Source organism: Dermacentor albipictus, chromosome 1 (genome assembly GCF_038994185.2).
Source record: "Dermacentor albipictus isolate Rhodes 1998 colony chromosome 1, USDA_Dalb.pri_finalv2, whole genome shotgun sequence".
Classification (NCBI taxonomy): Eukaryota; Metazoa; Arthropoda; class Arachnida; order Ixodida; family Ixodidae; genus Dermacentor; species Dermacentor albipictus.
The window spans coordinates 307,592,089-307,664,031 of NC_091821.1; the positions used below are offsets into that span (position 1 = coordinate 307,592,089).

The 71,943-nt window shown below is 47.4% G+C and overlaps 2 protein-coding genes and 2 long non-coding RNA genes across 10 annotated transcripts in view; 2 read left to right on the plus strand and 2 right to left on the minus strand.

The window, feature by feature from the left end:
- Nucleotides 1–6,219: 6,219 nt before the first annotated feature.
- Nucleotides 6,220–34,481, plus strand: LOC139054488 (receptor expression-enhancing protein 5-like). Of its 2 annotated transcripts, none has more exons than XM_070531523.1 (5): nucleotides 6,220–6,588; nucleotides 19,769–19,862; nucleotides 24,895–25,033; nucleotides 31,430–31,580; nucleotides 34,291–34,481. In XM_070531523.1, exons 1-5 carry the CDS (start codon nucleotides 6,462–6,464, stop codon nucleotides 34,323–34,325), a joined length of 546 nt encoding a protein of 181 aa, XP_070387624.1. In that variant the 5' UTR covers nucleotides 6,220–6,461; the 3' UTR covers nucleotides 34,326–34,481. The 2 variants fall into 2 exon arrangements, with proteins under 2 accessions (XP_070387624.1, XP_070387623.1); XM_070531522.1 differs by lacking the exon at nucleotides 6,220–6,588 and adding an exon at nucleotides 18,601–19,122.
- Nucleotides 34,482–53,254: 18,773 nt separating this feature from the next.
- LOC139057300 (arylsulfatase B-like) overlaps nucleotides 53,255–71,943 on the minus strand; it is a 162,764-nt gene continuing 144,075 nt past the window's right edge. For all 5 annotated transcript variants that reach the window (XM_070535237.1, XM_070535254.1, XM_070535260.1 and 2 more), the window contains one exon: nucleotides 53,255–53,920. In XM_070535237.1, coding sequence (XP_070391338.1) covers nucleotides 53,792–53,920 — 129 coding nt within the window. In that variant the 3' untranslated portion in view covers nucleotides 53,255–53,791. The remainder of the gene's footprint in view (nucleotides 53,921–71,943) is intronic.
- Nucleotides 63,024–71,286, plus strand: LOC139054489 (uncharacterized). 2 transcript variants are annotated; one of them, XR_011511283.1, is made up of 3 exons: nucleotides 63,024–63,813; nucleotides 63,952–64,240; nucleotides 71,177–71,286. It is a non-coding gene; the product is annotated as an uncharacterized lncRNA (long non-coding RNA). The 2 variants fall into 2 exon arrangements; XR_011511284.1 differs by lacking the exon at nucleotides 71,177–71,286 and adding an exon at nucleotides 69,819–70,508.
- LOC139054490 (uncharacterized) overlaps nucleotides 64,285–71,943 on the minus strand; it is a 19,325-nt gene continuing 11,666 nt past the window's right edge. Inside the window, exon 3 of the long non-coding RNA XR_011511285.1 lies at nucleotides 64,285–64,503. This is a non-coding gene — a long non-coding RNA (uncharacterized lncRNA). The remainder of the gene's footprint in view (nucleotides 64,504–71,943) is intronic.

Consider the following 71,943-nt stretch of genomic DNA (forward strand, 5'->3'; position numbering starts at 1 on the left):
CGTGGCAACGCCCATACACGGGGAGTCACATAACGCCAAGCAGTCCCATCCGAGCACAAAGTTTCAAGGGCGCTTTGATGGTGAGTGGGCTCGCCGCAGCATCTCACTGAGGCCACGGAATCTATGGAGCGCATGGATATCAATTGCGAAACTTTATGGGTATAAATCTCATAAGCTCTTGATGTGAAAGGTGCATTGACATTTCCAAAGTTGTGCTTTAGATTTTCAATTGCGGAACTTTGTGGGTTTAATGTTGTTCTAAACATTTGACGCCAAAGGCCTATTGACCTTTCTAAATTCTTGCATCGGAACATACAACGAGACAAGCCAAATCAACACACTAGCAGACGCGTTGACAAAGCAGGCAGCGAGGTCCAATGAGACGAAGCGTTGGGGTGGTTCATTTGTGCCGTCATGTCACATATAAAAATGTCAACATTTTTTTTAACCTACGCCAGAACATCCATGTCAAGACACTAAAGCCAGCCAAAGTAACTACGCTCTTATTTATTTTTTCTACTTTGACTTTTATTCGCGAGGACACATTGAGGCTCTTCAATTTTTTTGTTGTTGTTGTTGTTGTTCTCGCTACCCCACCCGCGGGCTGCCAGAGCCAGCCAGAGCGCATACGTTTTTCTCGTATGGCCCCGACCACCGTGCGCGGTGCACTTCGGTGCGCGTTCGGTTTGCTCTGGCCGAGTGGATTTTCACCGGACAGAGTTTTGGGCGCTTTCTGGCTAGCAGACGAGAAAAAAAAAAACAATGGTCGCTCGCCGCCATCACTGTGGGGACTCGAAGGATTGCACCGCATTCCTTGAGTGGAACCTTTCCGGAAAGTCTTGTTTCGCCGCTGTAGGATACTGAGCAGTATGCGTATGGTTCTCAGTGGACCAAGCGTCTCATGTTTTCTTCGGTATTCCTTCCGTAGCCCCATTAGGCGCCCGAAGTAGGCATTCGATTCTGGCCAACATACTTTCCTATGCGTTTTTTTTTTTTCATTTCGGTGCCTCCGCCTCACAGAAAAAGAAATACATTGTTGCGGCGCAGCGAATTGTCGCATGGTGAAAGTTCGATTTTGATACTTCTTTTGCGGAAAGTAATGGGCGACGGGACGCTTCAGTTGGCGGATACGTTTATTATATTATTGCGAAAGCAATTATATATGGACACTCCAGGCGCATTCCTGCCGTCGCCGTCGCCCTCATGTTTCGTATAAAGTCCAAGGGTGATAACATCGTGACCACGCGCTGCATGCTGTATGTGCGAGTGAAAGCGTAGGAGGGGAGGTGGAATGGGTGAGCCGACGATGGTGGCTCAGTCTTGTGTGCGCAAAGGAGAAAAGCGGGGAGCAAGCGCGCCGCCTTCCGTCGCGCGCAATACATCGGGGGGAGTGGATGGAATGGGGGCGGAATCTAGGATTCTGTGAATCTATGATTGTGCAACATGTTTATTTGCCTTGTTTGACGCATTATATACTATTACTTCTTCTTACATACATAGACTCATTGGAGACTTATACGTATACATAAATATCTTGTTGCGAGGTTTAGTGTATACATGCAGTGAACTTTGTTTCCAGTGACACTTTTTTGTCCTTTATCAAGCATTTGTATATCCCATTGTATCTTCGCATTTCGAATGTACGAGGGCGAGTCAAATGAAAGTGAGCCTACCCTAACCGCGCAATAATGGTTCGGTTCATTATCTGCGAGGCATGCGCGTAGGAGAACGGCATGTCTCATTTACAAAAGTGACACGCAGGTGTGAAGATAAATGTTCTTTAACGCTCTCATACACTGGGTTGAATATGGTTGCGTCACATAATGGACACTTCAAAAGTTGAACAGCTCGGTGTCGCGAAGTTTTTGACAGCTGAAGGTGTTTCCAAAACAGAAATTAATCACCATATGACTGCCGTGTACGTTGAACACTTCATCGTTGGCGCAAACGGTTCAAAGGACGTTGCAAAGACATTCCAAGACCGGGCCAAAACCATCGTGCAAAGTGTTGCTGACTTTTTTTTTTTCGATCGACAGGGTCCATTACTGATAGAATTTGCTAAATCTGGAGAGGCTATCAATTGTTTCCGATATTGTGAAACGCCAGAACGGCAGCGTGTCGCAATCAAGAACGAACAACCTGGAAAATTTATGAATGAAGTCATCTTGTTCCACGACAATGCCTGTCCCCACGTCGCTTATGTGGTTAATACAAAACTGGCAAAGTTCAAGTGGGAAACGCTGCAACATCCGCCATAGAGCTCAGACCTGTCACCTTGCGACTTCTACATTTTGGGGCAACCGAAAAAACAGCTCAAGGGAACCAGATAGACTTTTTGAAGCAGCAACCCAAGGAGTTTTATAACACGGGAATCACGCGACTCGTTAGTCAATAGGACAAATGTCTAAATTCTCATGAAGACTACTTTTAAATAAAGTACCCCGTTGTTGGCTCATTCATTTCACTTGCCCTCATATATCTTGCAGAACTCCTGCTTTTTATACGTGCTCTCTGTCGCGACTATAACTTCGGTGCAATTACTCACGATACACGACAAGGGACAGCTACACCTGCGTAATACATTGGAACAAAAGACAGCGTCATTGAGATTTTTCACTGGCCATTGCGTATATACAAGAATGTAAGCACGGTTCTTGAATGACAAAGTTTCATTAACATATTTGTCCTCAACTTGTTCAGTTCATTACCATTTAATTTTTCATATCAGCGGCATGCACTGCTTTCCTGGTTTCGAACTGATATAGTTCTAAAGCTCGTGTGATATTTTCTTTACTTAATAAATAGACAAAAAACATGGAAGCATTGACGTCAGTTATGTTGGGCACAATTTTTGGCACATACGAGTATAATATTTTATGAAAAAATAGATATTTTACTTGTATTTACAGTGCGTAGCTTTCAAGAATTCGTTTGCAGCATCTTTGGCAATGACAATGCAGTTATTTTTCATGTATTTGATCCCTCGATAAATTGTTTAACAGGAAGCGTTAGCTCGGGCCCAATCCGACGTGGCCTATTCAAATATTTGTAAAACGCAGAAACGCTTTTCTGAGATAATCCTGCTAATCGCTTTCATTGAAATTGGTTGCATTTGAGAGAAAAAGTGAAATCCTAGTGTCTGTTGGAAACAGAACTTCGATTTAGGGCCTGAATTTTGTTTAAAATATTTTGAAAAATTCGAAAGTTTGAAAAAATAGAAGCATGACGTTTACAAACTAATAGCTATGCATGAAGAAGAGATATTGTGGTTCTGTAAACGGCATTTATTATCACAGTCAAAGCGGACAAGTTTGCTTCAATTTGTATCTTACGTGAATTGGTTACGTTGAGTACAAGGGTTCTGCAAAAGCCGTATTTCCACAATACTAAATTTTTTTTGAGATTCATGTGTAGCATATCTATTTTGTCCGCTGAAGATGTACTATTAGATGCAATTCACAGAAATGTGATATCATTTTTCATTGTTGAGTCACGGAGTTTTAAACTTAATAGTTTCGTTTCCTGAAAATTCAATTTTGGCCAATTTTTAATAAATAATTGACCACCTAAATGAAAAATTCGAAGCCAGTAGTAACTAGAATTAAACTTTTTCTTTTAAATGCAACAAACCTCCTCAAATTTGGGGAAGTAGTTGCAGCGAAAAACGAATTCCCCTTCTACATATGTACTTAAATAGGAGCACCCGACCTAAAGCTTCCTCCTGAGGAGGCTGAGCTGCAACGTGCAGCTATATATATATATATATATATATATATATATATATATATATATATATATATATATATATATATATATATATATATATGTATGTATGTATGTATAACCGGACACCTAACCGGACACATCATTGACTGGGACTCGGCAGCCATCATCGCAAAAGGAACACACATATCTGCCCGTTTGCTTTTAGAATCATTTCACATCCAATCAACTAGACACACGATAAACAGGACGCGGGGTAATCTTCCCGAGATATACACACGAACACTGCGCCACCTCACCCTTAAATAGCCGCGCGCCCATGCTTACATCTTCATTGTGATCAAGGGACCCGTACGCGGCCCGAAACGTCGGTTCTTTCTTTTTATTTTTATTTCATTCTTGGCGAGTGCGCGTTTTTTTGGCACCAACCAACATATATATATATATATATATATATATATATATATATATATATATATATATATATATATATATATATATATATGTTGGGCCAGTGGCGTAGCCCCCCCGAACAAAATTTCTGCCTACGCCACTGGCAGTGAGCATGGCGCGAAGTTTCGCTTACTCAGCGCGACGAACTGCAGCTATGCAGCGCGCCAGACGCTCCACTTCGTGAGGCCTTGAAGGAAAACGGCAGAATCTGATGTTCGGATTCAGGCCTTCTTGTTCATGGCAGCCCACGACGCAGAAGTAATGACGGTGACGCCTTTTCGAGGCCGGCTAGGTCTCTCCGGATCGGCGTCACGGATTCCTTCTGCTCCTAGCATTACGTCCCAGGGCACACGGAGAGTCCGTTTTCGTTAAACTATAGGCTGCGGCGAGCTCGCAGCGTGGTCGGCGTGATCTGTGAGAAGTGACGAGCCTTTTCGCACTCGCAACAGGGCAGAAAAAAGTGCGAATCGACGCAAAACTCGGCCTAGAAACGTGCTTCGCCACAGCCAGCTAGGGCTCAATACGACCCAAGCTGGTACGACCCAGATGTCGTTTCCCGCGCCGCCACCAGGCGCCGCTACTATACCTCAAACTCCAGCGCAAGACGTGGTAAAAACCTTTTCATTTCAAAGATTAAATATTGGCCTTCTGGTCTAAAAACTCCCTCAACGTCAGGGCTTATATGAATTTCGCATGCCGGCTCCTGCAAGGCCGCGACATGGAACACAAAAGCTGACTTGGCGTCGTGTTTTATAACAATTTTCTTCTCTTCGCCCTTTGTCATTGGCTAGGGCACCGTCGCAACGCCGTAGCGACGTTAGCACTCGGCGCAACCGAAAAATGTCAAAGTGTGGGAGCAGCGCTTGTGTAACCACTAGAACATTTGGCCGAACTAAAAGAGCATTCAAAGCGGACAAATCTAGCTGATACGTCAATTTTTGTCTTACATGAATTTGTTACATTGCCTACAAGGGTTTCGCAAAAGTCCTACTCTCATAGTAGTGATAAGTTTGAGAGCTATGCACGTGTGATACACCATCGACCCGTGTAGACCGGTTGGTAGAATTGCAGTGGTTTTGACAATAATGGGGGTCCCGTAGCCGATATAAATACGGCTAGAGCTAGTTTACAGTCTTAACTGAAAAACGGAGATCACTTGGAAAAACCGCACAACGCCTGTAATTCAATATTCTGCACTGCTGGCACCATTTCCCCCTTGAAGACAGTGATGTTCCACAACTTGCAGAAGAACTCCCATTCCTATGCACGAAAATTCCCCACTTGTGATTATTCTGAAAAATCTCCGTAATTTTCCCTGCCCATACACACACAGGGTTCTGCCTGGTATTGCAGAAGTCGCGGGCCGCAATCAAGGAGGTTTATTAGCGTCGCAATTTGGCGGCTAGGCGTAATTGTATATATATATATATATTACTATAACGTGTCATTATTTTGTGGCGCCTGCCCGTGGGTTGGGCTTCGGCGAGCTCCACCATTCCTATCGTCGTGACGCAAAAAGTACCACACGGTTTGTGTGTATGTGCTGGAAAACATTACGCAGTTTCTCGGTAGCAACATGAGAACTCAATTTCTAACGTGGCCCTTTCTAATGTCGGGACCCGACACACCTTCCGCGTAGACAGAACTCCAGCGCCCGCTACCACTGGTGCTTCGCAGCTCTTTCGCGATCCTGAGTAGGTCACCTTATCAAATATTGACGGAACAAACGGCAGTTGACGTTTTGTACCAGTTTTGTACCAAACAGCACACTTCTAACAAAACGACGCGCACTGGAAAGAGTCTGCTGTGGGTTGAAAGTGATGGCTTGCTCAAAGGCATAATTTTATTTACTTCATAGTTCTTAAAATTCTCTGCAATGAAGTTTCCCTCATTCCCTCTCGTTAAAAATTGTGGCTGAAAATTCCTCGAAAAAGGGAACATTTCCTGCACGGAACATCACTGAAGGTGAAAATGAATCGCACACCATCTTGACACCATATCATAATCATCAGAATGGGGCAGAATGAGTAGGTTCATCTAGGCGGTTATGGTAGGTTGTTCGTGCTCTATTCAGTAAACCTTTTTATGTGCGCGCGGGCGACGCCAACGAGAAGAGAAACGCACGCGCGTACTGGTGGCAGGTGTGCCGTTCGGCTTGCGAACTGTGGTAGTTGTGGTCGCGTTGCGGTAGTTGTGGCCGCAGGCAGGATCGGCCGAAGAAGAGACGAGAGAACATTTTCTGCGCCATTTTGGTCCGCATCTGAGGAGCAAAATCAGAACCAGCTATGGTGAACGTGAAGGAAGTTGCTGACCGGGCCGAGGCCATCATTGCAAACCTGCCGGAAAAGGCGCAGTTAGGTTTCAACTTCATCCAAAGCAGGACTGGCGTCAAGCGGGCCTACATCCTTCTCGGTGTGTTTGGTTTGGTGACTACTTACTTCACTGCACCGCATTGCTACCGTTCGCTCGCGGCATGTGCACTAATGGCATTAATGCTTTCTCTATTCCTTCTTTGCTCCTGCTTCTGATCGAATATTTTTCTAAGAGTGCCGGGAGATGGCTCTACAACGTGCGAAATAACGCTACGACGATAGACAAATTGCACCTGTAGCGTGTAAGAAATATGCAGGTTAGCAATGAGGAAGAAAACGGAGGCCTCTCCGGACGGGTTGGCACAATGAGCAGCCGGCGGGTATGACCTTGTGGGTGCCTGTTGTGACTCGCGGCTTTGGAGAGCGCGGTTTGCGTCCGGAATGCACGTGCGGGTCGCATTCCGTGCGCATATCTTACTTAGTGCTAGAAAGCAAGTCAGGGGAAAGGAGAGGTATTGTAACTTGTACAGTAGGCCGCAAGCACGCCTCTTGACCCAGATCATAGCTATGCCCAGGTGCTGCTTTTCTCCATGCCAGCTGTTGATTATGCGCAACCACGTGAAGCTCGCTTGAAGGTAGCACAGGGCATGACTTTGCATCGCTGGCAGCTAGCTCACGCAGAATTTGAGTTACAAGCATTACAAGTCTTTAACGGTTCCATGGCGAGAAGCGCATCGTTTTTTTCTTGCACAGTATTATTTTTCTTATGCTTTGATATGTCGCACACGGGCTTTCCGGTGGGGCTGGATCTGCACCGAACCCATTTTTCTGTTTTATGTACTTTTCTCACGTCTAGTGTATGTAAGATGAGCCATGAAGTCGGCTCGGATAAATTCTCCACGTAGTTTACTACTCAACTGGCAAAAAAGAAAAAGTGTGCAGTGAGTCATGCGAAATGGCAATGCGTTTTTTGTCTCGTGCAATATTTTCCGCTTTCGGCCGCCATGAACTTGCGTACACAGCCGTTTTCCTAAAGGCATACTATTGCCTGGTAAGTACTGTGCAGACCGCGGGAATGTTATTGCAGACCGCGGGAAAGTTATTTTTTTTCTTTGTCTGAAGAAACAACTGAAAATCTTTTTTTTCTAAATTTTATGTTGCGTCTGCTGAAACCTGCACTACACATTTACAGCAAACCACATTTATAGCTTTCACATTGTGGCACTGTCTGAAATTAACGATAAAGTCCTTGCCTGAGAAGAGAGGGGGTTAGCTGAGGGGCCCGATTTTTATTAATCATGTCATGAGAAGCCAACAAACAGATGCCAAGGACAACATAGGGGAAATTACTCGGACTTACTAACTGAATTAAAGAAATGATTAATAGCAATGAAAGTGGATGAAGAAACAACTTGCTGCAGGTGGGGAAACAATCCCACGTCTTCCACATTAGGCGTGCGATGCTCTGAAATCAGCATCACACGCATAATGTGAAGACGTGGGATTGTTCCCCACCTGCGGCAAGTTGTTTTTTAATCTGCTTTCATTGCTATTAATTTATCATTTCTTTAATTCAGTTAGTAAGTACAAGTAATTTCCCCTATGTTGTCTTTGGCGTCTTTGTTTGTTGGCTTCAAATGATAAAGTTTTTGCCTGTCACTTCTGATGCTTCTTTGTAGTTATCTATCTGGTATTGCTTCGTACGCACACATAAGCTTTCATAGGCCACAGCAGTTCTATGTTATAGAGTTCATTTTTGCAGTGGGTCGCCCTTGGAATGGCAGCAACGCTAGCCTTGCTGCCTAACTGCACATTTACCCATACTTTCGTATTCTGATGCTGTGCCAAGTATCTAACATTTTGATGTTATTTACAAGCCGACATTGTATCTTTTCCTTTTTCACATTTGTATTCAAACATCATCATTATCATTTATGATCACAGCACACCTGAAGTAACATAGAAATTAAAAGCGGTGCCAATTTTTGTGATTGTGTTTAAATTAATGCGCAGGCTATCATTGCGCAAACACGGAGGGGGGGGGGATGTTGCAGATGTATCCTCATTTATTAGTCCTCCATGCAGAACGGCACTCGGGAGCCATCATTGGCAGGAACTTCATTGTTCACTGATCTATTACAGATTAATTATTATTTCGTAATTATAATTATGTATTACAGAGTATTACAGATTTTAATTATGTTCTTTCATAGCTATAAATATGGAATACTTACTGCTGTTCATATACAAAAGTACCTTTGAGAGCATATCACACAATGTTGAAGAGTGCATTTGATTTTGACATTGCCTCAAGTGTGAAACATTGGCTGACTACATTTTTTTAAAACTTGTATTGAGGCATTACGTTGAAACAGAGGTCCAGTGTGTTTTAGAGCAATCCATTGAGCATTAAAGCAGCACTGTGGTCAGTGTCTAAGATGAACATGTGAATGCAATAATAGTTTTGTCATTCCCATTTCATTTTTTTGTGTATCAAATCAATCAGCATAGTCTTTATGGTTAAAAGTCTGATTTAGCAAAAGGAACAGCTAAAAATTTGTCTTATCCCATGCTTTTGACTACCCATAACTCCAACTGGCTTGTTTTGAACCTGGAGTGAATTTTCAGTGTCGTGTACTGTTTAAATCTGTTTTGGCTGATCAGGAAGCTATACACTTTCCTTTCACTTTTTTTTTACTTAAAAGATTTAAATTTCTTTCACTGGAATCAAAACAAAAGAAAGAGATGCAGTCACCCTATTATGGTGAAGGCAGGCATGTAACCAGGGGGACCCCCCCCCCCGAATGTAAGCGCCATACCCGCCCCCCTCTCCCCCCACCCGCCCAAGCAAACACTCCTCACACACATTCCTAAAGTGTCGACAGATCAATCTACTCGGTGGTTACCATTTTGCTACCTTTTACAGTGAAAGCGGGGTATGACTAACTTCCGTAGATTTTTCCGCATCTGTTAACAGAAAAAATCATGTGGGCCGATCCTGGTGATATTGCAAAAAGGGTCCAAGATCAATGGCACGTACCCCTGTGGACTCGGGATCCTATTACGCCCCCATCGGAATTGTCGGTATCGGTCCATGTATGGGGCGTGCTTAACGCCTGCTTCACCTTCGCCGCAAGTTGGCCCGGCATTGCACTACTTTCGGGATGGACCCACGTATGGCAAGCGCTTAACGCCTGCTTCACCTCCGCCGCGGGTGGGCCCGGTATTGCTATATCTTCGGGATCAGCCTACGTATGGGGAGTTCTTAATGTCTGCTTCACCTTCACCGCGGGTCGGCCCGGCATTGCACTACCTTCGGGATGGACCCACGTATGGCGAGTGCTTAACGCCTGCTTCACCTCCGCTGCGGGTGGGTTTGGTATTGCTATATCTTCGGGATGAGCCTACGTATGGGGAGTTCTTAATGTCTGCTTCACCTTCACCGCGGGTCGGCCCGGAATTTCACTACCTTTGGGATGGGCCCACATATGGGGAGCGCTTAACACCTGCATTACCTCCTCCGCGGGTGGGCCCAGTATTGCTTTATCTTCGGGATCAGCCTACGTATGGGGAGTTCTTAATGTCTGCTTCACCTTCACCGCGGGTCAGCCCGGAATTGCACTACCTTCGGCATGGACTCACGTATGGGGAGCGCTTAATGACTGCATCACCTCCGCCGCGGGTGGGCCCGGTATTGCTATGCCTTCAGGATCAGCCTTCGTATGGGGAGTTCTTAATGTCTGCTTCACTTTCACTGCCGGTCGGCCCGGAATTGCACTACCTTCGGGGTGGACCCACGTATGGGGAGCGCTTAACGCCTGCATCACCTCCGCCGCGGGTGGGCCCGGTATTGCTATATCTTCGGGTTCAGCCTACGTATGGGGAGTTCTTAATGTCTGCTTCACCTTCACTGGGGGTCAGCCCGGCATTGCACTACCTTCGGGATGGACCCACGTATGGGGAGCGCTTAATGCCTGCATCACCTCCGCCGCGGGTGGGCCCGGTATTGCTATATCTTCGGGTTCAGCCTACGTATGGGGAGTTCTTAATGTCTGCTTCACCTTCACCGGGGGTCAGCCCGGCATTGCACTACCTTCGGTATGGACCCATGTATGGCGAGTGGTTAACGCCTGCTTCACCTCTGCCGCGGGTCGGCCCGATATTGCAGCATCTTCAGACCAACCAGCAACGGAGGTGAAACACTTTGCTTTTCGTTTGAGAGCTTTGACTGTGATGGAATGGCAGCTTTTGCTGCCATTCCATCTTCACAGAGTGGAATGGTTGTCAATTTTTTCACTCCTTTTGGATGGTGGCAGTTATCGGCACCTCTTGGCATGTGGAGGCCAGTCTTGTCATCGATTCGGTGCCTGCACAATTAACTCAGAATGAATTCAGTTGTCATGATCTGTTGCAGCAGGCATGGCATAGTTTGTTTTAATTATAATATCTTATTTTATTTATAATCCCCAACACAATTTTTATGTCACCATCGATCACGCGCATCGCTGTCGCTTCATTAGTTCAACCTTCTTTGTTTAGACTGATGTCAGGGGCCAGGAAGGGGATTTGGTTCGTAGTCAGCTGGTCTGTATGCTCGTGGAACGAGCTGTGGCCGGAGAAAACACTAGTTGTGTTTAACTTCTCCTTTTGCATCATTATTTTCTCGAGTGATGGCTCGTCGCGAACCCTGGCGGATCCTCGGAACTATATATCCGCGATATGGGTTAGATAAGGTGGAAAATAAAATATTATGAAACCGCGTCCATCATCAGACCCTGCAATAACTGTTCAACCCATAAGCAATATGACTGTCACCCGTTACCTGGTCTGGTTTTTCCCTTATTGTACAGCACTTTTCGTGCAATATTGGCAACTGGAAACAAGAATTGCAAGGAAATGAGGCATTAAGCGAATCTACTAAGGGAGAAAGCCAAGGCAACAGCCAAAGGGGGAGGAAAAGCGAAAATTGTTTGTGAAAATATTTATTGATCAACATCTTTTTATTTAAAAAGGAACCCCGCAGGGGCGTCTGCGTCAGCAGGCATTTGGTGTGTTGTGACACCACGTACCCGAGCACACGAGAGTTGGACCCTCCCGCGTGTAGCCGTGCGTGGCTTAGCCGTGCCTGGGGAAAGGGGGATCCTGGAGGTTGAGCCGATGCTGGGTGTCTGGACCTTTAAGGCCCCCCGGCGGAGGCAACACACCTCTTTGGCCTCTGCTTCACATAGACGGCAACCCCGGACTGACCCACCCGGGGGAAATCGGCAGTTGCCTCTTCCTGTCCCCCTCTCCACTCTTCGTCTTTCTCTCTCACTTTGAATCTTTCCTGTCTTCTGCTCACTTCAGTTTACTTCTCATTTTCCAGGCAGCAAGGGTTAATCGTGTGTATCTACCCAACCTTGGGTACATATATTAGGTTATAGCGGCGTTGTATAGTTGACGTATACAGGTATGTTCCTAACCTCGTAGTGTCCCCTTGTTGGGCTCGGTGGTGAGTGGCTACCATCGCCGCTGAATATTCTAAGAATTCATGGCAAATGCATTCCCCCCCCCCCCTCCTTGCAGATCGTCCTATCAAAAGAGGGCGCACCGAAGCAATTTTCGATTTCACTTTGAAAACCAACGCAGAAACATTCCCACACTATCATGTGATCCACAGTGAAAGATCTCTGCCAATGAGAAAACTATCGCCATTCCTAATAGCAAAATGCCTAGTAGAAAAAATCGGAAAGCAATACAAAGCTTTAAAGATGTCAAGTGGGGACCTCCTCCTTGAACTCAAAACCAAAGACCAAGTCGCAAAGCTCGCTGATCTCACCAGTGTCGGTAACATCAAAGTCACAATCTCAGCACACCATTCTCTCAACACAAGCAGGGGTGTAATATCAGAAGAAGATTTCCTAAACCTAAGCCATGAAGAACTGGAAGGTTTCCAAGAACAAAATGTAATCATAGTTCAAAGAATAACTCTCCGAAGAAATGACGAACAAATCCCGACCAAACACGTTATATTTACCTTTGGTACCAGTATTGTACTTACTACACTTGATGCGGGCTATGTTAAGATCAGCGTAAGATCGTATATCCCAAACCCGAGGCGGTGTTTCAAGTGCCAGAGATTCGGACATGCATCGCAATCATGCAGAGGTAAATCGACATGTGCAAAGTGTAGTGCCGATGACCATCAGTCGGAAAACTGCAATGCTGCTCCACACTACAAACTGCAATGGAGATCATCCAGCATATTCACGGTCTTGCCCTTGCTGGAAGAAAGAGAAAGAGGTAATTGCACTTACAGTGAAAGAGAAGATTTCCTTTGATGAAGCAAGAAAGAAACTAGCACACTTACCTCAAACAACCTACGCCAGTGCGGTGCGGCAGGGGACAGCACCGCAGTGGTCTCGGGAGTCTACAGGGACCGCAGTCAGTGGCCCAGTAGTAACTCCATCCGTCCCCTTGGTGGCAGCAGCCAGTGCTGCTCCATCATCATCATCACAGATGGGCCTGCAGACCCCAGTTCCACAGGACCCCAGGCTAAATCGAACTCCCAGGCCTGAGACACGCATCTCAGTGCCTGGTTCTCGATCATCCAGCGCCTTGGAGAAGGTTATGGATGTCGACACCAAAACTCCGGCGTCATCGACCCCAAAACATCAGCGCTCTCTGGAGCGCACTAAGAAAGACAAGCTCACAATAACTACGCGAACAAAGGGACCGGTAACCTGAACGGTTACCGTTCTTCCAATAGTACATTCCCACTAACAAATGTCACCTACCATTCTCAATTCTGCCACTATGGCTTTTATCGTGCATTGGAATTGTAGAGGAGTGATTCGCAATTTAGGTGACATTAAAGACATAACAAAGAACTTTTCGCCAATCGCATTTTGCCTACAGGAAACAAACTTAGGCCCTAAACACAGTCAATTCCTTAGAGGCTTCACCGTTGTCCGAAAGGACCGCGAATGTTCCAGCCGTTTGTCAGGTGGAGTGGCTATAGTCGTGCAGGGCAGCACTCCTACACGAAATGTCCAATTAAATACATCTTTAGAGGCCGTAGCTGTCACCATTCTATCTTACAAAACCATCACCATTTGCTCACTGTATATTCCACCCCACACACATTTTACTACTAAACACTTAGAAAATCTAACGGATCAGTTACCAGAACCATTTGTTTTAGTAGGAGATTTTAATGCTCATTGTACTCTTTGGGGGAGTGTCAAAACTGACCAAAGAGGACAGTTGGTTGAAGATTTTATTTTATCCAATGACATCTGCCTCTTAAATTCAGGTGCTGTGACCTACTCTTCACCAACTTCCCGCACTTTTAGTTGTTTAGACTTAGCTTTTTGCTCGCCTTCACTTTTTACTGATCTTGAATGGGAAGCTCTCAACACGTCATGTGGTAGCGACCACTTACCCGCACTCATCAAACTCCTATCATCACCAAAAACCCTGGTAACTGGACCACGTCGATAGAAATTAAAGCTTGCGGACTGGCCGGTCTTTATGGAGAATGCGATATTAGAAGATGTCTTTTCGCCAGAGCTAAGTATTGACAAACTTAATAAAAAAATCACTGAGGTTATAATCTGTGCGGCAGAAAAGGCCATACCCCAGTCATCGGGTATTGTGCACAAAAAGCTAAACCCCTGGTGGACGAAGGAGTGCGCCGACGCTAAAAAAGCACAAAATAAGGCCTGGGGAATCCTACGAAGGTATCCCACCTATAGCAACCTGTTAACCTTCAAACAAGCGAAAGCCAAAGCACGGTTCATTCGTAGACATGCTGAAAAATCATCATGGCAAAAATACATCTCTTCAATTAATAGTACGGTAACATCAAAACAAATGTAGGACCAGGTGAGGAAATTTAGAGGAGAGTACTCATCTTACACAATACCACTACTTACATGCCCAGGCACACATACAACACTACAGGACCAGGCCAACTCATTAGGTGAACACTTTTACAACATCTCCAGCTCGGCAAACTATTCAAATTCATTCTTAAAATATAAAGAGTCGGCGGAGAAACAGAGACTGCCCACCACTGGGGCTTCAGCTGAAATGTGTAATAACCCCCTCGCAATACATGAATGGAACAGAGTTCTCTCTGGCGGTAAAATAACTGCAACAGGTGTTGACCGTGTCCACTACACAATGCTGGCACACTTACCTCAAGCATCGGTAGGGACACTTCTTAAATTTTTCAATATGATATGGAAGTCTGGGGTAATGCCCACAGATTGGAAAAATGCGATAGTAGTGCCCTTTCTAAAATCTGGTAAACCCGCAACATCCCCTAGTAGCTATAGACCCATTGCATTAACAAGCTGTCCAGCTAAATCCTATGAGAGCATCATAAACACAAGACTCACATTTATCCTTGAAACAAGACGCCTAATAGATATGCACCAGTGCGGATGCAAAAAGGGTTGCTCCACCATTGACCATCTCGTACGACTAGAACAGGAAATACGTGACACCTTCCTACACAAGCAATATTGTCTGACGGTTTTCTTCGATTTAGAAAAGGCCTATGATACGACGTGGCGATATGGAATCCTAAGAGACCTGGCTGACCTGGGAATTCGCGGCAGAATGCTAAATTGTCTATGTGATTTCATGTCAAATAGAACATTTCAAGTACGTCTCGGCACAACACTTTCACGCACATTTACACAAGAAAATGCCGTTCCACTAGGTTGCATTCTGAGCACGACACTTTTCATTGTCAAAATGAACTCTGTTAATAAAATTATCCCATCATCTGTTATGCACTCATTATATGTCGACGATTTGCAAGTGGCTTGCTGCGCTTCAAATCTACCCGCCTGCGAAAGACAACTACAAATAACGATAAATAATCTGACACAATGGGCCGACAAAAATGGTTTCCGTTTTTCAACACACAAAACTGTTACAGTTCTCTTTTCCCAGAAGCGAAGTTTACACTGCACTCCAGTTCTCACATTGTATGGTACAACGCTGCCGGTCAAAGAAGACTACAAATTTTTAGGTGTAACTTTTGACACAAAACTGAATTTCCTTGCCCACAATAACTCAACTAAGATAAAAGCAAATAAAGCACTAAATATCATTAAGGTTTTATCACACAAGCACTGGGGATCTGACCGAACATGTCTATTATGTATATACCAGTCTCTTGTACGTAGCATTCTCGACTACGGTAGTGTAGTTTATGGTGCAGCTAGGCAGTCCTACATTAAGTGACTTGATCCAGTTCACAATCTTGGCCTACGACTGGTGAGCCGTGCCTACAGAACATCGCCTGACCAAGGTTTATATGTTGACTGCAGTGAGCCGTCCTTACAGCAACGCAGAGCACTACTTACACTTTCCTATGTACTACGAATTCGATCATCGCCACAACATATATGCTACAGCATCGTAACGCAGTGCAAATCACGGATACACTACACAAACAAACCAAACACTATTCGGCCACTAATCTTACGACACGAAGAATACTGTCAGAATTACGATGTTCCTCATGAGGCCCTGCAGGTTGCTGAAAGGCCACCAAGGTTGCCTCCATGGTACAACTTTTCACAGCTATGTGACTGGACACTAACACATCTAAAGAAGAAAGACATTCCACAAGAACAAATAATACAAGTGTTCCGAGCCATTCATGAAAAATATAAAAATTACACGGAGTTTTACACTGACGGCTCCAAAACGCAAGAATACGTAGTTGTCGGGATCGTAACAAAAAATTGGCAAAATATTATTCGGATAAATAATTTTTCTTCAGTGTTTACCGCCGAAGTTTTTGCAATGTGGACAGCAGTAAAAAAAATTACCAGCGACAAGCAGATGAATGCTATCATATATACCGATTCGTTAAGCGCACTCAGATCTCTAAACCTTAACTCCACGTCTGAACCCCTAATTGGTGATATCCTAAACATGTTGGCCTATAATGAATACGGAAGAACCTTACGATTCTGCTGGGTCCCAAGCCATGTCGGGATACCAAGAATGAAGCAGCAGATAGATGCGCGTTCATGGCAGCGCACAAAGGTACAACACAAACAACACTTCCATACAAAGACAGTATCCGAGTGATTCATAAGGCCCTGACATCAAAGTGGCAACTAGAATGGGACTCATGCACAAATAGCAAGTTACACACAATAAAACCCCTGCTTAGAGAATGGAAGTCGTGCAGTCACCAACAACGCTTCTATGAGGTGATCCTATGTAGACTTCGAATCGGGCATACACACCTGACACACAATTTTCTACTTCAAAACGAAAACCCGCCAACTTGCGAGAAGTCCCATGAACCACTCACCATAATGCACATTATTATGACATATCGAAACATTGAAACACAGAGACAAAGGCTTTTACAGCTAGAATCTCTACAACTTACACATACCTTTACACCCCGCATCAATACTCGGAGATGAACCACTAGTGCCCTTCACTGACTTGTTCACCTTTTTAGGAGAAACTGGTTTTTTACACAAACTCTAAAGTATCGCTGCTTGCGCTGCTTTAAGATTTGAATTCTTAATATCTTGTGGCTGGTGCAGCATGGCCTTGGTCGCTTTTGCGCCATTAAACCCGAATTAACCAACTAACTTTAAAAAGGAAGTAAAGAAAATGCTGCCCGAAGTGGAGAATAATTCTGCATGTTTTGAATGACGCTTCTACAGTTATCAATCAAGCCGCCTGACGTAGCCACTTTCCTGCAGTGGTAATGTTTTTTTTTTCTAACCTTCTGCGGTGGGCGCAGTACGTCTAGAACTGCAGCATCCTGCGCTCTACGCGGTTGTACGGGTCTGGTGACCACACATCGTAACGCAACTTCCCAAATAACAACACGAGTCGGTTTTGCTACTTGTTAGAGCAGTAAACGAGGGATCCAAAATAACTGTGATTGTTCCATAAGTATACATTTCTCTATGGCTCTTCCAGAGCTAATTAAAAAAAACGCCACTAGAAATCTTTATTTTGCACTTTCGCTTCTTAACTTGTTCTTGGCAAGGTGCTTCCTTCGCACCTTTCATGCGCGAGTCCATTTGATGTGGTTCTTTGTTTGCCAAGTAAAGAAGAGGTGTATCTCACAGGTGTACGTGTGAGATGCACATTATTTCAATTCTCTTTTGTGGCTTTACGTGTCTTTATGGCAAATGGTGGGCATTATTCGCATTTGTACTAGTAAAAGTACCCTCCCCCACATTTGCATAGAAAAGTTACCATGGGTTGGGCCCCCCCCCCAAAAAAATCCTGTGTACATGCCTGGGGGAAGGCATAGCAGGAACAGTATAAAAAATGGGTGTGTAGTAAGAAAAGGAACAGAAACAACATCCTATAGGGCCAAAAATCTACAGCACACAGTGCTGTGCAAAGACAAACTTATTTATTTTATTTGTACATACTGCAACTCTAAGAGGGTCATTGCGAGGGGGGTGGGTACAAACTCAAAGGTACAAGGCACATAGCAAAGCACTAGTATACGAAATATGTCGAAAAATAAAAAGAATAGATAAATACATACATACATGCATATAAACATAGTATATGATACATGGATATATTGTGCATTCCAAATACAGCGCAGTATTTAGAATTTACAATGTTAGACCAACTAGCGCAACAGACGGTCCTTCTGACATGGATATAGTATATAGATATAAAAGACAAACGCAAGTCATCAACAGAGTCACATATACACACACGTGGCTGGTCATGTGGTCTAGGTTTCATCTACACTAAGCAGTGATGATCCTCAACTAAGGCATGTACCCGCTATTGAGAACAGGTAAAGATTTGAGTGGAAAAAAGAAACATATAAGCAACTACTGTAGTTGAAAAGTTGAAGGTGTAATAAAAGTAGAATAGTGTGTAATTGAGAAATAAGGCTAGGTACACATTAAAGGGACATCGGAGAATGAGCAGTAAAAAGCCACTGCATTAGAGAATTTGGAGTATAACGGAATTGGAAGTGAACTGGACATTGAGCAGAGAAGAAGAAAAAAATATGGGAACCATCACTGATTTTTGGCCCATTCCTTATTGTGGGTATGTGCCACTTGATTTATGTCCATCATCATTCTCCATAGTGGGTACACATCATTGGCTCCAAAGAAAAACGACATGTCTGACGATCCTTGGGCCCGACTGCAGGCACAAAGCAATCAGCAAAATAATCAGCAAGTTGCAGCCGGAGCAGGTGCACCTGGGTCTCAGCCTCCACCGCCTTCAACAGGCACTCAAGGGGAGCCACCATTTCCTCAGCAGCCCGTTCAAGAAACAGTGACACAGCAGGCAGCACCTACACAGCAGGGTGCACCTTTGCAGAATTTTCTAAATGTTCTAGGAGCTCAGGCAGAATCAGGGCACTATGCAGAAACTACCAATGTGCCAAGAAGTCCTGAACTAACGCAAAGCACATGGCAACAGGCGTTGCCTTCCCAGTACGGTGTCCCAGTGGGTGGATATGGCCAGAGCATCCCTATAAATCGATACGAGGCTGAAGGAGCAGCTGCAGCTCTTGTGCTGCGGCAGATTGACGAGAGCCCACCACAAGTAAGGCTTGTGTTTGCGCTCCTGGAGCAGTATCTGGGTGTGAACAGAGCTTACATCGGCATGGGTACGCACTATTTTCTCTGCATGTGACTCATTCGCATCAATGTGGTTTGTGCTGCATTGACACATTGTGAAAATCTGGCTGAAATATGCGTGAAAAGTTAGAACTTGCATTGTACAAAGGAGCACAAAGATGGTGCTGAGATTGAAGTCAACTAGTTTTGCATTGGTTTTGTTAATAGGCACGAAAAGCAAAATGGGGAGCGACAAACTAAAAAGATGTATGATTATGATGCGTAATCCTCTTGCATCCCTCAGGTTTTGATGGTTGTATGTGCCTTCTATACTGCAAGCACTGTTTTTACGTTTATCACTTTTGTGGTTATCACGTTCGCTGTGTGCCAGCTTTGTTTCACTTCATTCAGCTTTTTTGTGTTGTTTCACAGGGCATATGTTTCTGCTTGACCTAGATGGAAGAACATGCACAAAGACTGAATTGAGCTGCTCATCATCCCGATTTTATTTGAGAACTGCAACTAACTCTTTTTCTTTGTTCTTCTCTGACCATTTGGTGTAAAATTATTTTGAAGAGCAAAAGAAACCTAGCTGTCCCTTACTAAAGCGCGCATTCTCGTGTTTGGTAATCCGATAAGCATTGTTTAATCCCCCTGTGTGTCACGTGCATGCTAAGGTATGTTTTCTTTGTGCAGGTGTGGCTGGCCTGTTTGCACTGTACATGATCTTTGGCTACTTTGCCCAGCTGCTGTGTAACCTTGTTGGTTTTGCCATACCTGCTTATGCATCGTAAGTTGTTCATGCTATCTGCATGCATAGTGATATGCAGTAATACCAGCAGCGGTGCCTCCACTTCTGTTCTTATGCACGCGTGAGGACAAGTGCAGAAATAAAGAATCTAAACATATAAATATTTCTGGCCAAACTTACTTTAGCATTAACCCTTTGAGGGTCGATTTTATTCGCCATATGCGACCTCCCAGGGTCGATTTCTTTTATTGCAGATGCCAATTCTTCTGAGGGACCTGTTTCAAAAAAAAATTACTGTAATTGTTCTAGGGGGACCATAAAGGGAGAAAAAATATTTTCCATTGGTATATATGTACTGTTTGTTCATGAATAAGAACAATAAAAAGAAATAAAGTTTTAAGAAATAATAAAAGTTTGGTGCATTGTTATACACATAAGGCTTAGAAAATGTGCACATGAGAATATTTTGCAAGTGTCAAATGTTCCTGCTCTTACCCTAATATTTACACCCATAGCGTAATCAAACTACGTAGGTGAGCGTACTCAAGAAAACTGTGGTTGTGTGCCCGTCAAAAAAGCAAAACGTGTGACGAACTTCTGCTAATCTTCATCTTATCGCCAACAAGAGGCAATTAGTTTTCGCGAGTCTCCAAAAAAAGAAAAAAGGAAACGCCTGCACAGCGACATCCTTCCTATGCGCACCCCTGTGAGCACTAAACGGGCGAAAAACAGGTGGTCGCCCTTTCGGCGATTAGTAACGAGATGGCCATCAGTTTTGCGAGCGTAAGAAGCCGAAACCGCCTGCAGAAAAAAACCCAAACCGCCGCCAGCTTGCGTACGCGCCAATTCGCGAGCGGTAGTATATAGGTGCGCTGGAGCAAACTAGCTCTAAAACAAACCGTGCAACAAAAACCTAGAGGGGGAGGCACGGGAAAAAATTCCCTGTATTCCCACATAGTGGCAGCGCATGCTAAAAAAGAAAAATAGTTACGAAATTGGCATGCGCTTTAAAAGTACAAATGGCACCGTAAATATATGGCATCAACCCTTTTGGGCTTTCTCGCAGTGCCGTATATTTATGTCATTGACCCTCAAAGGGTTAAAACTTAAGCACTTGTGTTGTGGTTTGTGTTTCTTTTTCTCTGTTCCAGTCACGCTGCGCCTTTTGAATTACTTTAGCATGTTCACGTTGTTGTGACTTCGGGGTGGAGGACGAAAAATCAGACTCTTTCCGCAGACGAAGGAGAAACGAAAAACTTTATACAATATTTACAGGTACTGGATGATAGCGTACATGTAGCTGCAAGAGCGCATCAGACCGACTGGGCGGCTGGAAGCGATTCTCTCTCCTCACAATGGGCCAGTTCTCACTTTAGTCCTTTTGGCGACCCCTCGTCGGCAGGAACCAGTTTGGCAGGGGCCAACGTCACTCGTGTTGAATTGTTGATTCGTCGCGGAGATGGCTGGGTGCTTCTTGAAGTCCCCCTCGTCGAATTCTTGATTCGTTGCTGAGAAGTGAGAGCTCCCGTCGCCTTGCTGACATGCACGTGGTGCACGTAGTGTGGCAGCTCCTGTTGCCTCGATGACAGCAACGGGTTGCACGTATATGGCAGCTCCCTCCAGGCACATGGTATGGCACAACATCGATAACCCCGCTGATGGAATGAGTCTCTATCGTAGTGACTGAAACGAGCCATGCTTTTCTCATTAAACGGGGATTTATATTTTTAATTCATCACTAAAGGTTGTGAAAAATGACCTTTGGCACCCCACGTGGCAAAAACATGAAGCTGCATAAGAGGTCCGCCACGTGATATTCTACTAGCATACGTGCTTCCTGGGCTTTTGGTTAGCATTGAAATGCAGTAAGCTTTTTATTATAAGTTTTTCCTGACTTACAATGTGCAGATAAGCCTTCGTTTGTAGTGAGCACAAAAGTGGTGCTGCCTTTGCCTTCATTTTCAATGAGTTGGCTTGGCTCATTTATCGGCAAACAACGATGACGGGAGCCGGCCAGCCATGGTGTAGGCGTGTACTTGGGGAGAAAATGCGATACAAATATACAAAATGTCTGTACAACAAAGCAAACTTATTACACCAGCTCTTTATTTTCATAAGTGGTTGAAAAGGTCTAAATGTAGGTGGTTAACAGCAGTTACACTCGCTCCTGTGAAAGCAGAACGATGGGCGGCTTTCACAATTTGCGAGGCGAGCTATCGACATTGTTCTCACTTCTCAGTGTTGCTGGAGGAGGGACTCTTACTTTTTTAGAGGCTTTTCAAATCGAAAAATTCTGCTTACTAAATATCCCCGCGCTTTTAGAAGTAAGCGCTGCAGATGTAAACACTACCAAGGGTGAGCTTTGCGTTGCGCCACAAAAAAATAGGTCCCGAAACATTGCTTGCCAGTCCCTTTAAGGTGCATAGCAGGGGTGCGATCGGAGATGGTTGTTCGGCGCGCGCGACTGGCCTACTCCGCGCCGACGTCACCAGCCGCGGGACGCGGCCGCGTTTTTGGTGACGTCAAAATGACGACACGCTCCTGTCAATCATCCTCCCACCGAGCATTTCGTCTGCTAGGTGCCAAACCCGACGGGAGCTGGGAAGTTCGGAGCGATCATACGGCTTTGCATGGTGCATCTGGTGGATTGGGTTGGATCCAACAGGCTGCCTTTTCGGCTGCGGAATGGCACGTTTGAATCCAATCCATAGTTTAATTCGAGAAAATGGTGCTTCCGTTGGGAACTTAGGTTGTTGCGCTGGCATTTCTAGAGAAAGGAGGAGAGCGAGTGGCGGTGCGAAACGCGTTTGAAGAAATGGCAGAAAGTGAATTCCGGCGTCGTTCTTGTTTCTCGAAAAAAATAACTCGTTGGTTGTACAGAGAAATCGACAACATCATCGATGCCAGCGAGCCATTGGAATGTTTTCGCTGCCTCTTGAAAAGTGCGCCACTCTTCCCGTTGTTTTTCCTTTCTTTTTTCTTCTCGCTGTGCGCGACACCACCTAGGGATGACACAAAGAAACTAATAGTTATAAATTGCAGAAGTCACACGTACTACTATTTGAAAACGTGTTTGGGCTTGAGAAGAAAAAATACATTTTTTTAGATAAAAATTTTATTCATTTGGAAGACGAGAAACATTTCCTTTTGTAGTATACTGTCTGCAAGCAGACGACAAACGACGGAAGTAAACTTCCGGGGAGGTCATCGCTTCCTGATTCGCTGCTCTCTCCGCCCCGGTGTCACAAATTTTGCATACTGCCACATTGTGACGTTGCAGCAACCGAACAGAACGCATATCGAACAAAATATCTCCGATCGGCCCCTGCTGTCCTGCTGGCGTCATGATTGCGGTAGTCTACCTCTTTTCATGTGCCTTTTGTCCTTAAGCAGCCTTGAGCCGAATGACACTGCTAGCTGGGAAAAGGGGGATGAGAGTACTTTGGTACAGGCATATCTGCGCAATTCAGCCTCTGCTGTGCAGTCTTCTTGCACTCTTCAATCCTCTTATCCTCACTCCATGCCCTCTAATCTCAAGCGTTGAATTATTTATTTTTTTATTTACAACTGCTTCTAGCTTCTGTAGCAGAATTGGGAACTCACTAATTTACAGTGACCAGCATACGCACATCTACATGTGAATATTGAGCACACAGTCTGCACTCATCAACAAGAAAACATAAGCACAATGCAATGCACAGCCGTGGGGTAAGCAAGAAATGAAAATAATAATAATTGAGACAGTCTGCTCGAGATAGTTCTTTTCTACTTAGTAAACAATATCAGACAGCGTTTTTGAGATGTCAGTAGACATACAGTTGACAAGCTGCTGAGGCAATATACAGTGAACTCTCACTTGAGTGAACTTCAAGGGACCAAAGGAAATAGTTCACTTAACTGAAAGTTTACCAAACTGAATATTCACTAGACCATTATAAGACATGGCATACAGAGTCAAAAGTTTGAAGTGCAATTCACGGAGCAAAAGACATGGCATCCATAGGATTAGAAATGTGTGAAATGGAATTTGTACATATCAATGAAAAACACACCACATGGGTCGTTTGTGTGCACACGCTGAACCGACGAGGCTGGAAAGAGACAACGACCATGCCACGACTAGCCGGTCGGAAAAAAACACACACCACGTGGTTTGTGGTGTGACAGATTGCCGCTTTGCTCTGGCGGCGTTGTAAGCGCCAGCGATGTTACTTTGTTCATGACCTCCGAGATTACATGCTTGCTCGTTTTGTGCAGGCGATCTCGGAGGCCATGCCTCGCTGCCGTTCGTTTTCCGCGCCGCCGCTTTGCTCCAGGGGCGCTGTAGCGCCAGCGACATTACATTGTCGCTGGAGCGGCGGTTTGATGAGGGCGAACATCGGTTGCGCCTGCAGTGCAGTGCCGTGGCAAGCCTTGGTCCTCTGGGCGAGTTCGTTAAACTTAAATATTGACTGTTTCGAAATTCGTTGAAGTGAAACATTTTTGCATAGAATCTATAAGAAAACTGCCGGGGATTTTTAAAAAGTTCGTTATTCTGAAATATTCGATAAACCGACGTTCGTACAACTGAGTTTACTGTAATAGGCTTTCAGACTGTGTATGAAAAAAGAATAACAAAATTGCTGGTGCAAATCTGTAATTAGTCAAATGTGTGTTATGCGTATTTCTCTTTAGTCAAGCTTATGGCAACAACCAATATGAAGCTTGTTGTTTGAGAGCTGAAAGGGAATCTTGAGGTGTAAAAGTTCTGGTCGCAAACTGAATTGGTTGAGAATCGAAACAGAGTTTCCCATAGGAAGCAGTGTGAATGTTGGTAGTCCACTCAGACTCTAGGGATTGACTCATATCAACAGAGAGAACACCCATACACTTGTGGTGGAAGGGAAAGAGGGTGAGTAGGTGGCAGGCAGTTATTAGTTGAACGGAGAGTTGCTCTCAATAAAAGCATTGCCGTCCTCGTCCTCAGTAGAAAGTTCTTTGATACGGGCCGTCATGTCTAGAGATGTTTTAGTAACATCTTTAATATTGTGTTACCACTTTTCTTCTTTTCATGGCTTCCTTCATCCAATAGCATGCGTGCCATAGAGTCCACATCAAAGGAGGACGACACCAAGTGGCTCACTTATTGGGTTGTTTTCGCCTGCTTCTCAGTGGTGGACTTTTTTGCTGACAACATCCTGCGCTACTTCCCCTTCTACTGGCTGGCCAAGGCAAGTGTGTTCTATTGTTGCATTTTCTTCACCATGATAGATATACTATGATGGCTGTATTGACAGTGGGATCACACATGCTTTGACGATATTCTATTTGAGATTAAGAGGCAGAGGAGTACTTACCAGGTCATGTGATGCATGGAACAGATAACTAGAGGTCTGTTGGTCAAATGGAATAGATGCCAAGGGAAGGGAGATGCAGTAAATGGCAGCAGGAGATTAGATGGAGCAATGAGATAATGAAATTTAAGAAGTTTGGCTTTTGACCCAGGCATGGGTTATTTGCAGTTTTTTGGAGAGCACCTTATTCTTCAGTGGACTTGCAGATTGAGGTCTGGAAAAGGTATCTACCAGTCTAAACTAATCAAATCAATTTCGTTCTCCAGTTTACCTGCTGGATGGTTATGTAAACTGGAGAATAAATGGAGAGGAATGTTTATTTTAAGCGTACCTTTAAAACAACCTTTCAATGCTTTTAGACATGCTGCTGCTATGCCTTCAACCAAGTTATCAATGTCACAACAAGATAAGGGATAATGGGAGAAATTGGCTTCTGCAGTGAAAGTTACTAAACCCAGGAACTTCGTTTTTGTGTAAAGCCGGATAATTCTTTATTTTTGCAACTCGAACAAAATTGATAAAAATCAGGTTAGACTCCTATTTCTGCAGAAGTTTGCAGATGTTGAAAACTAATGAACGCTGCCTATGTTTTGTGATGAATTGCTCAAAATATAATAAAGGTATCATTAATGTATGAATATAGTACCGTATTTACTCGCATAATGGACACACTGTTTTTCCCCCGTAAATATGCGCATAGTTGGGGAGTGCGTTCATTATGCAAGGTAAAATTCTGAGTGACTTTCTTTTTCCGCGTCCACCTCTAAAAAAATTTTTTTCGCCCAAAATGCAAACCATTCATTGCGCTAGCAAATGTGTAGACAGCTACACGAAGTATGGATAGTAGTTTTATAGGCCGTATAAACTTGCAAACATCCATTTCAATGCAAACTGAGCAGCGAAAATTCAGCACCAGGTATGAGCCGCCATCGACTCAGTTCCCGACGCAAGACGCAGATTGCTTTGAAGGTAGGGTGCGCCATAGCCACACAATGCGCAGATGCTGTTAAAGTAAAATGCCCCCCCCCCCCCACCCCCCCTAGCGTCATGCGCGCGACGAAAGACAGCGCGTTTCCTTCCCTCTTTCCTCCCTTGTACTCGTGAAATTGAGCTGCCATCGTCGGCTCCCCTCGGGCGTGGTTGTGCAGTACGTAGTTCCTGCTAGAGTACAACTAGAGTGTACTACGTACGTTGTCGTCTGGCCTTCCCTCCCCTCTGCCCGGGGCCTTTTGTGCGACGAAAGATAGTGCGCGAGATTGAGCCGCGATCGCTGGCTTCCCTCGCACACTTTCACTCGCACTTACACCATGCGTCACGCGGTGGTGACAACAATGACGGCAAAAGTGCGCCTGGAGCATCCATGTAATTGCTATCACAATAAATGTAGGAGACACGGTACGATTCGGCGTCGGACACAAACGCACCCGCCAAACGCCACACCAAAAACCGAATCGGACCGTGCGTCTCCTACTTCTTGGCAGCAAGTTCAGGGTGGGATCATCATGGGAGAAAAAGAAAAAAAAAACACACTCCTTGATCGGAAAAGCGGGGGCTGCTTTTATTATGCTAGTAAATATGGTATTTGCCTCGTGACCTAAATAAAAACCGGCCTAAATAACAATATAATATATTCAGTAACTGCTGGCCTTGAGTTAACAAAAGCTTCTGGCTTTTCTTAGTAGCCACGTTTACATGAATACGACATTGGTGCATTACCTTGCATTTCCTGCACATTGCGTACATGTAAACGGTGATAATGCACTATAAAGCAAATTAATGCTGCATTGCCCTACAGTGCTAGCGCTGTTGCTGTGAAGTATAAGATATGTTTACCCAACTACGTTAGTTTAATAAAGTGGGGCTGATTTGTCTAGTTGGTCTTTCATTAATTTCAGTGCAAGAGCGTGTATTGGGAACGAGTAAAAAGGTATGACAACAGGTGGGGACGAAAGGACCAACAGGTCTAGGATGGACACAGAAATGTTCCTAATGCAAATGGTAATGTACGTCAACTAGGTTTCATAATAAAAAGAAAAGCATCACACCTCCTTTGAAGCATCCCCGTGTGCACTACTTCTTGCAGTTTTCTCCTTTCTTAAAGATGGGCAGAGAACAAAGCAGAGAAGTGATTGCCAAATCTCTCTCTATACAGTCGAACCCGGCTATATCAAACTCGCAAAGAAATGCCTATCAATTCAATATAGAGCATAATTCGATATAAGCCTGCTAAGGAATTGGATGTCATAAAAGCACATACCATTTATAAAATCACTTTATTGATGAAACTACCTTAGTTTCCATGAAATAGTCCGATATTTTCTTCAGCTTGGGCAATTTTGCTGCCTGCGACGGACGCACTTCCACATTGTCTAAGGAGTCAGAGCAGCGGAGGCCGCTACTTTCCGCATTTGCTCAGAAGCACTGGACTAGTGCGAGTGCACTAATCACCTCGGAGGATGTGGGCAAAGGACTGTCGTTGCTTTCCTCATTGTGCCTACTTTCACTTGTGCTCGGTGCGATGTCGGCAATGTCTTCATTTTCAGGCTCTCCCGTGGTCGCAACACCATTATCTGCACTCAAAAACTCGTCGACTGTTGATTCATCAACAGCTTCTGGAAATTCTGACAGCTCGTTCCAAACTTCAGCAACACCGGCAACGGCTTCGTCGCATTCATGAGAATTTGCAGTCATGACAGAGCACGCGGAAGCTGCCATGTCTGAAGCAATTTCGGTTGAACCACTTGTACAGGGCTGTGTGTACGTGTCGGGCACCACAGGCACCGGGTCGTGAGTTTGGCAGCTTTAGCCCTAATCTCACGCGAAGTGCGAAGGTTGTGAGTTCGATTCCCACCTGCGGCAAGTTGTTTTTTCATCCACTTTAATTTCCATTAATTTATCGTTTCTTTATTTCATTTATTAAGCACAAGTAATTTCCTCTATGTTGTCCTTGGTGTCAGTGTTTGTTGGCTTCTTATGATATGACTAATAAAAATCGGGCCCCTCGGTTGACCCCCCTTCTTCACGTTATTACTTAACGAGGGTCTCGAATCCGGCAACATTTATGCCTTCAGGTAGCATATGTGGGTTTATTGACCACTTGCCTTCACCCTAAAAAAAGATCACGTTCTCGTGACGCCTGCGGCAAAAAAGACGTTCCACGTCCGCCGCCAAGGTCTGTGAGTGGTGGCACAGGCAAACACTCCCAGGGTTCTATTAGGACACATAAATACCCAAAGAAAGTGGATGGGAAAACGGCACCGCGGTAGCTCAATAGGTAGAGCATCGCATGCGAAATGAGAAGGTTGTGGGTTCGGTTCCCACCTGCGGCAAGTTGTTTTTTCATCCACTTTAATTTCCATTAATTTATCGTTCCTTTATTTCATTTATTAAGCACAAGTAATTTCCTCTATGTTGTCCTTGGTGTCAGTGTTTGTTGGCTTCTTATGATATGATGAATAAGCTTGAATATCTTAGCTTGTAACACAGCTAAGATATTCGCCCACCCATAGCGGAGGCGTGCCGTATTAAGATAGTAGTGAAGACAAATGCCGCAGTTTCCGCAGCGTGCCTGCCATGGGTTACTGTCACTGGCAGCTAAGCGCACCCATCTCTGTTTCTGTCCCCTCAAAGTGGTCATGGCTACGTTATTGCCACAAACTTGCCGATAGTAACAATATTATTCATTACTGATACGGAAGAAACTGTTTCATTGTGCGTAACGTACTCGCAAGAAGAAAAAAAAAATGTGTTCGGCACGTTCGGTTTGCTCCGCCGGCTGCCATTTTTGTTTCGGTGTCCCGCACTGTTACAGCGGCAGCCGCCTATTTGTTGACCCGTTGTCATCCTGCAGCAAACGAGGGATGAAAAAAAGTTTTGTTTTCGCGGGAAATTTTACCCACGTAATGATTGCACCCCTGAATTTGCGTCAATTTTTTTGGACAAAAAAGTGTGATCATTGTGCGAGTACATACGGTAGTGCTGGAGGTTGCACAATCTTGACTTTTAGAGATGCATTGAAGCAAGAGGCAAATGAAACATTCGCATCCCCATCCAGGAGTTTTCTTGATTGCATTGTCTCACTGCGGTTTACACCATCAGCTTTTGGGGTGGACATGAAATTATGGCTGATGTCATTTTGTACAGCCGATGCGAAAAAAATCATTGAGACGGCACAAAAATGTCGCCGACAAATCAAATTCAACAAAATGAATATTTTTGTTCTCATTCATATTTGCTTTTTTCAATTGCCTGATAATTAGAAAAATTTTGTGACTCCTTCCACGTAAAAGAAATCAATCAGTGACTACTGATTTTCATAAAAAGTCGAATCTCAATACAAAATTTTGATGTAATGAAGTAGATTCCCAGTTCATTATGTCGAAGTTTAACTGTATATATATTCAGACAAGGTTGTGCAAGTATACATGACAGGTTTGATTTGGCTGACCACCGGATAAACTTGATAGGATTTCTTTTTTATTGAAAAGTGGCACATACTGAAGGACTCAAGTTGCTGACAAAGGGGTTCATTGAAGAGTGACACATACCCAGTGACCCACGTTTGCTTGAAAAAGGCTCATTGGAGAGCACCGCATACCAAGTGTTGCATACGTAGTGACCCAAGTTGGTCTAACGAGTGGTTTCGAACACGGTTCCCTCAGCACAACAGCTTGCTCTACCCATTGGACCATGGACTACCCAGAGACCCAAGTTAGCGGGACAATGGTTTCCTGAGGACATACTAACATACTGCAAACTCGGCGAAGTTCCTAAAGACCTAATCCCAATGTTCCCAAATCTCCTAATCGCATTAAAAGTGCAACATAATTTGTACCATATCTAAATTAATTAGAAAGAGAATGACTTTGTGTTCAAAGTGACATTGTTTTAATTATATTCTCTGCTGGTAGTTTCCACTGATTGTAATACTATCAGTGCAGAAAAGTCAGTGTTACGATATATCCTGTGAGCATCCCTTTCCTCTACCCATTAAAACCAACAACCTGTATATAGGTTCTCAAGATTTGTTGGAAGGCCCCTTAATGGGCAACAAACTTCTGTGGTTGAAAAAGCACTACATCAGTTTTGGTAGAATGTGGAAGTGCAACAGAACGAGGATGTAGAAAGAAACAGACACACGGAGACAGCGCTACTTTATACATCTTTATTTTTGCTTGAATCAATCAATTTTGGCCCGTATTAGCTTGTGCACTCAATTCGCTAAACAAAAATATTTCTATGCTAGAGCTAGAGTGAAAGGATGGAAGAAGAGGAGGAGTTTGAGTTTATTGACCTCGTGGTACACGAGTAAATGCACATATGTCGTTGGGTGTGGAGGGGAAAAAATTGGGTTATGGCAGCTTGACTGGCCCTGTCACCCAAAAACAGAATAAAAGCATTAAGTGCATTTGTCTATGAAGTGGCTTGGTGTTGGCACAGCAACTCTTTTCATCTCTGCATATTTAAATAAATGCATCTCATCGTAACATTATTTTAATTGTGTACATGGGTTGTGATCCTGATCGTATTAAATGCTGAAGACTGAGCTATTGATCAATGCTAAACCATTGATCTAGGGTGTGCACACTGCCATTCATTGAAGGGATGCAGAGGAGCAGCTGTAAATTTAGCTCCAGTGCAGCTCTGGCGTTGTATGTCGTGATACAGGGGAAGAAGCAGCTGCAGAAACACTAATAGAAAGGGAGAAGTAAACTCTGTGTTTGTGTCTGATACCCATTCTGCTCTTGTGAGACAATGACATTGATGGTCTCCAGCCTTCACCCAAGTGTGTGAGCCAATTGAAGGCTCTCGTTTGTGCACCGATATGTGAGGAGAGCAATTCTCTGAGAAAGTCCTTGCCCATTGTCTGCCACTAATCTTTCTGTTATCCTTCCATTCAGTAGGAATAACGCACTGTGGGATCAGTGGCAGACAGTAAAGGGAACTGCAGCCTATTCTTGTTTGTGATTGGCTAATGTGACCTGCTGGTATTGCTGCCCAACTGAAGCTAGTGAAATAGACTATTATATGTATCCCTATAGTCATGCTGAGTAAAAGGTGTATTCTCAAGTTTTCAAGCAAATGTTTTTCTCATTAAGCCTTTTTGCTATAAGTTGTCGTACCATAAAGTTGTTTGGATAGTCACTGATGTTGCTGTTTGGAAATACGATAAGGAAAAATGGCTACTTCATGTGTGGAAATTTGAAAACATTTCAGTTTCTGTTGATAGGCTTGACCACTGCTGCTTTTTTAATAATTTGTGCAACATTTCAGATCATCTTTCTTGTGTACTGCTTTGCTCCTATACGCCCAAATGGATCTGATCACATCTACCAGAAGTTCATCCGTCCCATCTTCTTGCGCCATGAGACCAGCGTCAACAAACTGGCTGGAGATGCTGGTGCTGGCATCCGAAGTGTTCTGCGTAAGTGCCCTTTAATGCTTCACAATGTGTGCACATAAATTGCTTCTTTGTACTGGCATTCATATCATAGCACTTTTGTTGCAAGCTCTGTTGCAAGGATGCAAAGGAATAGCAATCCAACGTCAATGTCCATCGTGGTTTGGAGGCCCCACTTAGGTTGGGTTGTGGGTTCAACTCTACCTACTGCGGCTGCTTACTACTTGTGGTGGAGTGCAAAAACACTTGTCATGAAGCCTGAGTACATATTGAAGAAAACCTCAGGTGGTCGACATCCAGTCCTGCAGTACCAACATTTTTCTTTGCCGAGCGTAGTCCTTGTCCGCAGAAAACCACATCACTCAGTCATTGTGCATTGTCTCATGATTTGCCTCATGCAGCTGCATTAATATGGTTCATCTGGTTTGTGGCATAAGGGAAGGAATGTGGTGGCGGGCATTGCTACGACTTTCCACGAACTAAACTGTTTGGAAATGTCTGAAAACCATGCGTAGGCTGGTTCTCCCATGGTTCATTCGACATGTTGGCAGGCTGACTGCCTGGTATCATGCTTTTTGTCCCATTTTCTACGCAAACTGTTGGCCATGATAGTTAGCTAAAGGGCCGCTCACCAGGTCTGGCCTTATTGAGATGACAAACGCAGAGCACACATTGGGCTCGTGTCTGCAAAGTATTGCATCGCTGCGTGCCGCAGAAAGATCTGAAATTTCAATCCGAACGCTGTTTCCCTCTTCACTCGCGGCTGCCATGCTCCAAGCCGGACGGTGATGTATCGTGCCTCAGCGCCTACGTAATCATGTCCGCAGTGTGATGTCGCTTGTGGTGACACGTGACTTCGAGAATTATTCAAGACAAAATCTGTTATCAGTGTGATCTGTTGCTTGAATTGACGAATTGAAGTTTAGAGAAATGAAGTTTAGAGTTTAGAGTTTGAAGTTTAGAAGAACCCGTATGGGTTTCCTTTGTAGCAATTGCTACGAATGGGCGGATGTCTGATTTTCCCTTTATTCATTGCTTCTCTCCACCTTGCGGGTTTCCGCAGAACTACTACGTCAAACACTTACCTATGCTTCGTGTTGTCGACAAATTCGACTTCGCCCTACCATCTGCTAGCTGCCTGGTTAGCTCAGATGGTAGAGTGGCTGCCCCGGAAAGGCGGTGGTCCCGGGTTTGAGTCCCGGACCAGGACGAATTTTTCTTCAACTATGAGGCTTTTCTTTCGAGGAACCCGTATTGGTTTCCTTTGTAGCAATTGCTATGAACGGGTGGATGTCTGATTTTCCCTTTATTCAGAAAAACAATAAAACACACAAATGGAATGTCTGTGTGTTTTATTGTTTAACTTCGCACCCGAGCAAGAGAGATGCACTTCCGCTTCGTCTGCTTATTCCCACGGTCGTGCGATCATGTGCGCAGGTACCGAAACTATGCCATTTTCTGCCGTGTTCAAGTGCATGATCACACTCTGCGATCCGCTTGTTTTGCCTCAGTATTTGTTTATTTTTATTTTTGTTCCAAAAGCCAGGGGAACTCATGCTTCAAAGTGTTGTTTTCACTGGCTTTACTTAACGAAAAATAACAAAAACATAAATGTTTCGCCACCTATGCGGGTGGCATCGTCAGTACCCGCATAGGTGGCGAAACGTCTATGTTTTTGTTATTTTTCGTTAAGTAAAGCCAGTGAAAACAACACTTTGAAGCCTCAGTATTTGTGTAGCACTGAATTATACTGCTAGTCATATTCTCTTGTGTACAGCGCGCTAAATCACGCGCTGCGCAATACGATAACAGCTCGCGTGCAACACTGCCAGCAGAAATGTGCAACGCTGAAAAAAAAAAAAAAAGTGAAGGCAGGGCTCGTGACGTGTGTGTTACGCGATCCTCGAGGCCTGGCATGGGAGAACGCAGGGAAGGAATTTCGCCTGCAAAGGCTAGACAGGGCAAGTGGAGAGAGCGTCTTGCTTGGCAGTGGAGCCCGCCTGCTGAAATCATGTGTTTGTGGCACTGAAATAGTTCTGTCTTGCCTATTAATGAGCCGATTTGAAAAATTTTGCGGCAGAACACTCCCTAGAGGACACGTAACCACGTCTAGTGCATAACAAAAATTGACTATGGGGCCTGGTGAGGGGTCCTTTAAGCATGACAGAAGTCTACAACTGCTTACATGTTTCTAAGCATCCCATAAATGTGAACAGAATGCATGCAGTGTGGGTACTGACCAGTACATTAAAGTCATACATTGAAGTAACGAATAATGAACAGAGATATAACAAAGTAAGTCCTCAAATTTTTCTCGGCTATTTACCATGTATTGAATGTATGCTTATAACATGTAGAATATAATGAAGGTCACATGCTGCTTTGTTATAACAATGTTTGACACTTGGCACACCTTGCTGTTGCGGCCAGTAAGGCATGGAGGGCTGCATTCACAGTTGTCTAGTAGAATTGCGGGAGCTAAATAAGTGCCAAGTGAGAGCCTGATCTTGCATTTAGCCTTTGTATGCAAACAAGGAGAAAGAAATACGAGCACCACTCCTGCCAACTATCAGCATGGCATAAGCCTGCCTGCATGTCCTGTAAAAAGCAAAATGGTCTTATAACAAATTAATGCTGGGCTGGTTCTCCCATGGTTCATTCAACATTGTCAGAGACAAGCTTTTGACAATGTGTCAGAAGTATCTTGCCTTTTTTTCTTTTTCTTGCCTTGCAGAAAAAGCTGCTGCTTCCGCTGCGAAGAACGAGTGAATCTGTGCTGCAAGCACCCCTCTCCTGTGTCATGCATGGCGACCACAGCATTTGAGCTTTTAGTGGCCAGCCTCTGGTGGCAGGTGGCACCCAGCATTGTCACCCCTAATGTACACTCAGGCATATGTTTTATTAAAAATATGCTTTGCCATTCCACTTGTTCTCCTGATGCGCACAGCCGTATGTTGAGACAGCAACAAATATGTATGCTAGCAGTACTGTTTCATGTGCTACCACGGAGGGCCGGGTTAGGTGTGTAGTGCCTCTAACCTTACAGTTGTACAATCGTGTGTCTGTAATTGTGCGTGCCTTTTAATTTCTCCATAACAAGTCTATCTTATCATGCTGTACCATTTGCATGACAATATGCTTGCTGAACAAAGTTATCCTTTATTTTATGAAACAGATTAAAGTTAACCCTCTGTTGCATAAAGCAAAATTGCACATGCAAACTGTGGTTACTTTTAGTTTTCCATCAATGTACGTCCAGAAAAAGCCGAGAAAGTGTGTCTTTCTGTGCTTTGAAGCATTTGTTTCAAAATATGCACAATGTTTACTACAGTGGACATCTTCACCAGCTCCAGTGAGTGTACGTGTCAGTGTACGTGTCAGCAGTTGTCATTTGCTCCAACAGGCAAAATTCGTGCCACCACATTAAAGGTATCTTGAACCAGTTTTGATCGTTTGAACCAATTTTGATCGATTGAGTCATTAGGGTTGGCCCTTCTGATCATTAAGGGATGCATTCCAGCGGTCCATGTAAAGTGTGTAATTTATTATAACGTTTTAAAAATGTGCATCGCTACCGATCGCAGCATGCCACTCTTCTGAGTTTTCAACTGCCCCTGATCAAGTGACGCCAGGTGACTGTTTGACGCTAGTGGGGGGAGCTATCCAATTGGCTGCCCAGGTTGTGTCATTGATAATTTTTCCAACCTTAAGGTGAACAAATGTTCGTAGTAGTTTGAATGTTTAATTTTTTCTATAAAAAGGAAAGTAACAAAGTGAATGCACAAGGACAATTTATCACTACATTTAAGAACTTCCGGCTCACAGCATGTAATGTCTGCTTGTGTTTTAAGATGCTACATGTTCACGCGAGCTGCGTGGTCTGTGTTGGTCTCGATCTGTCTTCGTGAGCACCATGGTTCACCCTTGCGTTGTGGGCTGCAAAAGGTGGCAATTGGCGGCATGTCAAGCTGCAACATCGTGTCCCTTTCCAAGGCAAACATGCGAGTGGAGTGGCTGCAGCACTGGTTGTTGGTATCCAATTGGCACCAGCATTTACACATTTACGGCATTACTTCACACCGAAGGATTAATTACTACATACGACAATAGTGTTTTGTGTGTCCGGTATTCGGGTAAACACAAGTGCAAGCGTACTGGGCTAAGCATGTTATGGGATGTGTGGAGGTGCAAACGTTACCGGCCTGCACAGTGCAGCCGCCTGGTGGTATAGAGCTCAACCAGAAAGAGAACTAATATAGCAGTAACCAAGTGTATTCTAGTTTGCTGCTGGCGTAAATTTTTGGCAGTAGCGTAATTGTGAACACATTGTTTTTTCTAAATGTTTAAAATGTTTTGCAATTGGTTACAGCAATGTTAGCTCTTTCTTAGGCTAGTAAAGTGCTGTGCCACCAGGTGACTGGACCGTGCAGAGCGATCAGGCCACATAGATAGATAGATAAACTTTATTAAAATAATAATAAAAAAAACAGCTAATGGTCGGGGCCCTTAGTCCAGGGCTCCGCTGGCTTTTGCCATCTTCTCAGCTCTCTTTATCAGCTTGAGCTGGTCGTCGAGGGCCGAGCTGGACAGCAGTGCCTCCCATTGCTCCCTCGTGGTGTTCGTGTCTGGGTGTTCTATGTTGTGTAGTGCGCACTCCCACGTAATGTGGTATAGGGTTGGTGTGGCCCCACACCATGGGCATTCGTCCCTGTAGGCTGTGGGGTGTATCCTATGTAATATGTGTAAGTTCGTGTAAGTGCCTGTCTGGAGCCTACGCCAGGCAGCGGCATCCTCTGTGTTTAGATTTCGATGGGGTGGTGGATATAGCAGACGACGCCCTCTGTGGTAGTTGACGATTGCTGAATACTGGAGGTCGACAGGGTCCAGGTCTTCTGCAGCCGGCGTGTTGAGTGCTCGGTTATGTACAAATCCTCGAGCTGCTCTGTCGGCCTGCAGGTTGCCCGTGATGCCTGTGTGGCCCGGTATCCAGATGATGGTTTGGATGGTGAAGTCCTCAGGGTCCTCCTTGAGTATTCCGGCTAGGACTTGTGCAGCAGGTCTTCCAATTCTTCCCTGTAGGAAGTTGCGGCAGGCCTGCTGGGAATCCGTGAGGATCGTCAGTGGTTGGTTTGCGTGTAGGCCCTCGCGGATGGCTAACGCGATGGCCAGCTCCTCGGCTTCCGTAATCGTGCAGGGGCGGGTCGATGCAGCGGAGGTAACGTGGCCTCGGTAGTCGCATGCCACCGCAACTGCGCCCTTGTTGTTCGTGCCATACATGGCAGCGTCCGTAAAACGGGCCGTGGTATTCAATCTGAACACTTTCTCCATGTACTGGGCCCTTGCTCTCCTCCTGCCGGAGTGTAGGTTAGCGTCCATGGTGCGCGGTATCGGGGCAACGTGAAACCTGTCCTGAACGTGACGAGGTATGTAACACACGTACACCTACACAAAAGCTTCTTCACCACAGCAATAGTAGAATGGAGGGGCTTTAGTTTACACCTCCACCCATCCATCAAAACGCCCAACTCTACTGTGGTTACTGGAATACTGGACACTCTTGGTGCTGCCTCGAAGACATGACAGGCCTTGTGCACTGGCTTCAAGACAACCGGAAGTAGATGACATGACGTCCAATTATGATACACCAGTGAAGTGAGAGCCAGTGAAGGTGGAGCTTAGCCTTGATCACTCGGCGAACGAGTTGAGGAGAAAAAGTATGGCTGCGGAGGAGAGTAACTTGTAATCGTCCGTAGCTCTCTTAATATAAGACACCTCACACGATGTGGTGCGAATTTTTTACTGTAGCTGTACCCTACACGTCTACAAAATTTGTCCGAATCTTTTCAGGGACCCTTTAACGAAGGTAAGCTTGAATACAAAGGCTTGCATAAGGAACACGTGACTGTTCCTTATGAAAGACTGTTCCTTATGAAATACGAAAAACCATCGCTTTTGCTGGTAGTGTGCAAATATTCCTTGCCCTGACCTAGCTAGGAAGTTATTTTGGATGGGTGGAGAGTGGGGGCTCACTTGACTGGGGAGGGGGGCGGCTGTGCAGGCGAGTGTTTTCGCACTTCGCTTTATGCCACATATCCCAATACGCAGCAATTTGGGGATAGAGGAGATAGTGGTGCATGCTTCTGGTAGAGCCCCTTTCTCCCCCTGGGCTACACCGGTGATAACTTGCATTTTGCGCAATTATATGTTGCTTTGCACTTTCCAACCGACATTTTACATATTTGGGCTGTACATTATTTCTAACATGAAAAATGTTGCCATGATGCACTTGGTGGCAGTAAACTTGCCTAAGCAGGTGGACTCATTTTGCTGTAGCAGGAGCGAGTAAAGGGCAAGATATAGTCCGGCGTAACGCGCGCGCGCGGCCACGCGCGTCGCGGTTAAGCGACGTCGGTGAAAAACGCGCACTCTACAGTCCGGCGTCCCGGCGTAGCCGGCGTGCTTAGGCGCGCTTGGCGAGCACAACGCCGCCGGCGCGGACATAGAGCGTGTTCTATTTCACGCGGCTGCCGCTAGACCAGAATGCACTGCGCGCTGCAGCGGCAGCGAGCAGAAGGCAGAATGGCGGCCTGCGGTGCGCGTACTGACAGTGCGGCATGTGGTTTTTTGAACATCCGTGTGGGATGACAGCGCGAGTGAGGACGCCTGCTTGAAGCGATTTGCAACCTTCCATGTGTATGCGATGTGAAACGCATGGACTACCGCGACACAGAGCGCAAGAACAACGCGTGGGAAGCTATACGAAAGCAGTGTGGTCTCGCCACAGGTAAGCTGCATTTCGCAGCTCCTGTACTAGCTGGTGGTAGTCGCCGAGTTGAGGGCGCTTGTCGAATAGCTTTCGCATGTATGTACATACATGGTCCGCTTCCGTTTTTGACGTAGCCGAAGTACTAGCAATATGGGTGCGATGTTCTGGCTGTCAGGCACGGCGGCCGCATTTCGATGGGGGCGAAATGCGAAAAACACCCGTGTGCTTAAATTTAGGTACACGTTAAAGAACCCCAGGTCAGAAAGAAAGTGGTTTTCGCACGTAAAACCTTATGTTTTTTTTTTTCTGGCTGTTCGGGTAGCGCGCGCGCTACCCGAACGGCGAGGGTATTGGCCTCGAGCTCCACCACTGGAAAAGCTGGCGCCACCGTCGGCGTGACGTGCTAGGAGGGATCACGTGGACATAGCGGCCGCGTCGGCTGCTTCGGGCGCGCCGAAGCGAGCTGAAAACGAGCTTAAATTCCCTAGTACGCTGCGGTTTTCATTTAGTGGCGAAATTTTCCCGCTTCGAGTGTCTCCTTTACAACGCTTGAAAGCACTACAATAGGTAGTGGCTGCCTTTGAAGGCGCGCGACATGGTAGGCTACTGCTCGGTGCCGCAGGGCCGGACGTACGTAACGGAGGCCGGTGTCAGCCTTATTCGCACGTAGCCGCAGGACAAGCTGGGTGAAGCTTGGCTCGCGAAACATAAAACCGGTAAACAGTCATCGGCTACAACTCGGGTATGCAGCAAGCCAAGACGCGAGGAAGATTTCTGCTACGGCGCCCGGTTCGCGACGTTCTGAAAACGCGCACTGAGACGCTCGCGCGAGTCCGCTGCCCGACTAATGTCATGACGGTTTAGCCTATGAACTTGTGATATTATAGATACTGGCAAGTTCAGTGGAGTGGAAAGGCAGCGGTAAGAAGCACATTTAAAGAAAGCATGGCATATGGTCATGTTTGTGTTATGAATTAATGCACTGGATTACAAAAAAGGAGCAGCGGGAAATTGCGCACCGAGAACGCCGATAAACATACAGTGCGACGCAACTCAAGAAATAGCATTGAAAGGTCAAAGAATTTAGAAGAAAAAAAAGATTGAATCGTCGCGACGGCACATCACAGTCCCGTAGGCGTCAAGTCTCTACAATGAAATTATTTTTGAACAGCTTTGATAGCGCCCACGCAACAATGGTTGCTTGTATACTGTCAAATGTTCATATTCTGCGGCCTTAAGCTCATGGCACGGTGCGAAAACGCGCGCGCGGAGAAAGCGAAACAGTGCGCGGACAAGCATGCAGACGCGCAGTCGGTCGCGGCGAATCTGCGCGATCGCTGCATTGAGGCTTCATTCTATTACGCTCCATTTAGTTATACAAACACTATAAGAACATATTTCATATAGTTTGCTCTCAGCGTTTACCTACCTTTCACGCAAGAAGCCGGTTCGGGAGACTCCATCGCGGCGACCGCGCGCTGTGGCGTTCACTGTACGTATTCGGTAAAGAGATCGCGGCTGTAAACGATTGTGTGCTTTCAGTTTGCCAAAGATTATTATTTAGACAGTAAGAAACTTCTCTCGTTTCGGAAGTACTTACAGAAATGTCCGGGAGAGCTCGCGCGTGGTGTTTTCAGTGAGCGCTGACAGCAAAACCTATGAGGAGCGCGCCACGTGATCCCTCATACTACGCCAGCGAGGCGCTTCCGATAGAGGGCGACTCCGTAACTCCTCGCCGCCATATTGGCGGCGAGGAGTTACGCGCATGCGCCATGTAAACAGCTGTTCGCCGCGGCGGTGAAGTTGCGCTCCCGGACGCACAGATGGCGCCAGCCTCGAGCAGCGCGCGCACGCCGAACTCTAGAGGAAGCAAATTTCTTGCACCCCTGGCGTCGCTAGCGCAGCGTATCCGACTTCGCCTGCCGCGGCCTGGCGCGCCGAGAACGCCGGACTATATCTTGGCCTTAACTCATTCAATTGTTTCTTTCTATTAACTCGCTGGATAATATAAATCTGCATGTGTTGTGACATGAAAATATGAGGCAAAGAACAAAGTCCAACTAAAATGAAAGGAAAATTGCACAGAAAATGATCCTAAAAGCATTTTGTTGTTTCTGTCATGCATGGTGTCCACTACTGTAGATGTTTTAGAAAATTTGTTGAGGAGAAAAAGTATGGCACACAAAGTGAACTTGGTTTCACTTTGCCACAATATCTACAGTTCTTGCCTCCAAAGGCTTCTATCCTGTGTAGATAATTCTATGTACCAAACCACAACACCAAAAGTAAAGGTGGGTGTGCGTATGACTTGCCCGCGGGAATAACAACACGCTATGCTTGACGCAGAGTTCGGGGAAAAAAACAGTGGTTGGTGGCACCTTCTAGGGCAACTATAGAAAACTTGTCTACTGAAGTTGACACTATGCACAAGAGCTCCTCCGATGCAGTAAACTTGCTTGTAAAATCGCCAAAATTTTTCTGTGTAGTGGACAGCATGCAGCAAAGGGCTAAGAAACCTACTGACCACATCAATACCATTTTTGGTGGGCAGTGCCGATGACTTGGGAGTTAAATGGCCCTTTAACCAAATTATGAACCAAATTAAGCTAGACGTAGATAAACTGGCAAAAGAATCTTTCCCTTTGCTTGAAATATAAATATGACTTTTTTGTGAAGAAAATGAAGGTTCAACTGTCTATTTTTCACCCAGACCATATGTGGCACAGATGTCTGTGGGACTGTGTAGATGTTTCTGTACATTCATGTTCTGGGGAACGAAATGCCTCCAAAGGTTGCTGTACTTTATTTGCAAATGTTATGTAATTCTGTATGAATAAACAATTCCCAAGACTTGACATGACATTGCCACAATTTATACTTCATGTGCCAGAGATTTAAGGCAGTATCCTTGACTTGCAATTCCAGATTTGGATCGACTATATTGTGTTGGCGGGAGTTCCAAACAAGGAAGTTATGTATATACCAGAAATTGTGTAGGATCGCTTTTGTTGCAAATAACTTCTCTGATCATCACTTGTTTGTGAACTCTGCCTCGGAAACGACTGCTTCCTTCTGCCAGCCGCACTTGCCCAGAGGTATGCCGTGTGTACCGCTACGTGGCAGTCAACAAAGACGGGCTGATGGTTGGCACAGTGCGGCTTGGTATCGTATGCGCAATCTCGGAGGGCGTGCGGGCTATCGCGCTTCAGTAATCTCCTTTAATTAGCATGGTGGCAGGCAACGGAAAAGCGTAGCAAATGGCATAGCGGTGCCTGCAGCTCAATGCGATTGGCGGTATGCGAGGCCCATTGTTTGCAGCCACCCTCGAAGTGGATTACCTCAGGAGATCCTGTCTAAATAAAGGGGAACACAAATAGTTTTCGTCGGCATCAACGGCATCTAATTTGCCCAAGAAAAAAAATGGCTGTGCATTAGCTAAAGTTAAGCCCAGGATGCGAAGCATACTAGCCTTTATTTTAACGCGACAGCGTTAAGTATAAACCCCATTGGCGCGATTTCTCGCGCGACAGCGACGAGCGACGCGATCGAGATGGCTGTCGCGTTCGCTCGTCGCCCAGAAGTCAAGCTCCAAGCGAGTCACACCTGTGCCTGGTTACACGTACAACATGGAGGTATGCACATGGAGGAAGCTAAGGCAGCTGGGCTAGAAGCGCGTACGAGGCAGCCATTTTCCGACTGCCGATGGCGATATAGTAACGCAGATTTATGGTCGTACTCGATTCTAGCGCGCATGTAATTTTTGGACCCGTTTTATTGGAAAAAAGGTGCGTGTTAGATTCGAGTAAAAACGGTATTGTCAAGCGTCTTCTCTCCCCGTAACATTTTGCTGGATAGTGCGGGTTTTTCAAGTTTCAAGACGGATCTACGCAGCGGACGCTCCTTGACGGCATCTACGATGCCAGCGCACGACGGGGACGAGAATGCTTCGAGCAGGTCACCAACCGTTCCTCAACATTCTGCCGCCAACCACTCCGTCGTCTTCACACAACCGCGTGACCCAGGTACGTTTTCCGGCTCTGACAACATCGACGTCGAAGATTGGCTTCAACGGTACGAACGGGTGAGCACTAGCAACAACTGGGACCCGACTCTGATGAGCGAACATCATATTTTACCTGGCGGGCACGGCACAAGAGTGGTTTCTGAACCACGAACAGAAACTTACGAGCTGGGAGGTATATAGGCAAAAGCTCATCGATCTGTTCGGAAAGCCCATCGGAAGCGGTCGTGCTGCGCAGAAAGAGCTTGCATGCCGTGCTCAGAATTGCACCGTGTCCTATGTGACGTACATCTAGGATGTGCCCGCGCTTGTCGCGAAGTCGATGACACGATGCCCAAAACGGAAAAGGTTGGGCACATCCTCAAAGGTATCGCGGATGACGCGTTTACACTTCTGGTTTTTAAGAACTCATCCACAGTGTAAGACGTCAGCAATGAATGCAGACGCTCGGAAGAAGCTAAAAGTCGCCGCGTTACTCCAAACTTCACACGTCTTCCGAACACGGCTGCGACGTCGACCTGCGAGGACCTCCGTCTACCACCCGTTCCACTAGTTCCTGCTGCATCCGACAATATTGTGCGCATCATCCACCGCGAGATTGAAGCTGTCTCCCCAGTACCCCTTCAGGTGCATAACCCCGACGAGTCCCATGCAACCATTTCCCTTATCCAAACCGTTGTGCGTCAAGAACTAGCAAACGCAGGATTACGACGCTTTGCCCAGTTAACGGACCTGACTACCGCCCGCCCGCCGCACCTGAGTGATACAGCCGCCCAATCGTCCGTCCTCGTTATCAGAATTCCGCAGAATGGCGCACTTCCACTGCCACGCCCATCCGCTTGTGTTGCGGACGCGTTGAACACATTTCCCGCCATTGTCACAGTGCTTGGAACTCGTAGCCTTGGCCGAGCTATCGAAACATCCCACGACCAGGTGGTAGTTCCCGAGTGCCGGTACACAATGACGACGACAGCGCTCGGCCATCATCGCTAGCACGATCAAACCGCTCCCCATCGCTATAGTGAACGAGAAGGCTTCAAGTTCACTGTACCATCGCCATCCCGACACCTGCCCCGCTCACCTCTGCGTCGTCGCTCTCCTTCTCCCCCGTACTCCCGCCGCTCATCGGAAAACTGACGGGCGCAGCTCCGAGAGATGAGCCTGCCACGACGACCCGACCCGAAATTCCTCTGCTCACACTACCTGGACATCACAACCTCATCAACGTAGACGTGGACGGTATACCTGTAGTCGCCCTCATTGACACCGGCGCTCACATATCGGTCATGAACTCAAACCTCCGTATTCCCCTGAAGAAAGTTCTTACCCCTGCTCCGATCGCTGTAGTCCACGTCTGATGGTGCGACTCCGGCTGTTGCTGGGTTGTGTACCGCCCGTGTCACTGTTGCCGGACGCCACACTTGAGTTTTGTTTTACGTATTGGACCAGTGCCCACATGCAATCATCTTAGGACTTGACTTTGTCTCGGCACATTCGGCTCTTATTGACTGCTCTGCAGGGGTTATCCAGCTTGCCTTACATGCCGTTGAGGCTTCTGATGCTGCGCCGAGTTGGCTGTGTTCCGCCGATTACATTCGTCTACCACATCTAGCCGTGACGGACATCGACGTCTCCTCTGATCCCCCTGTGGACGACGGCGATTGCATCGTGTCGCCCAACGCTACCGTCCTCTGTTCCCAGAATGTCATTCCCGCACTCACTCATCAGTATAAAGGGTAATGCCGCATGTTTCCCTATTGTGACATTTGGACTATGCCCTCAAGTGATCATCACCATCATCATCATCAGCCTGGCTACGCCCACTGCAGGGCAAAGGCCTCTCCCATACTTCTCCAACTACCCCGGTCATGGGCCCATTGTAGCATGTTGTCCCTGCAAACTTCTTAATCTCTATCGTCCACCTAACTTTCTGCCGCCCCCTGCTACGCTTCCCTTCTCTTGGAATCCAGTTCGGAAACCATTGGTTATCTTCCCTCCTCATTACATGCCCTGCCCATGCCCATTTCTGTTTCTTGATTTCATCTAAGATGTCATTAACCCGAGTTTGTTCCATCACCCAATCTTTTCTTTTCTTATCCCTTAACGTTACACCCATCTTATTTCTATAGCTCTCTGCGTCGTCCTCAATTTAAGCAGAACCCTTTTCGTAAGCCTCCAGGTTTCTGCCCCGTAGGTGAGTACTGGTAAGACACAGCTGTTATACACTTATCTCTTGAGGGATAATGGCAACCTGCTATTCATGATCTGAGAATGCCTGCCAAACGCACCCCAGCCCATTCTTATTCTTCTGATTATTTCAGTCTCATGATCTGGATCCGCGGTCACCACCTACCCTAAGTAGATGTATTCCCTTACCACTTCCAGTGCCTCGCTACCTATCGTAAACTGCTGTTCTTTTCCGAGACTGTTAAACATTACTTTAGTTTTCTGCAGATTAATGTTTAGATTCGCCCTTCTGCTTTGCCTCTCCAGGTCAGTGAGTATGCATTGCAATTGGTCCCTTGAGTTACTAAGCAAGGCAATATCGTCAGCTAATCGCAAGTTACTAAGGTATTCACCATTAACTCTTATCCCCAAGTCTTCCCAATCCAGGTTTCTGAATACCTCCCGTAAACACGCTGTGAATAGCATTGGAGAGATCATATCTCTCCCTGCCTGACGCCTTTCTTTATAGGGATTTTGTTGCTTTCTTTATGGAGGACTACGGTGGCTGTGGAGCCGCTATAGATATCTTTCAGTATATTTACATACGGCTCGTCTACACCCTGATTCCGTAATGCCTCCATGACTGCTGAGGTTTCGACTGAATCAAACGCTTGCTCGTAATCAATGAAAGCTATATGTAAGGGTTGGTTATATTCCGCACATTTCTCTATCACCTGATTGATAGTGTGAATATGGTCTTTTGTTGAGTAGCCTTTACGGAATCCTGCCTAGTCCTTCGGTTGTCAGAAGTCCAAGGTGTTCCTGATTCTATTTGCCATTACCTTAGTAAATACTTTGTAGGCAACGGACAGTAAGCTGATCGGTCTATAATTTTTCAAGTCTTTGACGTTTCCATTATTATGGATTTAGATAATGTTGGCGTTCCTCAAGTGATACCCCAGGGTATCATTCTTGCAACCCTAGCTCCAACCTCCGACTATCATGTTTCCGTCTTGAAAGTTTTAGGTCGGTTACATCTAAATACATGTAAAAGTAGAATTCACTTTTCTAGGCAACCACTGCACCAAATTTGGCGAGGTTGATTGCATGTAAATGAAAAGCTTAAAATCTAGGGACCGTTGGTTTCAAATTCTTGATTTAGGTCAATTTTTTATTAAAAAGTGGCAAAAAAAATTCACAGAACGAAACTGTCAAGTTTACAGCTCTGCAACTTAGCAATGAAAAATGATATAACAATTATGTGAATCGCATCTAATAGTGAATCTAAAGCGGACAGAATTCATATGTTACAAATGAATGTCAATAATCTTAGTAACATGGAAATACAGTTTTTGCAGAACCCTTGTACACAGCGTAAGAAATTGACGTAAACTGTAAAATGACATATCAAATTTGTCCGCTTTCAATGATCTAGTGGATGCCGTTTACAGAACCGCAATATCTATTCTCGATGCAGAGCTATTAATTTGTAAACTTCTTGCGTCTATTTTTTTTCTAACTTTCGAATTTTTGAAAATCCTTTTCACAAAATTTAGGCCCTAAATCGAAATTACGCTTCCAACAGTCACCAGAATTTAACTTCCTCTATCAAATGCAACAGATTTCATTAAAATCGGCCGGGCTAAACGTTTTTGCGTTTTACGTCTTGTTGAATAGGACAAGTCGGAGTTGGGCCCAAGCTAACTCTTCCTTTTAACTGAGCCTGCTGCACCGCCTCCTACTGCTACTGATTCGAACCCCACGATGTTAGATAACATAACGAAAATGATCGCCACTGACCTTCCGGCCGAACACGTACACGCTCTTCGGGGTCTTCTCAAATCGTAACAGGTCATTTTTTTATTTCAATGACCGACCATTGGGCCAAACAGCACTTGTCAACCATCGGATTCACACCGGCGATGCCAAACCCATACACCCACGTCCCTATAGTGTCTCCTCCGCTGAGCGCCAAGTTATAGAAAAGGAAGTTGACAAAATGCTTGCCCGTGATATAATCGAACCTTCTTCAAGCCCATGGGCATCTCCTGTCGTGCTCGTTAGAAAAGACAACCCCCAGCTGGCGTTTCTGCATCGACTATCATAAACTTAGCCAAGTAACAAAAAAAGACGTGTACCCCTTACCTTGGATAGATGACGCCCTTGACTGTCTCAGTGGCTCTAAGTATTTTTTTTTCGATAGACCTTCGTTCCGGGCATTGGCAGATTGCAGTTGACGACATGGATCGTGAAAAGACGGCGTTTGTTACACTTGGTGGGCTATATCAGTTTAAGGTGATGCCATTCGGGCTATGCAATGCTCCCGCCTCGTTCGAACGAATGCTGGATGCCCTTCTTCATGGCTTAAAGTAGTCAATCTGCTCGTGCTACCTCGATGATGTCATTGTCTTTTCGCCGACTTTTGACACACACCTCGAGCGTCTCTCGGCAGTTCTTTCAGTGTTCCGCAAGGCGAGACTTGAGCTCAATTCGACGAAATGTCACTTCGGCCTCCGGCAACTTACTGTGTTCGGACACCTCTTCTTTAGACTTGGCTTGTAGCGCAGCTCAGAACGAGCAAACAAAGGAAAGTAGAAGGAGTAATAAAAAGGAACGGAGTAAAGAAAAGGAACGGAGAACAGAGTGAGCGCTCAGGTTATTGCCCTTCACTTCATTACCTTTTCCACTTTCCTTTTTTGCTCGTTCGGAGCTGCTCTACAAGCCTAAAAAGTCATGACATACCCTTTTTCCTCAGACCCTTTTGACCTTTTGACACACCCTTTTGACCTCAGACACCTCGTCGACTCTTCCAGTGTTCGTCCCGATCCGAAGAAAGTTCGTGCGGTCAATGATTTCCCTGTGCCCACCTGCGCAACCGACGTTCGCAGCTTTGTAGGCCTCTGCTCTTACTTCCGCGGATTCGTGGGAAATTCTGCTGACATCGTACGCCTTCTAACGTAACTTCTTAAGAAAGACGCGACTTTTGTCGGTTGCGCGACAGCGTGGTTGCGACCGTGCTGTAGACCGGTGCCGTGCGTACGCCGCCTTCTGTCACCAGCCGAACGCAATTACTCGATCACCGAACGTGGATGCCTCGTCCTCGTTTAGGCAGTAGGTAAATTTTGCCCCTACCTCTATGGACGGCCTTTCACGGTCATCACCGATCACCACGCCCTATCTGGCTTTCGCCTTTAAAAGATCCAACTGAACGTCTCGGTCGGTGGGCTCTCCAAGAATACTCTTACACAGTGGTGTATAAGATAGACCGACTCCATGAGGACGCTGATTGTTTGTCACGTCATCCAGTAGACCCACCAGGCCGTCCTGAGACCGACGAGTCAACTTGCGTCCTCGTGCTTACGGCGTTTGGTGAGCAACGACCCTTAACTGATAGACATCCTCAGCCTGACGGACCTGCCAACTTACCCTCTCCGCGTGTGTTTGTGCTACAAGATGGCATGTTGTACCGTTACAACATGCACCCTGATGGCCCTGAACTGCTCCTGGTAGTTCCCAAGCATATGCATGAGACTGTGCTCGTACAGTTGCATGATGTCCCAACCGCTGGTCACCTGGAAGTCTCAAAGACATATGACTCCTGGCACGGTATGTACCGTTTCTTTGCCGTCGCCTCCTGTAAATCCTGTCAGCACCGCAAAAAACCAGCAGCTCTACCAGCTGGCCGTCTTCAGTGCATTGAAATACCATCTTCGCCATTCTTTCGAGTTGGCCTTGATCTCCTCCGCACGTTTCCTCTATCGCTTAGTGGAAATTAGTCGATAACATTTGCTACGCACTATACCACACGGTGTGAATATGATCTATTGTTGAGTAGCCGTAAAGGCTACTCAACAATAGATCATATTCACACTATCAATCAGGTGATAGAGAAATGTGCGGAATATAACCAACCCTTATATATAGCTTTCATTGATTACGAGAAAGCGTTTGATTCTGTCGAAACCTCAGCAGTCATGGAGGCATTACGGAATCAGGGTGTAGACGAGCCGTATGTAAAAATACTGAAAGATATCTATAGCGGCTCCACAGCCACCGTAGTCCTCCATAAAGAAAGCAACAAAATCCCAATAAAGAAAGGCGTCAGACATGGAGATACGATCTCTCCAATGCTATTCACAGCGTGTTTACAGGAGGTATTCAGAGACCTGGATTGGGAAGAATTGGGGATAAAAGTTAATGGAGAATACCTTAATAACTTGCGATTCGCTGATGATATTGCCTTGCTTAGTAACTCAGGGGACCAATTGCAATGCATGCTCACTGACCTGGAGAGGCAAAGCAGAAGAGTGGGTTTAAAAATTAATCTGCAGAAAACTAAAGTAATGTTTAACAGTCTCGGAAGAGAACAGCAATTTACAATAGGCAGCGAGGCACTGGAAGTAGTAAGGGAATACATCTACTTAGGGCAGGTAGTGACGGCAGATCCGGATCATGAGACAGAAATAATCAGAAGAATAAGAATGGGCTGGGGTGCGATTGGCAGGCATTCTCAGATCATGAACAGCAGGTTGCCATTATCCCTCAAGAGGCAAGTGTATAATAGCTGCGTCTTTCCAGTACTCACCTACGGGGCAGAAACCTGGAGGCTTACGAAAAGGGTTCTACTCAAATTGAGGACGACGCAACGAGCTATGGAAAGAAGAATGATAGGTGTAACGTTAAGGGATAAGAAAAGGGCAGAGTGGGTGAGGGAACAAACGCGAGTTAATGACATCTTAGTTGAAATCAAGAAAAAGAAATGGGCATGGGCAGGACATGTAATGAGGAGGGAAGATAACCGATGGTCATTAAGGGTTACGGACTGGATTCCAAGGGAAGGGAAGTGTAGCAGGGGACGGCATAAAGTTAGGTGGGCGGATGAGATTAAGAAGTTTGCAGGGACAGCATGGCCACAATTATTACATGACCGGGGTTGTTGGAGAAGTATGGGAGAGGCCTTTGCCCTGCAGTGGGCGTAACCAGGCTGGTGATGATGATGATAAAGAGAAAAAAGACAAAAGACATTAAAAAAAGACATCAAAAAGTCATCATCATCATCATCATCATACCACACGGTACGCGATTACGCGGGCTCTCCCTACCAGTTGTGCAACCGACGTCGCTGACTTCCTTCTCTACGCATTGATACTTCACCACGGCGCTCCCCGACAATCCCTTAGCGACTGGGGCCGCTATACTTATACTATACTATACTATATAGCAGGGGACGGCATAAAGTTAGGTGGGCGGATGAGATTAAGAAGTTTGCAGGGACAGCATGGCCACAATTATTACATGACCGGGGTTGTTGGAGAAGTATGGGAGAGGCCTTTGCCCTGCAGTGGGCGTAACCAGGCTGGTGATGATGATGATAAAGAGAAAAAAGACAAAAGACATTAAAAAAAAGACATCAAAGTCATCATCATCATCATCATCATCATCATCATGATACCACACGGTACGCGATTACGCGGGCTCTCCCTACCAGTTGTGCAACCGACGTCGCTGACTTCCTTCTCTACGCATTGATACTTCACCACGGCGCTCCCCGACAATCCCTTAGCGACTGGGGCCGCTATACTTTCTCTCACTGCCAGTCCAGGACATCTTGCGCACCTGCGCTACAAAGCATGAGTTTACAACGGCGTATCACCCTCGGACCACCGCCCTCACCAAGTGGCTCAATAGGACTATCACAGAAGTGCTGGCTATGTAAGTCTCCACCGTGACTGGGGCGCCGCTCTATCGTTCGTCACATTGGTCTACAATACGTCCCGCCCTGATTCTGCTGGTTTCTCTCCATTTTTTCTCTTGTATGGACGAGAACATACACTACAGTTTGACACGATCCTCTCAGCCGTTCTCGATACAACGTCAGAATATGCCCTGGATGCCATATCTAGAGAGACCGAGGCACGTGAGATTGCACGCCTGCCACTTCCCAAGAAGAGCAACGACGCATATATGACGCTCTCACCGCGATGCGCACTTTAACCCTGGTGACATCGTGCTTCTTTGGAAACCAGGACGGCGAGTTGGTCTTTGTGAGAAGCTGATTTCACCCTACTCAGGTCCATACCGTGTCTTGCGCGTGAAGTGACAAACGTGACCTACGAGTTGCAACCTCTCGATAACTCCACACCGCGATCCTCCTCTAATATCGTTCACGTCGCTCGACTGAAGCGATGTCACTCAAACGTACCAAGCACCGGGACAGCACCTTCGCCGCCGGGAGTCGTGCTACGAGGCGCTGCAGGAGCGAACGACGATCGCCGTTGGTCGTGCGCACGGGCCTTCATCTCGTGTGCCTGTCTTCTGCCCGTTGTATGTATCTTGTACGTATATTGTCAAGCGTCTTTTCTCCTCGTAACAATATATATATATATATATATATATATATATATATATATATATATATATATATATATATATATACATATATATATATATATATATATATATATATATATATATATATATATATATATATATATAGAGAGAGAGAGAGAGAGAGAGAGAGAGAGAGAAGTGTGTAACAGTTTTGTCTTACCAGTACTCACGTACGAAAAGGGTTCTACTTAAATTGAGTACGACGCAACGAGCTATGGAAAGAAGAATGATAGGTGTAACGTTAAGGGATAAGAGCAGATTGGGTGAGGGAACAAACGCGAGTTAATGACATCTTAGTTGAAATCAAGAAAAGGAAATGGGAATGGGCAGGGCATGTAATGCGGAGGGAAGATAACCGATTGTCATTAAGGGTTACCGACTGGATGCATCAATCAAATCAAAGCAACATTATTTCGCTACTTTACAAGGCGAAAAAGGTTGCAAGAGAAGGGAAGAGAAGAGAAGGGAAGTGTAGCAGGGGGCTGCAGAAAGTTAGGTGGGCGGATGATGAGATTATGAAGTTTGCAGGGACAACATGGTCACAATTAGCACATAACCGGGGTAGTTGGAGAAGTATGGGAGAGGCCTTTGCCCTGCAGTGGGCGTAGCCAGGCTGATAACTAATATATATATATATATAAACAAGTGCGACAGGGGCTCGAGTTTGGTAACAATTACCACATAAAGGCAATGAAGCAATTAGGAAAACGCAGGGGTAATTAGCTGTGGTTGAAATTGAAATGTAGAAAATGATGAAGAAACCATCAATGAAAGTGGACTAAAAGATAGCTTGCTGCCGGTAAGGATGAGTTCATTAACTGGCGGTGGTCTGCTCCGGATCACCGCCAGTTGCACTTCGCTCCTCCAACTTCCAGGACGTGTGTTGAGTGCGCTCCTCAACAACGCTTTGCAGTGGGGTGAACGCAGTTTAAATAATTGATTTGGGACCTCAAGGAGGTGCGACGTATAATGCTAGCTAATTTCTCTCGCATTTGCTGGTATACTTTATTGCGACAGAAATTATATGGACACTCCAGGCGCACTGTTGCCGTCGACGTCGGCGTGATGTTCCGTATAAAGTGCAAAGGCGATAACACCGTCGCCACGCGCCCTATGTTGTACGTACATCGGTATGTGCGGGTGAAAGCTTGCGAGCGTCAGCCGACGATCGTGGCTCAATCTCGCGGGGGGCGTTCTACTCAGGCGGCTGCTGCGTACAACACGGCGGGCGGCCAGCTGCCCATATCTTGAAAGCAATCTGCGATGCGGGCAAAGTGCGCGGTCGCGCGGGTCTCGGCGTGAATCTGCGATGTGCACTCTTAAAACACCTCTGAGGTGTATACTTGTCCCATAACAATAATCGTCATCTGCCTTGCTTGCGCTTATTTTCTTGAAAATGCTGCGCTCGCTACGTTCCTGTCGAGAATGCTATCTCTCGCTGATGACGCGCATGCCGTTCGCGACTTGGAAGTACCGGGTTCGTGCCGTTAAAGAAAGAAAATGCGGGCAAGACGGATGGCAATTATTGTTGTGGGAAAAGATACGCCCCAAAGGGTGTAAACGTTTTTAAGAGTGTGTACAAAGTGCGCCAAGTGCTGGTAGCTATGCGCTGTGCTTTCGACGTATAGGTCGCGTTGAAGCGAGACGCAGCACGAAGGTCAATTCGCTCGCTGCTGCTGCCGCGCTTCACCGCAGCGTGTTGACAGCGAGGCTCCGATCAAGTGACATGCGTTCATGTTCACCTGTGCGCACGTGACACCATGCTTGTTAATTTAGTCAGTAAGCGAATGTTTACAAGTTTATACAGCCGATAAATCTACTATACTTACTTCGTATAGCTGTCTACTAATTTGCTGTTGCAATCCATGCTTCGCCTTTCGGGCGAAACTGCGACTTTTTTTATTTGCCTCGCTGAATACTTGACTATTGAAAATAAAATTGAAACAGGTGTCAAGCTTAGACCACCATAGTTTGGCAATAAAAATAATTATGTAAACTGTACCTTTTCAGAGATCTAAAGCGGACAGAATTGATTTATCACAGACCACTCTGAACTATATATCACTGATATTCGTGTTTACCACTGCTTAAGAAACCTTTGTAACGAGTGTAACAACCTCACGGGTACTACTAAATCTGATAAGTTTGTCCGCCTCAGGCTATCTAACTTGCACAGTTTACAGAACTGCGCTATCTGTTTTCCGAGCAGAGTTAGATTTATAACTTCATGGCTTCATTTTTTAAAAACAAGTTTTCGGCACTTTTTGTTCAAACATTCAGGCTTTAAATGAAAATCCTGCTTTAGCCATTGGCGCAACTTAAATTGATTTCTCTTTTAAACAAATAAAATTTCGTTTGAATTGGCTCGGACTGTTTATTGAGAGCATTTCTGAGTAACACGTATTTGAGTAGAGAATTCGTAGTTGACCCTGAACAAAAAGTTTCCTACCGCCGTTTAAAACCAGCCCTGCGTGACGGCTGCGGTGGTGCTGCATCTGTCCAATGGCAGCGCGACAGCAGTCACGTGTCAAACGAACCGTTTGCCTCCCAATGGTGCGGCGCCGCTCGTCAGAGCGCTTCGCATCACAAAATATGGGACAGGCTTCACCTCCTTTCTATCTGCATAGCACATGAGGTCCCACAAAGCTCCTCCACGTCCTCGGCAGTCACATGCTCCGGCACTTGAGTTCTCTCAGCGGCATCTTGAAAAGCTGATTGCCTTAGCAATCATATTCCGGCGATCGTTTCGGAAGCACTGCAGTATGTCTGGTCCGCCTCTAGCTGCGTTCTGTGGCACGGCGTGGAAGATCTCTGCGACCGGGTGCAATGAAAAGGCTATAAATGTGAAAATGTGCACGAGTGGGCGAGTTTTGCAAGGCAGTTCGGGTTCATTCAGTCGACCCAGGGGGCCCATGTCCCGTTGTGGTTTTCGGGAAACGAGGTCGGGTCCACAGCAGGTTTGAGAGGAGGAACAGTCTGCGCTCTGTACTCTTCCAAGGCCCTGTTCATTGAATCGAGTACCTGAAGAAAAAACGAACAAAGAAGCGCACTCATCGGTACATGCGAATAGTAATGGGCTAGTTGGTGCGAAGAGGAGCAGTATAGAAATGAGTGCATTTCGTGTTCACGCACATTGGTCTACCATTATTCGAGTGGAGGGGGGTGGGAGGTGGGTTGCAAACTGCAAACCATATGACTATATATGCATGCGCCCTCGCATGCATATATATATATATATATATATATATATATATATATATGCATGCGAGGGCGCATGCATATATATACATGCGAGGGCGCATCAGAAAGTCCTTGCCCCTATTTTTCTTTTAGCCAAATTACGGCTGCAAATGCGAGGTCAACATATCCATTCCCGGCGGTGGACCTTTCTTGGACTGGCCCGGCCTTCTCTGCCGGTAGCTCCACGGCAGGCCGCTGCTGTCAGTTTCTGAAGATGGTGGTTGTGCTTCACACGTCCACGGCTTACGAGCAACGAAGTGTGGCAATCGAAACCGCCGACAAGCTCCGGTCATTTCACTGGGAGAGTCTGGACCACCCACCATACAGTCCGGACCTCGCCCTAGTGATTTCCATGTCTTCGGCCCACTGAAGAACTTTCTGGCAGGACAGCGATTCACGTGCAACGATGAAGCCAAGACAGCAGTCCGACGATGGTTCCACAGTCAGCCGGACGAATTCTACCACAGGGGCATGTCAAATTTAGTGCTGCGATTGGACAAATGTCTGAACTATTGTGGGGACCATGTGGAAAAATAGTGAAGGCACTTCGAATAGTACGTATATTTGTATTTACTTTCATGCACCTTATTTTGGCTAATAAAAATTGGGGCAAAGACTATCTGATTCGTCCTCATATATATATATATATATATATATATATATATATATATATATATATATATATAATATTTGGGGTTTTACGTGCCAAAACCACTTTCTGATTATGAGGCACGCATATATATATATATATATATATATATATATATATATATATATATATATATATATATATATATATATATATATATATATATATTGTTACGGTGAAGTGAAGGAAGACGTTGAATTGAACTAGAGAAAGACGAAGTCTGGCGGTTGCCTGAACGCCATATCCATCATTTGTAAATATAAGTTATTTTACACTCGTGGGCCTGCTTTCTTCCCGCAACATTTTGGTGGAAGGTGCGGGGTACCACCACGGAACTTCGCAGCGGACGTCATCTACCTGCTGCCACAATGGCAAATCAACCGACACAAGCGACAACGCCTCGGCAGCCCGTGCCCACGGTCATCCTCACTCACCCACGGGACCCGGGAACATTTTGTGGCACGGACAACGTCGACGTCGAGGACTGGCTTACGATGTACGAGCGAGTGTGCGACAACAACAGGTGGGATCCTACAATGATGCTTGCAAACGTAATATTTTATCTGAAGGGAACTGCGAAGCAATGGTATGACACACATGAAGCTGACCTAACGAGCTGGGATGTTTGCAAAGAAAAAATGCGAGACCTGTTCGGCAGACCTGTCGGTCGTCAGCTGGCAGCTAAAAAAGAACTTGCGTGCCGCGCTCAGACGTCCACAGAATCCTATGTCGTGTACATACAGGATGTGCTGGCCCTCTGTCGCAAGGCTGATGACAACATGACCGAGGCAGACAAGATTGGCCATATATTGAAAGGTATTGCAGACGATGCCTTCAATCTCTTGATGTGTAAGGATTGTGCCACTGTGGATGCAATTATTAAGGAGTGCCGGCGCTTCGAACAAGCGAAGGGCCGCCGCGTCACTCAAACTTTCGACCGGTTGCCCAATACCGCCGCGACATCTTCTTGCGAAGACCCGCCGCGGTTCGTTCAGCCCGCAGGACCGGAAGAAATAACGCGCATCGTTCGCCGTGAGCTTGAGGCCATGGCCCCGGCTCCCGTTCGTTCAGACTGTCGGGAAAGCGTACCCGCTATCTCCCTTATACAAGCGGTCGTTCGGGAGGAAATAGCAAGTTTGGGCATTCCATCTCTCTGCTCAGTCCGCCATACCAACACCTACCAAATTTCTCCGACCGCTCGCTCCCGGACGCAAAGCTTTCCACCACTCCGTCGCAACCCAGCTGAATGGCGCACAGCGGATGATAAACCCATCTGTTTTAATTGTTCCGGTATTGGACACATCGCCCGTCATTGCCGCAACCACTGGTCGTCGCCTCCTCGGTGGTCGTCTCCGAGTCACTACAGCCAAGTACCCGACAATCGCACTTTCTCGCCGACTAGGAACATCAACGCCGACAGTGCTCCACCAAGATCCAGCCGATCCCCGTCTCCGCAAGGTCGTAGGTCCCGTTCGCCTCTCGTTCACCGCTCTTCGTCCCCTTCTGCAACCGGTCGCTTCGCTTCGGGAAACTAGGCGGTGCAGCTCCCGGAGGTGAAGCTGCAACTCCGACCCGGCCCACAAATCCTCTATTGACCCTGCCTACATGTGGAAACCTGCTGGACATTGAAGTCGATGGCGTTCCTGTTAGATCTCTCGTTGATACAGGAGCGCAGCTTTCAGTTATGAGCGCTGCTCTCCGCCGCCGGCTCAAAAAGGTTCTGACCCCCGCCGTACCGTGCACCGTGCGAGTCGCCGATGGGAGTACGTCACCTGTCCTTGGAATGTGCACAGCACGTGTGACCATTGGGGGCCATTATACCGTTGTTCTATTTATCGTCCTTGAACACTGCCCACACGACCTAATTCTCGGCCTCGACTTCCTTTCGAAACACTCTGCCCAAATTGACTGCTCCGCAGGTGTTGTACAGTTGGACCTGCCGCTTCCTGCCGACGCAACCACTTGTGCTCCACACCGCTTATGTGCTGCTGAATTTGCAAGGCTGTCTCCACAGGCTGCTACAAATGTCCTGCTGACGCCCTGTCCTCCCGTACCTGATGGCGAGTACGTCCTGTCGCCGCTTACTGACGTGGTTTTGTCGCGTAATATTGCCCTACCGAGCACCTTAATTCGGATCCGCGAAAACTGCGCTCGCGTGCCCATCCTCAATTTTGGGTTCTCGTCACATGTTTTGCCACACGGTATCGCCATAGCGCATATCACTCCTTTGGAAGAATTTCAGATTTCTTTTTTGACCTCTGAATCCTTCCTCAGTACGAACGGACCTTTGTCATCCACTCCTTCGTACTCGACGCCTGCGGACGATGTTTCTAAGATGATCGCCCCCGACCTTCCTTCCGAGCAAACAACAGCTCTTCGTCATCTCCTGTCATCTTATCGGGACATCGTTGATTTGGACGACCGTCCACTTGGCCAGACATCTGTTGTCACGCATCGCATCAACACCGGTGACGCCAGCCCCATTCATAGGCGGCCATATCGTGTCTCGGCAACAGAAAGGGCCATCATACAGAAAGAAGTAGACAGGATGATGGACAAGGACATCATTGAACCCTCCAGTAGCCCGTGGGCATCACCGGTTGTCTTAGTAAAGAAAAAAGATAACTCGTGGCGCTTCTGCGTTGACTACCGTCACCTCAACCGGATAACAAAGAAGGATGTTTATCCCTTGCCTCGCATTGATGACGCTCTTGACTGCCTTCACGGATCCCAATACTTTTCATCAATTGACCTCCGCTCCGGCTATTGGCAGATTAGCGTCGATGAGATGGACCGCGAGAAAACCGCCTTTGTCACACCGGACGGTCTGTACCAATTTAAAGTCATGCCCTTTGGATTATGCAATGCGCCAGCTACATTCGAGCGCATGATGGACTCTCTCTTGCGCGGCTTGAAGTGGTCTACATGCCTGTGTTACCTCGACGATGTGATTGTGTTTTCGCCGAACTTTGAGAGCCACCTGCGGCGCCTCACAACCATACTCTCCGTGTTTCGCAGGGCTGGCCTTCAGCTAAACTCCTCCAAGTGCCATTTCGGTCGCCGTGAAATTAACATGCTTGGTCATCTCGTCAACGCCGCCGGAATCCAACCTGATCCACAGAAAGTTCACGCCGTGCGAAATTTTCCTGTACCTTGTTCAACGAACGATGTCCGTAGTTTTCTGGGCTTATGCTCTTATTTTCGGCGATTTGTGAAAAATTTTGCGGACATCGCTCACCCTCTCACTGACCTTTTTAAGAAAGACGCCTCTTTCTCTTGGGGACCGCTACAGGAGAAAGCCTTCTGTACCCTGATTGAGCGGCTTACCACTTCCCCGATTCTCTCCCACTTTGACCCTTCTGCGCCCACTGAAGTACGAACTGACGCGAGTGGTCATGGCATCGGCGCTGTCCTCGCTCAGCGTCAACAGGGCCAAGACCGTGTCATCGCTTACGCTAGCCGCCGCCTTTCCACGCCCGAGCGAAATTACTCCATTACTGAGAGAGAATGTCTCGCGCTCGTATGGGCGGTCGCGAAATTTCGCCCGTACCTTTTCGGTCGGAGCTTCTGCGTTGTCACCGACCATCACGCCCTCTGCTGGCTCTCCTCTTTGAAGGACCCAACTGGACGACTTGCACGTTGGGCATTGCGCCTACAAGAATATACATTTTCTATTATATATAAGTCAGGACGCCTGCATAAAGACGCTGACTGCCTGTCCCGCAATCCCGTGGATCAACCGGACGATACCGATGCAGACTCGGACATCAGTATTCTGTCCCTCTCCGGCTTCCTCCACATTGGCGACGAGCAGCGCAAGGATCCTGTTCTTCGAACACTTATGGAACGCCTAAGCTCCTCGCCCAATGACCCGTCCCTTCGGATGTTCACCTTGCGCGATGGAACTTTATACCGTCGTAGCGTTCGTCCTGACGGCCCGGAGCTCCTCCTAGTCGTCCCCAAGCACCTTCGACTCACCGTGCTCCAGCAACTTCATGACGCTCCCACTGCTGGACATCTGGGCGTCACTCGTACTTACGACCACCTGCGGCGCCGCTTCTTCTGGCCTGGCATTTATCGCTCTGTGCGCCGTTATGTCGCTTCTTGCGACCTGTGTCAGCGCCGGAAGACGCCTGCTATGCCTCCCGCTGGTTTGCTTCAACCCATTGATATACCTACAGAGCCCTTCTTCCGTGTGGGCCTCGACCTCCTTGGTCCGTTTCCAATTTCCATCAAAGGAAACAAATGGATTGCTGTAGCAACCGATTATGCCACTAGATATGCCATCGCACGAGCCCTGCCAACCAGCTGCGCTACAGATGTCGCCGACTTCTTACTAAAAGACGTCATCCTGCACCACGGCGCCCCTCGCCAGTTGCTGACGGATCGCGGCCGCTACTTTCTATCGAAGGTCGTTGATGATCTGCTCCGCTCCTGTTCTACAGAACATCGGATTGCTACCGCGTACCACCCTCAAACGAACGGCCTCACCGAGCGACTCAACCGCACACTCACTGAAATGCTCGCCATGTACGTTTCCAACGATCACCGCGACTGGGACGTCGCTTTACCATACGTCACTTTCGCATACAACTCGTCCCGTCACGACACTGCCGGATTTTCACCATTTTTCCTTTTGTACGGCCGCGACCCCACCTTGCCTTTTGACACGTTGCTACCTTCCGCAGTACAGTCACCCAGCACTGCTTACGCTCGCGATGCTATTGACTTAGCCGCCCAGGCCCGAGATGTCGCCCGTCATCGCCTCACAGTCTCGCAAGCTTCTCAAAAGCGACGCTACGACCTTCGGCACCGAGACCACCATTTTTCACCTGGTTCCCTTGTCCTTCTCTGGACGCCTTCACGTCGTGTCGGCTTGTCGGAAAAATTACTGTCCCGTTTTTCTGGTCCGTACCAGATCTTACGCCAACTGTCCGACGTGACCTACGAGATCGCCCCACTCGGTCAGCCTTCCGTGCCTCCCAACTTAACCAGTGATGTTGTTCACGTCACCAGGCTCAAGCCCTATGTCCCCCCAATAAGTGAGGCTGTTTAACTTGCACCGGGACGGAGCTCCCCCACCGGGAGGGTGATGTTACGGTGAAGTGAAGGAAGACGTTGAATTGAACTAGAGAAAGACGAAGTCTGGCGGTTGCCTGAACGCCATATCCATCATTTGTAAATATAAGTTATTTTACACTCGTGGGCCTGCTTTCTTCCCGCAACAATATTGTGGGCTCACAGTACGTCTCCGCGCACGGCGTCGCCAAGTGGCCCCCGAGAAGTGAAGCCTCACGACGCGGCACGACGGCGCACGGCGATAGACCCACCGCAGGTTCGAGCACCGAGCCGAAAGACCTGGACGGCTCTGGCCGTACGCATGGGCGCTCTCCCAGGAACACACGGCGTCCAGGACAGTTAAGGCGTTTATTGATCCCCAATGGCCAACATGTGCCAGACTGCACCCAAACACACGGAGTACACTCGGCGCCCGCGGTTCCCGATGGCGAGGAAGGCGGGGTGCACGCCGCGTCGAACAATGGTTTACGCGCGCGGGCCGAAATGCGTTCGCAAACGCTACCTAGCGCTTCCCGTCACCGACAATGGTCTGCGACGGTTCGGACACGCAAAATGTGACGCACTGAGCACCTGCGACTACCGCAAGGGCGGAACGCAAAGCCACTCAGCAAGCCACACTTACGCAAGCTGACAAAGCACGTGAACGTCCCCAGGCCGGGGCGTTGGGGGACGCAAATAGCTGGTCGCTCACGTACCTTGCAGCTTGCCTCTCGTGACCGGCGCTCGCCCCTGTCGCAGCCCGACTCCCCCGCGCACGGCGATCGTACCCAGTCGGGGCTTCTTCCCTACGTCACGCCCCACGACCCAATCGCAGGGCCGCGTAGCATGACGTCACGGGACGCGGCCGCGGCGCCCGGGGAAAACGGCGCGCGGTCGAGGGGTAGGCATTTGGGAGAGGTTTTCCTCGCAATGGCGAATAAGTCCGGAGCCTTAGGCACAGCAGCGACTGCGCCCCGGTAGACCGAAGGACTCCCACATCCCTCTCCCCTTAAATGTCCCTACCAGCTGAGAAATAAGCCGGCGGCATGTAACACAAAGGAAAAGTCCCCTGTATCAGCCAGCATTAGATATTGCAAGGACGGCTACCCTCCTGCCTCCGTTCCAGCCCTTAAACACATATTAAAGAAACGAGAACAATGTAATCAGGGCAGATACACTAATAGCATAGATATTTAACACGTACAGCAAACCCAGTGAAAATCGCGCACAACCATATAACTCAAAGGAAAAACTGTACAGCACACTGCCCCAGAATACCCCCAGAATAAATGTAATATCTGCTACACGAACACACACACACACGCACAGAGACACACACTCGCAAATAAACACTAAAAAAAAGTTAAAGAACCCCAGGCAGGTGGGCGCCGTCCGCGGCTGCGTCCGTTAGAGTCAGCGTGTGCCCCTAATGAGGATAGGGCACTGGGTGCTGGCACCTCTCCACTCTGCGCTGCGCGGGCCATGCCTTCACCGAATGGGGACGTATCAGAGGGGTGCCGATACACCCTCCTGGCACGTCCAGGTGGCCACACTCCGTGTTTTTGGACTGGTCTCCGTAGCTGTGGCAGGCGGGACAGTCGTTGGAGCAGGGAGTTTCCTTGTGGCTGGAGCGCCTGGCTGTGCCACCCAGCGCCGGCGTCGGCTGCGGCGGCGGCTCCTAGGGGCGACAAGGGCAGACGGCTTGTCCATCTTGAGCGCGAGTGCGCTGCAACTCGAAGCTACCGACGAAGGCGACTGTCGAGACAGAATGACAGCGGGAAGTCAGTTCCGGGCACCGGCAGCAGCAGTGCCAGCAGTAGTAGTAAATGCTGACGCCAGTCGTTTTCAAGAAGGAGCGAGCAGAGATGGGGGGCACAGGATGGAGGGTCGCGAAGCCAGCTGGACGTGGTTTTCGTCCCCTTTTGCACGCGCACACACGAGGCACCCGCGACACGTGCCCTTAGGGCTTGCAACGGATTCGGGCGCAGGCAACACCAATGTCTGAGGCGTCCAATGTCTCAAACCTTCCCCTCATCTGACGCTCCCGTGGTCGCACGCCCCCGCTTTCCGGACACTTACGCGGCGAGTCTCAAAGACGAGACAACAAAAGAATGAGGGCACCAAGCGCCCCTCTACAGCTACGTACAATGGCGATGCGGGGTAAGAAGCGGGGCACTTTTAAAACAAGGCTATGCACACGAGGAAGGCTAAACCTATTATTCAAGCAAGAAGAAATACAAGCACTGAACAAACGGGCAAACTTTTTGACATCTAGTTAGGGCGGGCTGGAACCGTGGCGCGCTGGCCTCTGTGCGGGAAATCCCGAGAGGAAAGAAACACTCGCTCGCAGAGGCAGAAAGCAAGAGTAACGCGTTTCTTTTACCAGAAAGGTCTGGCAACGCGAGGGCGAATTCACAATGGTGGTCGTCGCCTGAGGGGGTATCGATGCGACGGCCGAAAGCGGTCGGAAACACCGGACGTGCTCTGTTCCCCGGAACACCCGAGATCGCTGGGCTCCGGCGCCGGCTCGACTGGCCTGCAATGGTAGGCTTTCAAGTCGGCAATGTGAACGCGGCCCCTGGTTCTCCCCGTCTGAGGATCCGTCAGCTCATACACAAGTGGTGGAAAGTGTCTGCGTTCACCCGGTGAACGCAGCGCAAGCGTTAGGTTCACCCAAATGTCACGTCCGGGACGCCACATCCGGTCTTTGTTTTTTTACGTCCGTGATGGTGCGATGTCACATTCGGCCTTTTTGGCGGCATAATATGGCATATGGCAGGCTCGGAGTGCACGAAGCGGTGGATCGCTTATTTTTCGGGCTTTTGCTTCTCGTAAGTATACTTAGTCTTTGCGTTTGATGTGCATCTACTACGCGTAGCTAATCTTTCGACTGCATGATGCCATATATAGGTGTTCTGTGATGATACTTTATAGCCAGGTTCCTCACGAGCTTTTGTGATGCATTGCAGGGACCGCCACACCGGCCAGCCAGTGCTACAGTGTCCTAATGCAGAGAACGTATATTACACGGAACTGCGCTCCTTCAGAGTTATTTAGAGTCTTTGTCAGAAGCACGCAACAGTAACATTACTTGGTTACGGTGCTGCTACATGGCAGAATATTTGAATGGCAGATGTCCCGAGTGCGGCATGTAAGTACGTACGTACGCGCGCTTGTTTAGCCTAAATAAGAGTTTCAATTGTTCCCCAATGGAAATGCACATTCCTGATGCATGGTTCAGATCTGCCGGCTAAGGGCGGTAGTGAATAAAGTCACCAAATTGCGGCCTCGTTGCGGTCTCGCATTGCGGCCTCATTGCACGGTCGGGAAAAATTGCTTTAGAACCAAAATTTCGCTGCCCTGTCAGTAGCCATTCACTGATAAGCTTTCTCCGCAGCGTAATGCTCAGTGCAGATGTGATGGGGGTTGTGTGTGCGGTCGGAATGTGACCGATATTCCTGAACGCAGTGTCATTCAGCGATGTGCACAGCTGTGGCTGATTGTAGAATGTGGGCTGTGACAGGAGTGATGGGGACCATGCTCCTGCCTCGGCCAAGGTTGCAGCGATTTCAGAGCTGCAGGGAGCGCCCAGGCAGAACCTAATCTCGGCCCTATGCTGCAGCTCCAGCTTCTTGAGACGGGCACGTGGTAGTGCCACGAGTGGGAGGACGTACCGCAGGCGTGAGGTGGCTACTGCATGGTACAGCCGCAGAGCCCACCTAGTGGTGCAGCTCTGTCCTCGGGCAACAAGCTGGGAGACTGCCTTGTGGACCCGGAGGACCTGGACATGCAGGGTCTTGACAGCAGGCAGCCAGGTCAGCCGGTGATGAACGTGTAGCCCCGGGTACGTCACTGCCGGGCTTCAAGGTCGCCTTCCAGTTGCAGCTGTGCAGCGGGCGGTTGCTCTTGGGTGGAGCAGCATGGCCTCCGTCTTCCTTGCCGAGATGGCAAGGCCAATGCAGCTCAGGTAAGCAGCAGCGGTGTCGAGGGCTCTTTGCAGAGCCGAGCGCGCACTGCTGTGGCTGTGTGGTGGATTTCGCACACATAGGGCGATGTGGTCCGCGTTGATGGAGGTATTCACGTGGTTGTGGGGGTCACTCTGCAGGACAGCAGGCAGTCGGGCCAGGTTGAACAGGAAAGGGCTCACCACTGATCCTTGTGGGACGCCCTCTACCAAATAGGTCCAGGGCCTGCTGAACGACTGGATAGGGCAGGGCGTCAAAGGCCCCCTTCATGCCGATAAGCACCAGGAGCACGGCGTCACCGCAGGCCTTGGCCTCTTTCAGCGTGGAGATCACGTCCACGATGGAGTCCGCACTGCATCAGCTCCGCCGGAAGCCTATCTGCTCATCGGCCAGAAAGCAATGGCCTCCATCAGCTTGCAAGCAGCAGAGGTGAGTGAGACTGGCCAATAGGAGCTCACGTTTTTCAGCCGGCCTTCAGGATGGGGGCCATGTAGGCTGTGCGCCATGACTCCGGCACCTGCCCTGACTGCCAGATGTTTAAGCAGTCAAGCAGGTGCAGCTGCTCGCTGGCGGCCAGGTTGCGAAGCATTTGGGTTCCTGGTGCACTGGGCTCCTGGTGCACTGCGATGCTTGGAGCTCGTGCAGCGTCAGCGGGTCCTGGTAGATAGCCATAACCTGGCTCGATGGCCACCCTGGGTGGTGAGAGAGAAGGGAAGACGGAAAGGCAGGGAGGTTAACCAGGCTGAGTCCAGTTTGCTACCCTACACGTGGGGAGGGGAATGGGGAGTGAAAGAGGAAGAGAGAGAACTTAAGTGTAGGATGTCTATAGTCGGGCACTCAAGTCTGTTGCCCTCAGGCAGCGAAAAAGCGCTCGGACTGCTTTCTGGGCCAATGAACTGTGAGGCCAGGCTCCCAAGACTGGATGACAGGCCATTTACAGAAGCGAAGACCCTGTGTGGTGGTTGTGCAGGCAGCTAGGCAGGCTGACGGAAGGCTGCCCTACCTTCAGGATGGCTGCAATGCGTGGTACAGCCAGCGCAAACTGGTTGGCGAGGAGCTCCGCAAGGGCCTCTTCGCTGATGCTCAGCGTGATGGCCACGGCGAGGACAGGTTGTAGGCTTCCTCTCCTGCTGGTGAGGGATTTGAGCAGTCTCCAAGCCAGGGGTCCCCTGGACCTGCCCTCGATGGCAGAGCAGAGGCTCCTCCTGCGCCGGGCTTGGCGTCTGCAGCGGGCATCTGCACGTCTGTACTCGGTCCAATGCTCTGCCTTGCCCGTCCGGATTGCTCCACGCTCCATACGGCGCCTGGAGGCACGAATGTTGAGCAGGTGGAGGTCCGGAGCGGGGGTATCTGGTTGGGTAGAGCACTGAACGGTGGCAGCCTGAGCACAATCCACGATGGCGCTCAGGAAGTCACGGCCATCGTCCAACTTGCTGCAGTGCTTCCGGAACAGGGACCAGTCTGTGACGTAAGTTCTTGACCTAGGCCTTCTCCCAGACCTGGGGCTGATCACAATAGGGAAGTGGTCAGACCCCCATTTGTCCGAAGTTGTGGCCCAGGAGTAGGAGCACTGCTCAGTGTTGAGGGAGAGGTCAATGGCCGTGCGAGCTCTGCGGTAGACGTAGGTGGGCTCCCTGGTGTTCCAAGGTCAGCAGGCCAGCTCAGCTGATGGCATCTGTGAGGCCTTTGCCTCAGCGGGTGCAGCTGCCGCTTCCCCAATCCGTGTGGTGTGCGTTGAAGTCACTGCACAGGACTGCATGCCCACCAAGGCGAACACCCAGCTGGATGAGGCTGGAGGGATCCCACGGCTTTCCTGGACGGATGCAGATGCTCGCCACAGCCGTGTCCTGGCTGCCAAGGCGTACCACAACGGCGCATGACTCCAAGGGGCCACCGGCGATGTCAGCAACAGGTAGAACAGCACGCGCCAGGGTGCTGCGGACATAGATTGCCGTGCGTGGCTTTCCTGGCTTATGGGCTCCATCTAGGCAGGGTGCCGCAGTGCAACTGCGTGTGGCACAGGTGGTGGCACCCGAGTAGTCGGGAAGCCGTAGGTTCTCGGCCACGGCATGTCTCCAGCAGTGCGAGTACCGTATAGTGCAGAATATAGGTTGAGGTTTTTTCCCAAAAATATTACTAAAAGTTCACCCCTTGACTTACATACCGGCCCTTGGCACAGCATGAATAGTCGTCTGGCAGCATGTCTGGAGCGCAGACCTTTCGGCATCCACATTGTTATCGCCCCCTTGGTGACGGACGCGGCCCAACTCGCGGGCGCTGCGCGGTTCTTTATTCTGACGAAGTTCTTTATTCTATGGCGCAGTGCACCCGGAGCTCAAAGACAGGGTGGCGGATTTTGTCCGCGAGCATCGTGCCAGATCTTTGCCAGTCACAGCAGAACTCATCTGCATCAAAGCTATTGAGATCGCCCGAGAATCCGGACTGCCCAAGGAACAATTCAAGGGCTCCATTTATTGGGTTCGTCGCTTCATGCAACGCGAGGGATTCGCACTTCGACAGCGCAAATCAATCTGGCAGAAGCAGCCAGAGGCATACGAGGACAAGTTGGTCGAATTCCAGCGCTATGTTATCCGTCTCCGGCAGCAGCATGGCTACATGTTGGTACAGATCGGCAACGCTGATGAAATGCCGGTGTGGTTCGACATGCCGTCGCTCACCACAGTGTGCGAACGCGGCACAAAAGAAGTCGAGCTTCTTTCTACGGGGAACGAGCATTCACGGTGATGCTCGCGTGTACTGCAGATGGCAGAAAGCTGCCCCCATACATAATATTCAAGAGGAAGACGCTGCCGAAAGAGGCTTTCCCACGGGATGTCGTTCGCGTGAATGAAAAGGGCTATATGGACGAGGCCCTCATGCTCAATTGGATTAAGACCGTCTGGAATCGGCAACCAGGGGCACTCTTGCGGTGTCCGAGCATGCTCGTCTTGGATGCCTTTCGCGGGCACTTGACCGCAGGATTGAAGCTGGCACTCCGCGACGGGAGGACGGAACTCGCCGTCATTCCGGGAGGCATGACGTCAACACTTCAGCCACTGGACGTCGTGCTCAACAAGCCTGTTAAAGAACGTGTCCGTGAACAATATAATCAGTGGATGGCCGGCGACAACATGATGACCCCAACCGGCCAGCTGCGCAGGCCGCCTCTCGTCACTGTGGCCACATGGGTGTCGCAGGTTGTGCTCGCTGCCCGACGATACGGTGGTGTGGGCATTCAAGAAGTGTTGCATAAGCAAGAAGTGTTGCAAAATTTTTTGCATAAGCCAGGAACGCACACAGGAGTCCAAAGAACTTTGTCACCAGGAGAAAAAGTTACAGCACAGTGGGTCGAGTCGTAACGAAACTTGCGAGCGTCCTGGGAGACGTCGGTGTTAAGCGGGGCGAGGCGTCTGCACTCTGCGAGGCGAGACACAAACTGTTCCAAGAAAGGAACTGATGGGGGTACAGGAGTCGAAAGGAATGATACATCAAGAATGAAACTTGGTGAACAGCCATAGATGAAGAAAAAATGTTAAAATCCAGTGGTACGTTGCGTAGCCATGTTATAGGCGAATGTCATGCACGACAGGATTGCATCCCCGTTCGTGTGGCCAGAGTAGATGTAGTACATCGCAATCATCAAGCTGTTGGTCTGCGGATGGTAACTGGAAGTCGTCTTGCGAATTGTGTTAGAGGCGCACAGAACTTCGGTAAGGATAGAAGAGAGGAAGACTGCTGCGGTCACTGAGGAGAACGCGCGGAGCGCTGCGGTGTAAGATAATATTGTGTAGAAAGAAATCGGCGACTTCAGCAGCAGTCCAGGATGGTAGAGATGCTGTCTCCGCATAGCGTGTTGGATGGTCTATGGCCGTTGCAATCCAACGATTTCCATGTGAGGTCATGGGAAGAGGACCGTACAAGTCTATTCCAACTACTTCAAAAGGCGAAGCGGGACAAGGCAGAGGTTGTAAAGAGCCAGAAGGAGCTGTTGGGTTTGCTTTGACAATGAACGCAGGGTGCAACATACTTCGCAACGGCTGAAGATGGGCCAGGCAAGGAGCAGCAACTTCATATTCTGTTGCAAGTCTTGTGGTACCCTAGAGGACCAGTCGTCGCATGATCGTGAAAGGCTTCAAGCACCTCACATTGCAGAGAACATGGTATGACCGGGAGCCATTTGTTGCCATCGATGTGATAAATGTTGCGATGTAAAACCCCATTGTGCAGCTTGAATTGATTAAGTTGTCGACGAAGTCAGGCGTTTGGAGGTGACGAAGAATCTTCCATGCGTTGGAGAATAGTTCAGCAGTATGGGTCGATGCGTTAGTGGGACACAAGGACAGATGGGCTGTTGTGTCTTAGCCATTCAAGGGCTACAATGGGTAAAGCCGATGAAGAGGACTCAGGACGTACACAATCGCGGAGAGGTTATGGTGAATCGTCATGATTCGGCAGAGGGTAGCAAGAGAGAGCATTGGTGTCTTGATGCTTCTTTGCAGCCCTGTAGGTGACATTGAAATCGTACTCCTGTAGGTGAAGCACACAGCAACCCAGGTGACCTGATAAATTCTTTAGCGATGAAAGCCAGCACAGTGTGTTATGGTCGGTAACAACTGTGAAATGGCGGCCATGAAGACATGGGTGAAATTTTTGCACGGCCCAACAGCAAAGCATTCCTGCTTGGTTATGGTGTAGTAATTTTCTGCACTGGTTAGTGCACGACTAGCCTAAGCAATTACTCGTTTGTGGAATGTGTTGTCGCATTGTAGTAGAATGGCACCGAGACTGACTGCTAGCGTCGGTGTGAAAGATGGTGGGCGCGGTTGGATCAAAGTGGCGCAGTACTGGGTCTGACGTCAGGGCATGTTGCAAAAGCAGGAAAGCATGTTCACATTCGTCGGACGAAACAAAGGGTGCATTACTGGGGAGGAGTTGATGGAGCGGGGACGTAAGTGTAGCGAAGTTGCATATGAAGTGCCGGAAGAAGCAAGTCCAAGAAAACTGTGCATGTCTTTTTGACGCAGTGGACACAAAATTCGAGGATGGCAGTAAGCTTCTCGGGGTCCGGACGAATACCTTCTTTGCAGACTATGTGCCCCAGAACTTTGATGGCCTTGCTGGCCAAACTGCATTTGTGTGTGTGTGTGTGTGTGTGTGTGTGTGTGTGTGTGTGTGTGTGTGTGTGTGTGTGTGTGTGTGTGTGTGTGTGTGTGTGTGTGTGTGTGTGTGTGTGTGTGTGTGTGTGTGTGTGTGTGTGTGTGTGTGTGTGTGTGTGTGTGTGTGTGTGTGTGTGTGTGTGTGTGTGTGTGTGTGTGTGTGTGTGTGTGTGTGTGTGTGTGTGCGCGCGCGCGCGCGCGCGTGTGTTGAGCTGCATACCAGCATTTGCAAGACAGGCAAGGACTTCATCAAGATGTTGCAAATGTTGTGAGAACATGGTTGAAAACACAATGTCGTCGAGATAGCACAGACAGGTTTTCCATTTCAAGCCGCACAAGACTTATCGATCATGCGTTCGAATGTGGCAGGCACATTGCAGAGTCCAAAAGGCATCACACTGAACTCGTAGAGCCCATCAGGGGTAGCAAATGTCGTTTTTGCTTTGTCGGATTTGGACATCGGTATTTGCCAGTAGCCTGGTCTAAAGTCAAGGCTAGAAAAATACTCAGCACCGTGGAGTGAATCTAGTGCATCATCCATCCGTGACACGGGGTGAACATCTTTGCGCACGATTTTGTTCAGCGCACGGTAACAGACGCAAGAACACACTGAGCTGTCTTCGTGACAATTGCAACGACATGAGTGTCAACAGCTCAAGTGACAGTTGATCCACGAGGCAACAGTTGGGGTTCGATTTGGTTTATTGCAGTAAGCAATGCAGACCCCTCAGAGAAGCGAATAAGGCCAGGGGTAATCAGAATTGCTTGAGATAGGGTATGGTCATAGGGTAGAATGAATACGCCGCCATCAACAATGTTACAGGAGTTGACACCTATAATCTTTTCTCTAGGTGGCCAAAGAACGTAATCGGAAGAGGTGACGAGACGAATGCATTCTTCGTGGTTAGGAAGAGAATTGCCAGTGGCATCATCCAGTTGTGTGAGGTGCTGACGACAAGAGATAGAAGCAAACGCCAAAGATAAGAAGTCCCACCCCAAGATGAGTTCATGGGTCACTCACGAAATACCGCAAAAACAATGTGGTGAAGAATTTAGTCTATGGACACACGAACAGGACACGGTGCGATTGGACGAATAATAACCTTGGCCGCTGCACAAAGAGAAAGGCCGGAGTAAGGCAATTCTTGTGTTTTATAGAGTCCCAAACAGTCACATGGCAATAATCGCCAAGCGTCTTGTAACATGGAGCCACCTCAGAATTGCGCCAAACAAAGAGATGGATGCAGCCAGTCTTGCCAGATAACTACATTTTGACTATTCTGTATTGTTTGCATTTTTTGTGTAAAAGGAATTGTCGCAGAGAGTTTTATCTTCAGTGGCCTTCATTTGACGTCATCTGCTACAACTAGCACATAAGTTAACTCCATAGCACCACTAGGATGGAGACATTGTGTCGTGGGGTGCTTCCTTAAAAGTGGACAAGAAGATTCTAAAGGAAAAGTGTGAGATGGTCACAGTAATAACCAAGGCATTTGGCATGGGAATGACCCAGCTATGAAAGTATTATCAGACGTGGACAAGCATATAATACTAAATGGCGCCTTGCACAAGTCCCAAGTGTCAAATGTAATGAGTATTGTGCATTGAAAGGGCCAAAAATGTTTTGTACATGCGAGGGAACACTATGGGCATTTGATAGCAGTTGCTTAGATGTACTACTATAAAAGGAACCAAACGAACTCTCTTAGACATAAGCATGCAGCAAATTCAAGGACTAGATGAAGCTTCAAAGAAGTAACTGCATTTAATGTAGGATAGGTGTGAATTACCTTTGTGCATGAGATCAGTGACAAAAACACTAAATGAATGCAGTACAGTGTCTGTATCATATCTTGTGCAGACCAAACTAGCCTGGAGTTTCAGCGTTCCTTGTCAGTTCATTTAAATAGGCACTACATTGTTCAAAGTGCAATATTGTTCTACAAAACATAATATGCAAGATGTAGCATGCTAACCCTCGTGGCTCAACAACTACTGAACCGAACCCTCAATGAGCAGTGAAGCTTCCTTGTAATTTTCATCGTAACCATACTTTCGCTCTTGAAAGTGAACCTCTTTAGTGAATTTGCTTGTGTATTAATTTTTCTTTAGGCAAGTATTTTTTATACATGTCAATGTCTCAATCCTGCTTTTTCTTTCCGGGGCTAAAACAAAATGCCTCTTATTTCACTTTGATCTTTTGACCTAGGAAGCCATCATCTGGTGCTGTGTACAGCAAGCACATGCTTCGGGCAAGGAGGGAGCCAGCACCATATCTACATCAGCAAGAACCTCGGTGCTCAAAATAAACATTTTCTGTGCAAATACCTGTCTTTTTATACTTCCAGCATGAATTAATAAGTTTCTTTTGCCTTCACATGCAGGAAGGTTTATAGGAATAAATAGTGACTGTTGAATGCCCAGAAAAAGCCTTGAAGCCATTCTACTTGTACAGTGATAAAGTACATGTGTACTTGAACTTGATAGTACAGAAACGAAAGGCAAAGTAACAGGCAAAATGCTCGGGGCAGCAGTCGTATAAATGGTAGATGAACACAGCTAATTGTGCTGTCCAGTTTCATTCAGTTTGACCAAATGTTGCAAGAATTGCCTTCAATATGAATCATTCAGTTTAGCCAGCTAAAGTCGAACTCGTACAAACTTTGGAATGTCTGCTGGGAATTTTAGCATAAATGGTATGTGTGCATCCTTCAGCAGCACCACAAGCCCAGTAAGGTTTTTGCGTTACTGTCCCCCCTCCCTTGGGGTTATTGCAGTGTCTACTTCAAGTGCTTGAGGGTATAATGGAAAATGACTCCATTCTCCAATGAGAAGGCTATATAAATATGCAGGACAAGAGCTTGTAGGCCTGGTTATAAGCATGAATTAGATATGTATAGACCAAAGACAATATGAATACAATATGTTAAATTGCATCCATATGTGGGAACTGCCCACATCAAAGGAAAGAAAGTG

What these genes read in the sequence shown, in the direction of transcription:
- LOC139054488 (XM_070531522.1), top strand. Translation starts at nt 18,627, where the DNA reads ATGTCTGACGATCCTTGGGCCCGACTGCAGGCACAAAGCAATCAGCAA. An exon ending in CAGAGCTTACATCGGCATGG is followed by an intron (nt 19,123 to 19,768) that starts GTACGCACTATT and finishes TTCTTTGTGCAG; the next exon opens with GTGTGGCTGGCCTGTTTGCA. An exon ending in CCTTCTACTGGCTGGCCAAG is followed by an intron (nt 25,034 to 31,429) that starts GCAAGTGTGTTC and finishes GCAACATTTCAG; the next exon opens with ATCATCTTTCTTGTGTACTG.